The following is a 71,263-nucleotide window of genomic DNA, read 5'->3' as shown; positions in this document are numbered from 1 at the left end:
ATCAAATATAGTTTTGCTATCAAGCACTGTAAACCAAAGGGATTCTATTCTCCCAGATGATCAAAATCATATGGCGTTAACCATTGCAAATGTGTTCTACTATGTATTGTGTATTAGGGCTCTTCAAAAATGACTTTTTTTCTCAAATCGTACTGACTACTTGACAAAATTGTTAGGTTACCTAATCTAAGCCTACACACAAAATATGGTTCAATTCCAGCCAGTAACCGCTTTGCTACAGGAGAAGAAACTTTCTATTTATTATATAAAAATAAATAATAAAAAATTTGAAAATTTTCAGTTAACCCCATGAAAGTGTTAGGCTGTCTATAGAAACGATGCTCACCAAATTTGGTTCAATTCCAACCAGTGGGAGCGGAGTTATTTCCGTCGAAAAATTTGGATTTGAATAAAATAGTATTTACGGTGAGCACAACTATAATAAATAAACAAAGAATCGGTCACCGTAAATACTATTTTATTCAAATCCAAATTTTTCGACGGCAATAACTCCGCTTCCACTGGTTGGAATTGAACCGAATTTGGTGAGCATCGTTTCCATAGACAGCCTAACACTTTCATGGGTTGAACAGAATATTTTCAAATTTTTTATTATTTATTTTTATATAATATATAGAAACTTTCTTCTCCTGTAGCAAAGCGGTTACTGGCTGGAATTGAACCAAATTTTGTGTGTAGGCTTAAATTAGGTAACCTAACAATTTTATCAAGCAGCCAGTACGATTTGAGAAAAAAATCATTTTTGAAGAGCCCTATTGTGTATATTATACTGGTCAACACAAATTTTGGTGCCATGACAGTTTCAACGGTTTTAGGGTATTTGCATGTCGCTGAATCCACAAATGACGTTCGTTTTTTCGAAGTGGCTCTATTTTTTGAGACATTCCATATTTTAGTTTCAAAAAATGCAAAAAATACCCAATTTAGGCGTAGGTAAAATTCTGGTTATTTACAACTTTGATTAGTCTACATCCGTCTTCATTCATGTCCATACCGTATTCTTCTAGTTCTGAAGCGATATCACTAAACACGCAATCGTTAACACGGAGAGCCTTGTAAACGGAAGTCATGTTTCATGTAAGGATCAAGCAAAAATTAGGTGATATTAGTAATACACAAAAACAGCTGACATCACAGCACAATCACTACTTTTAGTAAATCTCAAAGGACATTCAGTAAGGTTTCAAACACCTTACACAACTACAAAACTAGGCTATAGCTACATAGCTATAAAATGAGACATTGGTGTCATGTGATAACTGAAAGGAGTACTCGACGCTGTACTAGTGCAGAGCGGATCGACAAATTCTCTGGTCCGACTCCGATCCGGTTTGCCAATTCTCTGGTCCGGCTCCGGTCCGGCTCCGGCCGTATCAGGAAAAAGTACTCATCCGGCAACTAAGTGAACAAAAATGCCCCGACTGGGACTGCCATCCCGGCCCTGTTTGATGACCACATGCTTCATCGCGAATCAAGCCTGACCATGACTAGCATAAAAATTACTAATATTACCAGTAAACATTTGATATCGGGCGCATTTAACAGTCACCATAAAAATGCTCGACATCGGTTAATTATTTGTGGACATTAATCAATTAATTGTGGACGAAACTCTAGTCCCGCATCAAAAGCCAGTTAAGTATTTGTGTGGCAATCATTGTTATCTTCAACGGGCAAGAGAAAATGGGTTGTTCCGTTGATATTGTATCATGACAATGTCACGGTGTTTGAACAAGAAGACCTTGCCCGTGTCGATATTTTGTAATGTATTTATGTATATTTCAATTTGCGTCGTCGAAGTGTATTTATCAGTACATCCGCAAACAAATACACCGCCACTCGCAGCATTTCAGGAATTTCCCACGCCTTGCGTAACGAAAAGTATCTACGTGAAGAGAATATTCCACAAGTGTTTGAGGTATATATTAAATATATACACGGCTTTGTATCGAGTAACCATATTTTTCTCGACCGCAGAGCCCGATTTGTAACGCCGAACTCACTCACGGGTGGCAATGACAAACTAAACGTGTATGGGCTAATCTTGACAAGTATTGAAAAACTCTGACCAACGCTGCTGGTGCTGGCTACTTCGACCATCTCAGACTGGTCGTATTCTTATAGCATCAGCGTATCATTTGATTATCATACATACTAGACACAAATGTCCGGATATAACTAACCAGTCAAAACTCTACCAATAGCAAGTGCATTACGATTCTCTCAACGTCCCAATCGGGCCGGAGTACATTAACGTGTCGGTCAAGTGCTACATCGAGATTTTTATCAGCCTAACATTGCATCATGGGAACATTTTGGTTAAAAATGAGTGTGAAGAGTAAGCCGACATTTATGCATCCAAATACGAAAATGCTTCAGAAAATACCAATACAACTTTCTACGCCTATACGCCATAATTATGATATAATTGTACCACTTGACCCTCTGTAAAACCCACATAACTAACATATAATGTTCCCTTTTATATATGCATACATACGCGGATACGCCCAGTTCTAATCATGAAAATCTACCAATGAAGGTATTTGCCCACCTGTAGAGTGGGAATATTTATATTAGTTGCGCATATTTAATCGCTTGATCCTATCTCTAGGTCAGGGGCCTTCCTCAGAATTGTATTTAGAACCAACAACGTGGATGCATGATGCTGTGCAATGTATTAGGAGTAAACAAACTCAAGCTGTGTCATCTGTCTTGAAAAGAGTTGGATATAGCATGTCAAGAACCTGTTTAATCTGAAGGCGTAACCGTTTTCGAATCCTGCATACGTCTGCAAGCGACGCTACCGCGCTCGGGTGTTGACTGTACGACGATTCGTCGCACGTTGTGTACAGGAAAAAGCGCGCGGACCAGGTTAACGGGTTGGCACATTTCATTTTATCGTTAGCAGATGTATGTCCTAAAACATAACGATCGCGAGAATGGCGTATGATGACGGATGTGTGACGGCACTTCCAATACGATCGAAACAAGGAATCTGAACGAGGATAAATGTAAAAACGCACCCATGGAATGTACATAAATAACCTCGCAAGTGTGAAAATACATCAAGATTGCATCTAATTAAAAGAGTATAAATCACGGATGAATACGTATATAGTTGACGTAAATAAACGGCGTATACAAAGGCTTAGCACACTTGATCGGTGTCATACAAGCACGGCTCTCAATTTCTGACTGGAAGCACTATTATGGTCACTGCGCTGTCATACTTTGTTAATACGCACTCAGTAAATACGAAGACCCAATGTTTGGGCCTATATGGCGTCGATACAGCTCTCGAGAAAAATTGCTCCCATTATGGGCGTGAGGATAAAGCGATGAGGAGTGTCAAATTTGCACCGTGGATCAGCCAATTATCTAATTATATGCAATATGTTTTTAAATGAATTCATATCGATTCCAATCAACAGGGAGTTCTCCCAAGCGAATCTTGTCAAAATCCAAGGTAATAACACACAAATTTCCTCAAGATGTTGTCTTGTGGCGAGGCATCGATCATAGTCATATACCCCCTTGTCACCATGAATTTGGAATGGGAAATTAAACAAACTACTAATAACCTGACTGTGCACACGAAACGCGACGAGTGACAACCAATTAGATTTTAATATAAACGTCGATTTCGCAGATGATACGGGAGTAGGATTGGCTGTAAACATACAAAATATCGCGTTGACTGGCGGCCACGGCATGTGGCGCAACTGTCGTCTCGATAATCCACTTCCGGAGTTTATCGTAGAATAACGAGCCACACGTTTGTGTTAGAAAGCCAATACGATAAAATAACTAAACACGAAGTCATCACAGTGACCAAGACATATTGCTCTTCCGACAAAAAAACATCTTGAACTAAATGTAGGTGTTATACATGGAGCCATTTTAATACTCCGACCAACTATACGATAAATCCTGAATATCTTATTTATATTCGAACTTGACTCTCGGGTTTTTTATAATTAGTCCTCGATTCCCTGTCTGTCAAAGACCCCTATGCCTTTGGGGGTGCCGCATAATGCAAGACCGAAATTTCGACAATACTATTCGCGTAACCTAACGTCAAAGATTTACGACCTATGGCCAAAATGCCAACATTGTACTATGGTGCCGTGTGTTTCCGACGCTGTCTCTTCGCATCGGCCAACAGAACTTCACCCGTTATATGATCAATTTTGAAATGAGCCCTGTCGGATTCTTGATCCAGCCCAAAATAGCTACGCTCTCACGTCAATTCACTGAAGAACGGAGCTCTAAGTGTCACGGATTATGCGCCGATATCGTCCATGACATGGTCACTGAAACAAGGACAATATTAGTCTACAGTCATATTTCCTAGAATTTACACGTCACAACAAAGTATTCCCAACGGAGATGTAGTTAACCCAAAGTTTAAATGCATTTCTCCCTCCTAGCAATAAATCGCCCTGTCCTCATTAGGCATAGCTCATTTCGATGTTCCGGTTAGCGATAGTGAATGTTCCGTGACAGCAAATCTTCTCATATCCCTAGGTGGTCCGAATTCTCTATAAGAATTGACACGGTATTACATTAATGCCGTACGTACTGAGTTCACGAAAGTATCTCAAGAAGAAATCAGACACCATCGGTCTGCTTAGGCTAAGCATGCGCAACAACGTACCGGAAGGAATCGCCAGTACCGTAAGCGCGTAGAGCGTCGCCGTATGAAGATTACAAGTGTGTTTACATTGTCCACACATCGCAACCTGTCACACCTTGATCAACTTACTCTGTATATGCGAGTGGATCGGCAGTACACCTACACTTTGATCACGGCCTTATGGTGGGATTCAATAATGCTTCAGCAGATATGCATACGCAAACGTGAAAGAGAACAAGGATATCTAGATATCCTTGAATATAACTTCATGTGATTATTTAGTTTTTGTGCATAATTTCGCATAATCTATGCTGAGCGTAAGCGACAATGAAGCGTCTATACACGATACTGATGTTCTTCCAAATGACATTAGTTTAAGACAATAGCTCGGAAGACGTGCCTTCATCCTTTGGAATCATGTTTGAAGATATATAGTAGTCTTCTTCTTCAAACGACTATACCCGACAATATTGATTTGGATAATTGAATAAAAACTTCTTTAAACAAATTAAAGTGACTTCCGCAATCGCTTTTCAGGCTTTTATTGTCATGGGGCACGTGCGTAAATGTGATCGGAAATTCAAAACCCTTATAGGTATATCCGAGACAAAAATTATACATCCATGTTTGTTCGCCAATACGTGGTTATGGATTTGAGGTTATGTACTCAGGGCCGTAACAGAATATCGTCATCGTACATCGCGCGGAGCGAGAAGAAAATTTGAAAAAAGTTCTATAAATATCAAAAAATACTCTTCAAATTATGTTAATTCACGGTATAATTTGGGGCCCATACTAGCTCGATCCCTCCTCCCGATTGGGAGATTTAGGGTGTACCATGCAGTTACGGCCCTGTATGCTCTATTTCAAATGTCTCATTTCTGTCTACTCCGTAATTTTACGTCGTTAGATGGGCGATACTCACAAATATACAATTCTTATTGTTGTTTGTATGTTTGTTTGTTTCTATGTATGTTTGTTTGATATTGGTCATTTTACACCAGACCGATATTCTTTATATTTTATTCCGTATTGAAGGACTTGTAGCACGGCCCACTTTTAAGCTTTTATAAGACACCGCTTGCGCGGATCACGTCGCGAGGAGGAGCCTAGATCAGTGGTTCTCGAACTTTTTGTCTTTGCGGACCACTTTTGGACCTTCACACACCCCCGCGGACCCCCTCAAGTTTCCGCTTGGGCAAATATTAACTGTAGGCTTGTGAGAAACAAGCCCAAAATGACTTTTCGTGAAAATAACATCATAATATATGTAGAAAATGGGTAGACTTTCATTATTTCAATGCATTTGCAGTTGTATTTATTGTCTTGAAAATCCCCGTCTTCGATTAGACATGAGCGAGTGCCGAAAATATTTCCACAAAGATAGGAGCCGGCGAATGTAGGCCTTAACGCTTCAGATGACACCTTTGGTAGGATCGCAACAAATATGGCACCAAAATTGAGAAACAGAGTGTTTAATGAACATATAACGTCCAGCCTAGTCATTTCTAATTCCATCCAGCACTGGGGTTGGCAACTATTTTTCTCCGCGAGCCAAAGCAGAAGTAGAAAATACGTTGGCGAGCCGAGTGAATTTTTTTAGCTATATTCTCCAGCGCATTTTAATTGTATTTCTAAATTACATTGATAATTAATGGGTTGATGCTAGGTAACAAGAAAGGGACGGTCGAGCAATACACAGAGCAATAACCTAAGGGTGAATCGAGCAAAGCGATATTTTTTATTTCACTGCTTCTTCGCGCCCCGTTCAGATGCTTCAACTCCCCTCAATTTGAGAACCCCTGCACTAAAATGTATTTGAGGTGGTACAAAGCTTATTGTCTATGGTCGCTGCCTTCAGAGAAGTGTGCAGCTTGGTGAAATAGCCTTGATATTTATCGAGCCTTGCAGTTCTTCAGAAATTCGCCCTCCCTTGGCCAAGTGTCTGGAGGCAGACCTGCTCGGCACTAACTAAAATGACGGGTTTACCCCTGACTCCAGCATACAAATATTCAGTGCTCTAACCCAATGGCTCCCGACCTTTATTGATGTCATGGCCACATTACGAACGTCAGAGTACGTATGGAGCCGCATGAAAATGCCCAAGTACTTATAACGACGGTTTTAAAGCATGTGTACAATGTACGCACTTCTATACTCCATATCGGTAATTTTAGGATTGATAGACATGGCTTGGCGAGTGCAAATATATTAAACAAACTGCAAATGCGTAAAATAACTACAGGGTAAAAAAGAAATAGTGTATTCGCCGATTCTCACCCCAGCGTAGGGTTTAAATCATGTAAACGGCACTTTCAGGCATCGAATTCTGTTTTGGCGCCCTTGCAACGTGTACGTACAAATGAGTCAAACACTCAAATTCTAACGAAGACACAGTATTTCATAGGTATGCTGTGGGGATGTGCGACAATAAGCATCTATGTGCAATTGTCCAGCTATATTTCTGGAATCTGGTAAATTGACTATTTCCCACCCATTATGAACTTATATTGCATGGTAATATACGGGGAGTGATATTGAACTTCTGCTATTTATGCTTGGCTATTAGCCGTTATCTTAATGATGCTAAAATTGTATGTGCATTAGCTCGTCACAGAAAAATATCTATAGAAGTCTATATCACCGGTACATGTAGAAGTAAAATCAATTAGAGCCGCAAGAAGGCTTGCACGGGGTCGCATGCTACTCATACTTTGCTACGTTGACTTTATTTTGAATGTGGATTACGCACGCCAGGTACGTAGACGTGGCAATCGTGGCATATTGATGAACAGACTTCAAAGTAAAACAATTTCCTGTTAGGTTTATACAGCCTATGGTTAAATTCCACATAGCAACATTCAAAAGTAGGTTTTATGTTTTGAATTCCAAACAACCTTTCGCGGGTTGCACAGAATAGAATTAAATACCCTGAGCTATTTGCGATGAATTGCGCTATCAGTGGTGCGGCCACGTCCGCATGTAACTAACATGTGCAATCTTTTTCAGCAATAAATATTTAAAGTCTGTGATTTTGGGTGTAAAAATGTTTAAAATTTTGTCAATCATGAAGAATTGAACAATGATAGAAAATACCTATAATAATTGAAGGTTTTCACTTGCCTCTCTTGGCCGCACGTCACTGGCATCGTCCTATGATACTTTGAAACAAACGGTGACCAAGTGGCATAATATGCGCAGATACGAGGCTTACTTACAGGCACTATGCTGTATGAATACATAAAATCCTTTATCTATCGTTCGGGTCAACAAACTTTGCTTCAGCTATGTTACCCGATGGATGTCATAGTTTCGTTTGATCTGTATATATAGAATTCCCGCTACTGAACAATTATTCCACGTTAAGAGAAGCATTTACTTGCCAAATACTACTTGACTAAAGGGCTCTCAAGTTGTTTCTCATTTACATGAAGCAGTTACAAACATGGTGACGTGTGTGTGAGCATGTGGAATTTTATGATTGACATGGGATTAAACAATTGCGATCGCCTCAGTTTACATAAGCCGCAAACAACAAACAGTAAAGTTGAAACCGTTATTCCGTGATATTTTACGGACAAACAAATCCTTTATATTGTAGCTTCCAATTGGGACTTGAAAACTAACGACTACACAATAGTTATAGTGGCACCATATGATGCTTGGCTACCATAACTTAACATCAGAAATTTAGTCAACTCACTATCAGAACGTATACAGATTTTGAGTATGAGTGAGCATAGATCCGGCTAATGGCGTCCTGCGGCTTAACCGAACATCTCACTCAGGTTCTATTAGTAGCTCCCTGGGTGATATTTTTAACAATGACGTGACGTCATGGATTTATTTTGACTGAGTGCACAGATAATTGCAGACAAACAGACACTGGCTGAGCTTTTAGGGGACAAGCCATTTACGCCCCCTTCCGGGTAATAACACACGTGGTAATATTAAAATTAAAGATGAAATTGACATTTGAGAAGATGGTTGCATGCAGCCCTCTGCTATTGTTACTTAATATCTTCTTCAATTGAGTATCAGATGCCGGTATAGTCATATTCGATCATTTGGTAAGTACAAAGCAAACCAACGACACGCGTGGATTTGCGATACCGGAATACGTGGTCTCAGTGAATTACTATTATTATTATCATTGACATCAGCGGTGCTTACAGCGTTTTTAAGGCCTTGTGCTCCACGGCATTACAAGTTATACAGTACAATTAATATGCATTTACTCGTCACTTGAAAGTTCGTTCTTGCACTCTCTCAGGCAGTCTCTGTCATGCGCTCTTCATCACTTTATCATCGTATCTTTTTGCTGCCGACTTATAGCTCGGCCCACTGTGTGGGCTTTTCAAGTCACACAGTGAGGTCGGCGATGAGGAGCCCATAGAACCTCCGACACATAGTAATTAGTCCGAAACTGGATTCGAACCACCACCATTGGTGACGTGACGCTGGCGCTTAACCAACTGCGCCACTCGCTTCCCGTGGTGTCAGTGAATGTACGTACAATGTACATCTTACATTGCGTTTGATTTTGAAAATCCAGTCTTGACGCAAATTGACCTGATGAATAATATTGAAGATAGTGAGCGCGCAAGCCAAGTAATTGCTGCTTTATGGAGTCAAGTTTGCGCCGTGCATGATTTTATCACGTGAAAATATTTGAATACAAAAATATAGTATAACGTCCGAGCATTCTACGCCGAGCACAACTGCACAGTGTACACGCATATACAAATGAAACAAACATCGTAATTTTATATGGTATTTTCCAGATATAGGTTATCATGACATTTTCATTTTAAACTCAACCCTCTATACGTGTGGTAGCCTATATGGTTGCCCGACATATTTGATCATGCATGCGACACTTCAGGATTTGACTCATGTTCCAACAACTCTCGAATCCAGCTTTTTATACATGTATAATGGATAAATACAACACTATATACTGTTGAATCGCACTTCAAGTGAATATATACATAGCGTAATATGCGCTATACGATATTGTAATTCTATTTCCCTATAGATTAAAGGATTGGAATTCTGAGTGATCTTTTTCTGATATAATCAGTTTTACCTTGCTCGTAGGAATTGCATTCCGGGAGGTATGCATTAATATTTCAACAGGAAATAGAAGTAGGAACATATAGTGATTTCGAATCATCAGCACATGATTGTTAGATGCGGGCGCTAAGCATAAGTTGTTGTTTTTGTATTCGAGGTGTTTCGATATCCGCGGTCAATCTGCTCATTTAACACCGGGCCGATATTATGATTTTATGATTTCCTATCTGCCAGATTATAACATGCCCACTTTCGGAAGACACCGACTATGCGTGTCGGGTGGAGCGAAGAAGGACTTGGTTGGTTTGTGGTATTCATGGTGTTTGTCGACTACTATGGTCATTTACACCAGGCCGATATTCTTCTTATATTCCGTAACTGCCGACTTATAGCACGGCCCACCTCTAGGCTTTTGTAAGACACCGCTGAAGCGGATGATGTGGCGAGGAGGAGAAGAAGGACTTAGAGCAGTGGTTCTTAACCTTTAGTTAGCCCGCGAAACACTTACGTTAATCTTCAAGCCTTCGCGAAACCCCAAATTTTCCCTGAGTTATAGAAACAAAAATCTTCTACAATACACATCTAATACAGTGCTGTAGATAGCAGTGTTGGGATCAAGTCACTACCTTCGAGTCACGAATCATTGCCCATTTTGACTCGAGTCAAGTCAAGTCAATCGATTTCCGAAGGTGACTCGAGTCAAGTCAAGTCACTCGATTTTTGGAGGTGACTCGAGTCAAGTCGAGTCAAGTAAAGTCAAGTCACGAGTCAAGTCACCATTCAAGTTGCCTTTTCGGAGTATGAGGCATGATTACGTCATTGCATTTTGCTAGCTGTCTGAAATACAATTGAGTGGTCATTGATTCTGAACCGATGAACGAACATAGGGTTAAATATACACGCAAGAAATGCTGTATCACTCACATATACGTAGAACTGTGAAACTACGTAATTGCATAGCCTCAGTTTATAGTTACCAGCCAAAATAGGGAATAGGGAATAGAGAGACGAATTGATAAGATGCAATACATTACCAATATATGCATATTGATATGATACAATTCGTATACGCCAATGGTTAGAAGGAGTATATAAACTATATTGGAATTCATTTTCAATAAAACAAGAGGTTTGGTTCAAGGATATATAGAACTTCTTTATATATACCAGGTTTGGTTAAGGTAAGAACAGAGAACAGAAATAGAAATTTTCATATTAGATTACTTTACTACTTGTTCACGACAACGTATAAGCTGTAAACTTCGAACATTTCGCTTCTGGCCCATTTATTTGTGAGAGAACAATGGCAGCTCAGTAAAACGCACCAGCGGTTGCACCACCTTTCAGCGAACAATCCGAACATATGCAAGATTCATTCATTTTTATCGACACCGATTACTGTATGACTTGAAATTAACTCGTGAGTTTTGCTCCGAGTCACGAGTCAATCCAGATTTTTGATACGCCGAGTCAAGTCAAGTCGAGTCATTTTAGCAAAGTGACTCGAGTCAAGTCAAGTCAAGTCAAGACTCGAGTCATCCCAACACTGGTAGATAGGGTTGCATCTAAAACAAATGAATGTTTAAAGCACTTTGTTTAAGACGTGTTTTCAACAAAGTCCTTTTTTACAAAACAAAATTGTGATTTTTTAAGTTGTATAATTAGGCCATAATTGTGTTGATACTTTCCACAAAACATGCTGTATGAGCCTACGGTCGATTACCACCCGATATAGCCGACGTATACGATATGGGATGGCTGGAAACCTCGAAATAGTCGGTTCAACAGCTATGGTACGTATAGAATGTAGACATAGATCATTCGTGCATTATGAATGTTCTGATGATGATGACCGCCGATCGTGAAAATGCTGCATGACGATGTAGTCCCGGTTAAAGATATTTTTGTTTTAAATACAACTCTGGCTATAGAGAGACTACCATTATCCAAAATGACGTTTACACTAACAGAGTGTCAAAAGAACAAGTTTAAGTTTCACAAAAAACGAAAACATCATGTTTATGGCAAATCAGCGAGACTTCTGCGGTTCCCCGTCAGATACCGCAGTTAAGAAATGCGAGGCTTCTCCTTCGAAAATGTCATTGTATTGTCCGGCCAAAACGCAACAACGTGGTAACCATTGCTCAATTACAAATGGGTTTAGAAATATTGGGGATATAATTGTCGTTTCAGGACGTGGTTTCGATTTCTAACTAACCCTAACCTCGCTGCGCACGCCACTGCACATGCACACATTGTAACACCATTTTTTAAACAACCATTTGTTTTAAAGGGACTAGTCAGTCAAAAACCTAACTTTCGGGTGGCGATCCCATCACCATGAAATTTTCACAGTCGATTTGCTATCTACAAAACAAAGCAAAAAATCTACCTTGCAGATTGTGGATTTGAAGGAGAAAAAATGCACCGCCACGAGGAATACAAAATATAAATACAAAATAAATACAAATTAATAAACATAATACCAATAATAAAAGGATACTAAACCGGCGCCGATTAAAATCGAAATTATGAAGTTTTCAGTTATGTTTTGGGTAAGATCCCAGCTAGCACGCCCACTTGGTAATGGTATCCAAGTGGAATTTAAGTGGTTAGGTGGGATGGATAAACGGAATGGGTTAGCAACATGTTACCCACATCGAAACCAAGCGGGATTTCCATCCATAAAGATGCGTGGTTATACTATACCAATCCCAGGTAGATTGCAATAAGTCTCTTCTCATTCTACCTATCAATTTGAACTCGGGGGAGTTTTACTTGTTGAGTTTTTGTAATCAAATCATCTTGAAACATGAGAAATCCACTTGTAGAGGAGCTTAGATTTCCCATATATTACCCACACAGGAACCAACCTTATTTTCCATCAATGTTATTTGGCCATGAGGTAAGAGTTTAGGTACAATGTTGATATTTCCAGCCAAGAAATAAAATGAAATTTTTGATGTTATTGGAAAATTTTGACTTGCCAGTCCCCTTAAATGCAACCCACCCGCTGTCCTCGCACTTTCTATATGCCATGCAAAAATGCGTTGCACTAACTCAGGGGTCGGTAACATTCGGCATGAGATATTTCAACTAGGATTTACTGCGGTGTGAAACCAGTGCAGACGAGCCGCAAACTCTGATTCCCTCCGAAAATGACTATGTATAACACATCGCTAATTTCTATGGCAAAGTGTGCATGATATCCAAGACCACACATGTGATTTTCCCCTTCTAGCAGCGAACCCAAACATTATTATTTGTAGCAACGGTGGAGACTGGAGTGACGTAATAAACCAGTGGCGCCTGTCCTATTCTTTTTGGCGTTCCCTTGTTACCGTACTTTGTTTTGCGCTCCCCCATAACATCTAAATCAATACTGGTAGCAAATGTGCCTCGCTTGGAATGCGGATAGATGATGAATACCATGCATACATGAATAAGATATAAAAGCATTTTGATGAGACAGCTGGCACTGCTTCCGGTCGATCAAATTATAATCAAGTCCTTCAATTGGAGTTCAAAAGCAATCGAATGAACAACGCTATCCTTCGAAACGAAACTATAGAGAACTATAGTAAACTTGTAGGCTTCACGCGTTTCATCAAGCGCTAGCCTATTATATCGTGCGAACGTGTGGGAGACATGGACATAAAAGGGCGGAGATCATAAAGTTAAGTTTTCCATGGGAATGCTAATCGCCTGATTAAAAACGGTTGCTCGTGGCGCCTACTTCGTTGGATTAAAAGTTCCACCAGACGACCAGGGACAATCTTCGCACGAAATCATTTTCAACCTTATGTGCAACGATTAACAGTCTTCAATCTCGCGATTAGCATTCCCCGGATGAGCCAACTCTACACGATCGCCACCCGAACTAGTCTACCCATAATGTGGAATACCATTAGTTGCGAGCAGCGCACTTGCCGTTTCATACTCTGCACTCAGCAGCAATGCGGCAGCACTGGAGTGGGTCGGAACGAATCCATACCTGCGCGTGGAGTTGACCGTAAGTGAATTTGTGATACAATTCACGTTTGCGTAGTGAACCAGGGATCAAACAATCAAATGTAAACAACTGTAAGATCTAGTGCAGTCGCAACTACACTATGCTAAGCCTTCCTTAGAATAATAGAAACTAAAAAATAACGTTTTTCTGACAAAAGTGCCTACTGGACATTATTCCTTGAAATTTCGCTTCCAAGTCGCGAAGAGATGCAGCGGAGCAGCGGGTTGCCGACACCTGTACTAACTGGATATTCAAAAGTCCCGCACGTCCAAATCAGACGACAACAAACATGTAGGCTAACCCACGATATATATCTCTATTTCATCAAAGCAAGTTAAACGCCAAACTCAAATATACGCTAACAAAGTTCTCGCCCAGTAAATGGAACTTGCAACTGGCAACTTCACTCGACATAACGCCGTGCCAAACAGTAGGTAAATTCGATGAAACGCAAGTGTAAATGGAGATAACTTGGCAGTGTTCAGGCGGTAAAGGCCAGCGTACGTTCGAAGTATCGAAAATTGCATTTCATTGACGATATTTCATAAGCAGCAATTTAATATTATTTCATCAGCAGCCAGTGGGACATCTGAGATAGATCGCGAGTAGGCAGATCCGGACGCTTCAAAATAGGCCTACGCCCATTCCACGCCTAACTCCAGCAGTCGCCTATTTCGTCGTTAGGTACGGAGCGCGGACTGGCCGGCTTCACTGGCGTGGAATTATATATGCGAATATGTCTCTGAGAGTTTATCGCCTGCAAGGCCACTTCGTCCACGGGAACAGGCGGCGATTTATCGTCAGGCTCTAACACTCGGATAACCGGAAGGTCGACCTCCTGAATGTCATTCTCATTAACGACTTGGTTGCCTGCGATTTCCGTAACCGACTCACTTTCACGAAGGCTTGCTGGGAATAAACAGAATATACGTAATAAAATTTTGAGCTTATATTATAATAAAATCAGAATTGTAATAGAATTAAAGTTACTGAATGCGCAAAAACTTGAAAATTCAATGAAACGCCAATTTGAAACGAAATCGCACAAACATCAATCTCGGTTGCATCAAATCATTCATAAGCACGAGATTGGCAAATGTCTGTACACCAAGCTTATCTCGTTTCGCACTATATAGAGTTGCCCTGTAGCATTTCCATGCAAGTCAGAAATCGCTACTTTTACTTGTAATTGGATAGATATTGAAGGCGTTTTACTTCAACCTTTACCTGTGTAGCAATGCTGACTACTTCGAACATCTCTTGATCATACCGCGAATTTACAATTCTATCGCATATTCCAGCGCTATAGTCACTATCCCAGCAGAACGGCAAAAATCGAGTGCGTCATCACAAATCGCGATTGAAAATACAAGGTCCGAAAAGAAGTACTTCGTCACTGATCAGTAGGGCTGTTCAAAAATAACTTATTTTTCTGGATTCCAGTCTTTCAGTTATCAAATTGTCAGGTTACCCTAAAAAACGCTGCACACCAAATTTCGTTCCAATTCTAACAAGTAAAGGGTTCCGCAGATCCAATTAAATTTTTTAATTTAAACAGGAAAATTAAAAAAAAAAAATTCAAATTTTGCTGTCAACCCCATGAAATTGTTCAGCTGTCTTCATAGACGGTGCTAAACAAATTTGACTCAATTCCAACTAGTAGAAGCGGAGTTATTGGAGGTTTTCGTTGATAATCCTCGGATTATCCAGCAATCAAGGATAATCCGAGAAATATCAACGAAAACCTCCAAAAGTGATCAGGATCACCATGTATAAATCAGTGTAACACATCGGAAAATACATGAATAAGTAATATAACATGAAATGACTTCAATGAAATATTATTCGAATTGAATATTATTATTCAATTGTGTGTATCAGTTCTGTACCCCGAAGAAGCTTTTCAAATTTCAATATAATTCAATACTTCGCTACCCACCCATGGATTGATCGACTACGCGGATACGTTCCGGCGTCTCGCAATGAAGCTCATCGCTGTTGACGGTGTTCTTTTTCATCGCTTCGCGGCCAAGCGGTACCACGGAATCCGCCAGGCATTCGTGAATTGAGGACACCTGGAAACAGCAGTGGAAGCTGTGAACACTGTCTGCTTCAGAAATTCATAAATATCGCTATCGGCATAAGATGTTCAGCATAGCATCCCTCTAGTATGCCAGCAGAAAGACGCAAACAGTTACCAAACCTCGAGAGGTGCGCTCCTTCTCCCATGAGACACAGCGCCACCCGACGGGTCACCAGAGCAGATAAACTCTCCGCGAATCGCGTCACGTCCGTCGTCGTTTGGCTGGAGTTTAAAATCGCTGTTAGAGCTCAGTTTCTCAACGCCACCGCCCCATAACATAGACTTGCACATCTAGATAATTGTGGTCCAATTATCGCGTCGCTGTTCTTACGGCGACAAAAAAGCCCAGAAAGGACCCGATGACAGAGCGCACTCACAAAGAATGGAAAAAGCAAAAAAGCGCCGCGGAATAGAGACTAACATAACGTCGAAAAAAGGAACTGTGACATCGGGCAGTAGGCAGTTCAAGAGACCGCAACTGTTCCTATCTGTTCATTACATCGCATTGTGTCTCATCGCATTGTACATTGTGTGTGTATTCAGATGAAAACATAATCAGACGATTATTATTACGCAGGTAATATCTTTAATCCCAATTTGTGAAATGTCTCTAATGCTTTCATCTCAATACTAATATAATATCTGGTTTTCCTGAAATGCTGCAAGAGAAATGTACAGTGCGAAACAGTCAAGCTTAGTGTACACGTGCAGACATTGGTCATTATCATGCTCACGATAATGAACTTTGATTTGACATGAACTGAATTTGGTTTTATGTGTTATTTCATACGAAATTGCCGAGTTACTGTGAATTCAACAGTAATTCTCATTCTAATCTACGGTGATCCAGAACAATATTTTTGATCAAATTTGAAAAAGCTGAAAACTTTCTAGCTGTCAAACTCTGCCTATAATATCGAAAAACGTCGTCCAAACGTACAGCCAACTACACCCTACCTCGTCGCTTTTAGCTCGCCGGTCGGCTTTGCAATACGTGCGCAGCGTCTTCCCGCTTCTGCGTTCAGGAATCAACCATTCGTCGGCCGACGTCCGTCTCGAAGAGTTGATACTGGCCGATTTCGCCGATTCGCCCTCGTTGTTATTGCTGTCTGTCGAAATTGCCGACGATGCAAGCTCAGGCGTAGTCAGTTTAAAAGTGTTGTTGATAAATGTTATCACGAGAGCGCTTTTGAAAAATTTATTCCAAGTCCACAAACCAATTCTGCGATTTTATATTCATTCAATATCTACATAAAAGGCGCCTTATACCAGCATAATATATTAGACTAGCACATTGTGACATCATTTATACTCATGACGTCACAACGAATCTGTCCGGTAATTGTTAAAAATCCAGAAAACCCACTTTTTTACTCGCTTTCAAATCGTTACTTCTACATGTAATCGGGGATTGCATTTGAAACAAAATCAATTTAAAACAAACATGTTTAAATCAAGGCCATAATATAAAACACGTTCATTGTTTTTTATAAAGCAATGACGTCAAGAATATTCAATGTGACGTTATAGTGGATTGACATTGACAATTGAAAATGTAGGGTAAAAGTAGCCCCTTTGACGAAGTATATGTACTAATTGCTGATAAACTGACTATTTTGAGGGTTCCAACCATCTCATATCGATACACGTCGGCTAACTCCGGTGGTAATTGTCCGTAAGCTCATACAACATGTTTTTGTAAAGTATTTACACAATTATGGCATAATTTTACAACTTAAAAAAACACAATTTTTTTTTTAAAAGGCCATTTTTCGAAACACTGTTCAAAACATGCTTTAAACAAAGTGTTTTAAAACACCGTTTGTTTTATATGCAACCCTAGATGTACTTGAGTAGTTTACGGCAATTCTTCTACTATAAATTTGTGGCGTTACTTCTACTCGAGCACCAGATATGACTACTTTGACAACCTGACGAGATAACCCCATATTTGGTTGAAATGTCACCTTCATCGGCGAGACTCCGCTGCTCCGTACCCGGCGAGACTTTGTTTCCTAAACGTAAATACGTTGCGTCACGGTATCGCTATGTGCAGCGAAATGCAGCAAAGTCGGGTTCGGACTCACGCGTGCGGATCTTCCGCCAAAATCTTCGTATGTGCCCGGGAACGTCGTGCGTCGCGGACGCCTCTACCGCGGACTTTTCCTGTTATTAAAACCTTCGACTTGTCAAGAGAGAGATATGTTTTTGAGGAAACGAACCTGCAATATTACGCTTTCGTGTGCGTCGACGGGAGACGCCGCGCTGCGACGTTTTCTGTTCTCATCTGACAAAGGATCGCAGAGCAATCAAGCATAATTTATCACTTGTAGAAATAGAAATCGTCCAGTTCGTTAATCCCGTAAATATAAGCGATCACAGCCACATTTGTTTCCAAATAGCACTTAAGCTCATCACTGTAGAGTGTAGTGCAGAGTCGGTCGTCTTTGTGTAACCGAGACATCAATATGCGTAACGAAACCAATCAGAACCTCCGATTAGGATTTAAAATAGCACAAAATCGGATTCATTCGGTTTGAATATTGATTTTCTGATCAATACTTGTACTGTCGACTGTGCCAAAGTTCCTACATGTATTTCCCCCGAGCGAACAGAGTCAACATTTGGGTTTAAAACCTAGATTCAGGAAGAGGCTAATTACATCCGTCATCTTCATAGCATAGGTATCCTTTGTTTTTATCCTGTATATTTTGTTCATTAGTGTCCTTATCATTTATCAGTATTATTACGTCGATTTACTTCCGAAATTTCATGAGCATCACTGCGGTCATATATATAGTTCCCCTATTTATCATTAGTATCTTACATTAATATCCTTAGAATTCATTACTGAAATCAAGTTTGATTTGTTGTACAAAATAATTACGCCCCACCAACCATCTATAGGCGATACGCTGTCGATATGCAACGAAAAGGCTTCCATCGCGCTCTGATTCATAGTGGAGTTTTTCACGGGAGACATTTCCGTCAGGACCGGCTTACGGCGAGTCCTTCGCAACGGAGGAAGATATTCCCGGAATAGTGTCGAAGAATCTTCGAACGCTGTCGAAAATCGTAGATTTGGTTATTGGGAACTACTTGTACTACGATGACGAAATACAGTACCGAAAAGGCGTGGAGATCTGTCCCTCGTTTCTTCAATCGAGACGTCTGTAAAGAAGTTGTGTAACGAAATTGCTAGCGATGAGCGGATTCAACATTAGGAAATTCAATGTATCCAATTCAGGTACGAATCCATAGACACTTTATACATATGTAATCTGCATCAATGTGAAACGATGTTCATGCCAAGTCATGGCTGCAATACCTGTGCTACCAATTGCTACCAATGTGTGCGGAGAATCGGGATGCAGAGCAATAATGCTATATTCAAGTCAAGACAGTATACGGTACAGCGAGGAAGATTTCAGAACGATAAGTACGTTCTCTTAATCTCTCACTTATTGGCGGCTCAATTCGTCAAATATTGAAGTAACACCGTATTCTCAATGGCATCATCTACTAATTCATTAGATCGGTGTGTTTAGGCGAACTTCCGGCATTGGGTTCCGATCGCCGCTGCTAGAACTGGTAACGAGCGCACGAGTAATGAGCAATTGAGCATATAGCACCCGATATGTTGGGAAAAGCGGGTGAATAGAAGACTTCTAAAGTAACGGCACATCTTGATTTTGCTGGCGGAAATATACCTACCGTCTTCTTCCCCATTGCTAATTATAAACGCTCACAAAAATTATACTGTATTGACCGGTGGAATTTTCCGGTAAAATATTGACTGCTTGGGTTGTATGCGTTGAATCATTCGAAACGATGCCTGCTGGCTGAAAGAATTGTATCACACACAAGCCTGCTACTGCGTTGAAATTGGAAGAGATCCAGTGTACACTCACCGAGAGAGTCATTGTTGCTGTCCAACCCAGCGTCCCCAACTCGACAGAGTGAAGTCATAGATAAGTGTGAACTGGATGAACAGGGCTCTCCCGCTGCGGGCCGACACCTGTCCTAAATGCAACGAATGTATATATTTATGATATTGAAACGAGATTATCACCCTATGGTTCGAGTTTTAGCGCATTAATCCTTTTGAAACTCGTTACTGAAACGCATCAATATGCAGCAGGTTGTTAGATCGTGCTAAATTGTTAAATAATGCCCCGAACAATGTTCCCTCTAAGCTGCGCACGTGCGGAAATGCGCAGTGCTGAAACGGTATCCGCGCACAGAAAATCTATGCTGCGCACAAAAAATCAGAAGTGATGTTTTTTTTTATAGTTGTTGCGCACTGTTGTCCAATGGACCACGCAGGCGCGCAGATTCGTGAAAATTAAGATGGAACATTGCCAGGACCAAATAGTGTTATCACTGAAGTCTGAAACCGAGGTAAAAGTACGCCCCGCAAAGGTAACTATTACGCTCCGTGTAGAAATTAGAGTTCACAATCACCTGCGCCTCACGGAAGATATTTTTTAGTATGGCCTCGCACAAGTGAGCGATACTGATATCATTTCAATAGCGCATTATTTTCTGGGAATGGCGAAATAACATGGTTTAACAAAGTTATAAATAACAATGGGCTAGCTCGAAGTTAATCTGCGAGAAACTAACGAATGATAGTCTTCTCCGCGTGGCATGAACATTGCGTAAGATTTACTCAGGACCGCAACTTTCGCACCCCAAACCCCCCAATTGGAGGGGCCGAGCTCGAAGGGGGTCCAAAATTATTTCGAGAATTATCATAAATCATGGTGTATTTTTTGAAATTTTTCAGGAATTTTTTTTCGCGCTACGCGCGTTTCATTATTGTAAGATATGTGATTATTAGGTACCCTTTCCCAACAAAAATTAGGCATGATTTATAGAAATGGGCAGTTGGGCGTCGGTCGGTACCACATCATGACGCGCCAAGACATATGAAGCTAAAGGCTATGTAACATGCGAATCCAAGAAGTGCGCCAGAACGATCAGTAGCGAGAAAACCTTGGGCGAAAAAGACTGCCCCGGTGCTGACCGAAAACTTCGATATATACAACTATATGTGTAATTGTTCATGTCCATGGGCGCCTAAATGGCTGGCGCCGAATGTTCCCGTCCTGGCGATCCGAGTCCCACAACAAGACAAATGCCATAGCGAGGGAACATTATTTTCCAGTTAAGAAATACCAATTTGAAATCGTGTACGTCTTTTACTTTAGTACGATTTTGGCGATTTCAATATCTTTTGACATAGCAGATAGGGGGTCACGAAATAGCATCATGTAACGGAGTCATTATATCAACGGGTACGCCCGAAGATGTTTTATTATTATTTAGAGGGCCTATCTATTCCAACACACCTCACTGGATCAGCTCTACCGGTAAATCTGATTATGTGAGCAGGGAGAGGATTAAAATTGATGGCAATAAATATGCAATTCCCGATCATATTGGCCGATGCAATAATGAATTATAGAAATTTTTCGCGCTTCGCGCGTTTAGGGACGCTACTACTAAATGGCCACCCAATGTACATGATAAGTACCGGAAGAAGCCTAGAGCCGAAGCCCCCCAGTAGTTAGTTTTATCACCCTATTGGAGGGTGGTTGTGCACTGTTGTCCGAGGGCCTGCGCAGTGAGTTAGCGTGTTTGCACAGACTCTTGAAAAATTAGAGGGAACATTGGCCCCGAAAGAACTTGATGCAAAGCATACTGAGGGAGGACCAGCAGTTACATTCCTGTTTACACACAGCGCCGCGCACGGGCAATTCATTGGCACGTTGCTCTGTGACACAGCCTAACATTTAAGTCTAAATTCAGGGTGAATGCGTTTTGCTAGTGTGCTGCTACTGCTATTATTCCTAAGTTTACTCAATGATGGTAACGTGGAGTAAACCTAGCGAGGTTCCTAACTAACAAAACGTTGTAGGAGCAATGATGCCTTCGTATAAATCACCCACGAAGCTCGAAATATCCATGGACTAAAGGTAACTCGAAACCTGTACAAATATTTCACCTACCTCATGGTCTTCCAATGCCACATCTAAACTGTCACCGATCTTTCTTGTGACAGGTACGAAATCCAGTGTCGCTGTTTTACTGGGTCGTAGCTTCTTGCATTCCATGCTAACTCCCGGAAATTATCGCACGCAAAATTCAGTTTTGCAGTGTCGCCAAATATTCAACTGCAAAGGCGACTGCAGCTGTCACTTGATATCACTGAACGAGAATCACAAACGCCAGAATAACAAACACGATTGATTGTTATTAGTGATTGTTTGGAGACAAATGATTGCCACCAGATGTTATCCTTTATGTCACGCTTCGCCGCGTTTCCAGGAGGCTATGTGGTTAGTGGCAAGCCATACTTTTATTACAACAGCCGCGATCCGCTGATAGTTGGTGTTCGGCTCAGGATATTACGCCATTACAGGACTGGGTTGCTTGTTAGCAGATATCCTGTCCATTTTACCTATACTTTTGCCACGTGCAAAAATTTTTTTCACGCGCCTGCTTCTTGCATACAATTCGACGAATTCAGCAAGATTGGGCAAATTGTGGCCGAGGGTCGCCCAAAATTCCTTCGCGGGTCGGATCTGGCCCGCGCGTGCCGTATGTTGCCCGCCCCTGTTTATACGGCCATATGTAGATCTATATGCTCGATATATTTCAATGTCATGAACATAATGAGGAGCCCAGATAACCTCCGACAAATAGAAGTTGGTCCGCACCGGGATTCGAACCACTGCCATTGGTGCCACTCGCTTCCCCATTGATGGAGACAAATAATAGGCGACAAGCGATACCCAAAATTTCTTTCCTACAAGGTAAGTAGGCCTAAATGCCTATCCAACTCGATATTTGCGAGCAAGGCAATCGGTTTCTGTAACAAGTTGAAGCCTAAATCAAAAAAAAAATATTCGCTTATTATCGAAGTCTGCTTCTATACGAAGACAATACCAGACCGTCACTTAAGGAAACTTTTATAGCATATAATCCTTGCGTCCACTCCACGCATTCATTGTAGGCAGACAAAGTGTGCCATTCGGTTATTTGTTGACCGTGACACTAATCTCGATTATCAATCGTTGGCATTTGTAAAGAACCTGGATTTTTGGCGTTAAGTACACAGATCGGACTGAAAAAATGCTTTTAGGGCATACTGCGCGGTAGGATGATACGAATTAGAGACAGTTCTATATCTGCTAGTAAGAGCATACGACAATTCTGCCACAGCAAAAGAATTAACGAAGACCGACTGAAAAGATTTCACCAGAACACCGCGGTGCTGTAGCAAAAGATATGTTTGTATCAATTAAACATGGCGATGACTGCAGTACGTTATTCAACCCAGATTGTCGTATCGTGAATTTTTTGGATTCTATCAAAAGATGCTGTGCAGTGTCGATGGACAGTATGGTAGATTTAACTGACGAACAAGGTAAGTTTGGTTATTTATGACAGGGCCGTAGCCAGCAGGTCAGTGCGCCACAATGTATCCATCCATTTTTTAAAAGGTTTTCCAGCAGCATACGTTTTTCAGGTTTGGTCGTTGACATATTATCAAAAAGCGATACTGACCGAGCTTCAAAGTATTTGGATGGATGTGAAACTTACATTCTGGTAGAAAAAGTTCCTGTGATGTTGGGCTTCAGTAGAGGTGCCCGTAACCAAATTGCGGATTCCGAAAGCGGAATCTTTGAGGCAGAAATGCGTCAGAAGAGATCCAGATGCGTTAGAAAGATCACTACTAACTTCCAGTACCAATACGTACCATTATTGAAAACCGTGCCGGAAACCTATAGCATTCATACGGAGGTTTTCGGGAAAAAGTCGGGGATTAAAAAGAAAGAAAAAAGTGAGATTCCAATTGATTTATATTATGCCGCACCAAATACATCAAATTTCTCATTTCCAAGAACTGTATACTACGTTATTAATAATATAGGCCTACCTGACTCTCTGACACAAAGATATATTCATATATTAAATTGATGAGTCACAATTTACCTGCGCATTATTGGTTTGAACTACAAGCCCACGCAAGTCGTTTGAACAGTCGAGAGGCTTTCTTGTATTATATTTTCGAATTATGAAAATAATGGGTCGGAGGGCAGAGGCTATCTGTAATCAGGGAATGGTATGGTATAGAACGAAATTTCGGCATCACATGAATTTTAACTCTTAAAATAGCACTGAGGACGAAGACTTTCTATGTGTTTGTATACGCCACAATGCTACATGAATGCTGTACAAAAACGTGAAATGCTAAACGCGATTAAAATGGTTTGGCAATCACTGGATCTATTGGCTGGTGTTGTATTGGACTTCACACAACAAACAGGACATGGTATGGTATGGAGGGAAATAACCACACTCCATACCTGCCTCAATCGCTCCATACCCATACCATACTTACATTTTTACATTCCTCCATACCATATATTTGATACTCTTTCCACACTTTCGCAGTTGCCCGACCACTAAGATATAATTATATTTCTGGAAATTTTCCGGCGTTGATATTCTAATTGTTTTTGATGCAATTATATCCATTGAAACAGCATGATGCACCAATTCCATCCCAAATTATGACATATGTCAGCGATATACGTTCCGTATAATATATATTTATAGGATTATTTGTGAACCACAACCAAAGCTCATGACATGTAAAACAGTAAAACTAGTGTGGCAATGCACCGCTAGCAGTAATATGGAGATATCATCTGCGTGATTACATGAAACAAAAGTATTGTCTAATTAGAACAGGGCCGGCCAACCCGTGGCCCGCGGGCCACATGTGGCCCGCGAGAAGGTTTTGAGTGGCCCGCGAGGTCATTTCCGAAATTTCTAATATCATAAAAATGGATTGCACAGATTGTGAACTTACAAGGCCATAACCAAAAAATTGATTATTCTGGCTGCAACACTTGAGATGTGATGACTAAAACATCAGTTCCGACGCATTGACAGATCCATCAGCCATTCACATATTGGTATATCTTCGTACACTACAATAAAGCAGAATAATTTGCGGTATAATTATGAAAGGTAAAAATTTTCTACAAGCTTAGCGCAACATGTTGTCACATGATTTCTTGTTTTTAATATTGTTGCCCTTTTGTGAAAATGGAAGAACACCTAATGTATCAATGTATCTAACTATATTCGCGATTACGAGGCAAAGTGTCGTGCAACATGCGACATTGCGTTTGAGCTCGCAGTAAAACCGTCGACTATGAAACCTAGGCACGAAACGATTGACGCATGTTGGTCGCATCTTTCGATATCGATATGTCCAATTGTTCATGCGCCGAATAGCCCTGTCCTCCCAAAATTAGCCCAGCTATTTACAACAGGCCCGCAATATAGTCAAATGACAATATTATTGACCTATGAGCTTCAAAAAATTTTCGCGCTTGGCGTGGCTAGTGGCCCGCGCGATAATTCGTCAATCGAATGTGGCCCGTTGGCTGAAAAGGTTGGCCAGCCCTGAATTAGAATATATATGAATACAATTTCACATCGCTACAATCATTGGGCATTTCGCGACAGCGGATCAAATGTCCGATCCACCGTCAGCATGTGGTATATACTTATTAGCTGCATTATAGCCAACATCAGGGTGTCAATGCCCACTCTTTTATCACAGAAAAGCAGATTTAATGAAGTTACGATGCGTGTTATAGCTTGTAGGCGGCAGGTCGTAACGTCTTGCCGAGTCAAGCTACATGCATAACAATCATGTTTATGTCAATGGATGTTGCGTGATGATCAACCGAGCAAAGCGCAGGAAGCTTGTAGCCGCTACATTCACAGAGCCCACGATTTAAAAACTCCTTTTGGTGGTTTACGGAGAGGAGGTTACGATAAGCGAAATGTAAGCTGTAACGCGACTGCGGTCGAATACCATTCGTTTTTTATGATATTCAAATTGGAATAGGCCTAATTATCATGAATATTATTTTCATTCATATGCGAGTTACACAACTTTTATGTATTCAAAGATGTCGACCGGTGAGTCTGAGCCGCAATTTATATTCCCCTACAGGGATCATACAAAATATTGCAATGGATTTTATTCGTGATAATCGCGCTACTTGTAAATTGCCGACTTCAAGCCTTTGTTACGGCGTGCACTGAGCACTGTTGGGTCGGATTCCCAGGCTAATTTTGGCCGTGGCTTGCTACGGGCCTCACCGAGCGTTTCGCGGGCTGCATCCTTGACTGCTGCTACAAGTGGCGCAAAGGCGGTCGGTTGGCGCAAAGGCGGTCGGTTGGCGCAAAGGCTAGGGCGGTCGGTTGGCGCAAAGGCTGGGGCGCGGCAAGACGGCTACATAGCCTCTTCCATTCAAGTGCCTCAACCCAGCTCAAGACCCGTATCTTCCGTGCCACTGTCGAGCAGGTTCTTCTATACGGAATAGAGGCACTCACGCTGACAGAGAAGCTGGCTAAGACGCTCAACGCTAACTACGACGCACTCCTCCGCTATGCACTCGGCATTCACCATCCGGAGCATATATCCACGAATGCATTGCGAGAGCTCACAGGAACGGTCCCATGCCGTCTACTGGCAGCTGAACGACGCTTCCGCCTAATCGGGCATCTAGTGCGGCACCAAGACGAGCAACCAGCCGCCGCCATCATCAATCACATTCCGACGGAGCCATGGCGCAGAGGTGGCTGGAATTGGAAAACATGGCGCTCGACAATGGAGACTGACCTAGCGCAACGCGGGCTGTCGCTTGAAGACGCCCACGACCGCCTACGTTGGAGACGCTTAATACGAGCCTAAAACTGATTATCTTGATGTTTTTTTTTTGTTTCCTGTTTTCTTTTGCCCTTTTCATTTTACTCTAATTGAAAAGTCGATATATATATAAGCCTTTGTGAGCCATACGACCGCGCCATAGTTTCCAGACCTCTGCTCGATTGGTATGCGCTCCACGATTTAGGAACCAGTACGAGTACAATATTATACGATATAGGATACAGCAAACAGCCCACCACACGGTTACATTTCAGGTACTGCAGCGCCCAGCAAAACTTCCGAAGTCGCAGAAACGGCGTCTTCGCGGCGATGGTCCGCAGCCAGCAGCATTTCAAAGCAAGAACGTCGAACCGGACAAAGGGGGAAGGCATCCAGCCGGCTTGGTGGTACCAGAAGGTCGCTAGCGTAGCACGGATTGGCCCGCAGTGATTGATCAGTACAGCACGTTAATGATCCAAATTGGATGTGATTTAGTTTTCGACCGGCTACAGCAAAAACGGACTCTCCACATTTATTGTGAATATTCAGCCTAACCAACAGTAGATGCCCTAAAGGCCTAAACTAAACGGATCGACTTCATGTGAATAGATATAGAAGCTTGCATGACAGACGCGCTGTGAATCTGAACTGATGACGTCATATCTGTATTTGTAATTATCATTATATATCCAGAGCGTAATTGTAATATATAGACAAGGTAGTAGAAGCTAAATGGTATGTTTAAATTATTATATATACATATGTAGGGTTGCAGGAAAGGTGTCGCAAAATTGTATTTTCCTTGGCCAAATGACGATATACCTATAGCATCAGTTATGTTAACAAATTCATCATTTTAAAACACCACAATACTGCGACGCAATGAAAAGATATAGGGAGATGAAGGAACGACTCGGAGTTTTTGTACTTTCTAATTATTTTCCATTATGCTGTGTTTTTCCCTACCTTTGTATTTTTTAAATAATCTAAAGTTTTTTGTGTTACGGCTTCTGTAGTAGCCTAATACGGCTTTAATGACTCTGTTACATCGAGCCTCCCGTATATACCTGCTTTATGTGTATTTCATAGTTCACGCAATTGCATTTTGTTTATGTATCTGATTTGCACGGTTGACAAATAAAGATTCTCTCCATGTCTCTCTCATGACATTTTCTTGTGATTTCAACCAGCGTTTCCCAAACTGTGGTACGCGGGTGTAATGGTGCATCTCAAGTGATACGCGACCAACTTCAGCGTACTTATAAGTTTGTGAATTGAAAAAAAATATTCGAATCAATGTTTTCAAGTTGTTTTGTATTCAAGTAACGCTGGGCGGTTGGACAATTGAGCCACGGAGTTTCGTCTGCCGTGTTACTGAGAATCTTCAATGTAATAATGACACTACAATTTAGTATGTTCGATTGCCTGCGGCTCAATAGACACTTACGTGACCTTTGACACGAACCAATCAGGTTGCAGCAGGATGTAAACAAAGAACAAGGCCGGGCAAGCTTACTATGAGCAAAGTCACTCAACTATGACAAGTCGTCCGAACGTATTTTCATGGAGCGAGAAATGTTGCACAACTTGGTGTCATGTAGTATGGCGCCTTACGGCGAACGTCGTTGTAGGTTGGATTATTTGGAGTTCGCGGCGCAAATATGGCTGGATGTGCTGTGAAAGGTCAAGAAAATGACGCATGAAGGAAGGATAGCTCAAGAAGGAAGCAAAATAGTGTCTGACAGAGACTGTCCTGTTCTATTTCGCTTCCCAAGAAATCCAATCCTCAACGTCGTCACTTCAGAAGAAGTGGGATCAAAGGTACAGTACCGTAGTATTAGTAGTAAGTCTACTGTAGTACATGTAGTGTTCGTAAAAGTCAAATATAGAGACCTTTAGCTTTCACATACGGTACACAATGAAATGTGGACTGTTAATTTCTCAAAACTAATATGGTGTGAAGTTAACTTGATACAGTCCATTGTTGTTATGAGTATATACCAATTGAGTAATAAAAATACTGAAATACAAATTTGAAGTGTCTCAGGTGACCATCAGCATTGATCATTGCCTAGTGTCTAGTGATATGACACGTTCATGGTTCATCCTCAGTGTCTTTATATTATCCTAATCATGGGTTATATTTTATGCAGCATATGATTTCGCTGGAAGAATTCCACCAATGGAGAGAAGACTTTGGAGTCTTGAAATTATTTTTCGCTTGCTAACAAACCGGTCAAGGTGGTACATGTTGTTACGGATGAGTCTTCATGCGGATGTGGAAAGCGACTGGCTGGTAAGATTCAATTGTATACTGCTGAAGAGTACCATTGCTTAGCATTGTATAATACCGTTTGCAGATAGGAATGAAATACCATCTGCTGATAATCTAAGATCAGCCTTGAGTTACCCGTCAAGCATATTCAACCATCCGTCACTAATCACGATACCATATGATGTTGCGAGAACAGCTGCACACTGCACAGGTAAGACATTGTTTGATGCTGCACAACCTTTTACTCATTGGAAACCTTATCCCTCGGTTATGGAACAGTGTCGGGGGTTCTCACAAACCCTGAATTTCTTAAAGTGGCAATATCATTTTCATCGTATTGTTGTGCTTTGTCATTATCAATTCAAATGATTACATCTGTCAATAAATGAAATTTCCAATAATAGCCTACATGGAAACCAGTTGAAGCCGGCATTTGACTATCGAGCATACTTTGTAATGTAGCCATACGCAGTTGTTGTTGTCTGCAAAACGCATCCTTGATTTTCTCTTGTTTGGGCAGTCCACAAAGGGTGCACTCGCAAATTTATTTAGTTTGGTACGAGATCAATTTTAGTGTATTTATTCATTTAGTATGTTATATTTTTATTCAGGTCTGCATGCGGGAAATTATCATGCAACATCAACGGAATTCATTGCTTCTTGTGAAAATGATGACGGTACCTCGATTCCATATTCCATGCGAACCCCAAATTGATGACTCGGAATATGAATGCATGGAATCGCTCTCAGACGTATCTTATACTATCTGGCCCTGGTGGGTTGGACATTCACCAATCGTTCATTTTTTCGTGGTGCACTGGACGATGTCCGTGCAGCCAGCCCACTATGAACCGGTCCTATACCAATACCGAGAAAACCATTGCCGAGAATGCTATTACCGAGAATGGACATTACCGGCAGTCGTCAAGCATGTCCAAGTCTACATGCAAGCTGTTTCTACTGAATGAATACAATTCGGCCTGCAGGACTGTCATATGATATGTCGACATTTTTATTGCTAGTCCTTTTTATGTTTTCTTTTCCTGGAGTGTATATGCCTCTTATTTACATGCTCTTGGTCAAGGTGCGGGACTGATTAAAATGACCGATCCAAATCATTTAGACACTATTCAATTGTTTTCCTTATATTGCCATCTTGAGGTGTTTTGATCTGATGGAAATTTCAATAAATGGCTGGGACTACCAATATTTCGTGTCATGCAAATACATGGATCTATCACAGAAAGCACCCGTAAATTTGTCGTCAGATGTTGTCAATTGTTGAAGAGAAACGAAGAATCGTACGAGGGAGAAACCAGTATGCTTGGAAATGTGCTGCAAGGTCAGGTATAAGACGAAAAATAATAAAAAACTTATTTTTACATCTGAGGATATGGTTTCTACATGTTAGTTCTCATCTATTGCATAAAAGTTGCTGCAGACATGTGTTTAGAAGCGGAGGCTAGTCAGAAATCCCGGTGTGAAGGGTGGTAGTTGTCTGCTTGCAGGTTGGTTGTCTAGTCAGTGAGTACTCCAGTTCCATTGGGCAGTGATACAAGGTCATGGAATTCGTGCGGCTATGGGGGACTGTAAAACTGGACGGTCATGACCAGCAATAATCCTGCATCCCGACTAGTAATATTTTCGGTCTACGCCAAGATTGATATTGCAGCATATATAAGGTATATTTCGTTTGAAGGTCAACCATATAGAAATATTTCGTTTTAATATCGTTGAAATACATACTGCAATCCTTGAAATCCCACACAGCCAAATAATTCTCGAGAAATAACCGTTAAAAGTCGAAATATAAGGTCGGCAAGCACGGATTTCCATTACCGCAGGTTAGCGCCGACGGACTTTTGTGCAACATTTTGCGCTCCAGTACTCTCATAACATTGCGCTTATTAGTCGGACGACTTGTCATAGTTGAGTGACTTTGACTATGAGCGCTTATGGAAAAGCGTTGAAAAATGAAGGTTTTTAGCAAAATTACATTGAATTGGGAATAGCTGACTTTGGTGAAAGATAATAACGTAGAGCTAGTATGTATTTGCAGTGTTCTAACCTACAATGAACATGAATGGTGGCAAGCACTCGTCAGCATGGTATGTCCAAATAAATGGATTTCTGACAACTTTTCGGATGAAGCAACTATTGCTGTATTATCCTTAGTCGTATACTATACTATAGGACTGTCGTACCGAATAGCATGTATTAGATTAATCTTGAGTCAGGATATGTGGGGTATTCATTATGTGGGCTTTGCGTTATCTGCCTTCTATTTATGGAATCGTATATAGTACAGTCTACAGTCTGCATCATTATCTAGCAAATTACTGTAACACTGGACACTTACTTGTCTGCATATTCAATTATCATATTAATATGATAGGCAATATGATTCGTTCCCAGCTGAAATCGTCATTTTTTTGTTCTAGCTCATGTATTGAATCAATCAGGACAAATGCCGGATAAACACTGTGCTAATAGCCTGTGTAACTTGGAGATGGCTACTCGGACCGTTCCTGGTGTGCGCTTGTACCTTTCCCAGAGCCAATAACATGCATGGAAGAATGTAAAATCTGGATAAAGGCATGTGGACTTCCTTGTAGTCATCTGAATTCTCATTTTATTAATAAAATGACATATCTATTATTGTACCAAAAATATTGAATCGTGACATAATTAAGATGAAATAATTCTGTGTTTCAGAATGAATCTAATCTGAAATGCAGTCACACTTGATGCCACAATCGACTTGGTGTGTGTCTCGTTTTATTCCACAGTTTTGCTGCATGATGGTGTGGGTTGAAATTGTTGAGAGCAATATATTCAATAATGAGATGAATAGTTGAAATTGGTAGCGGTGATACGTTGCATGAGTCGGACGAGTACGCCTTGATAGGTGCCTGCACAGCAGTGTTGCTCTGTAAAATAAACATATTATATATTTTGTGCAGGCGTGATGGATATCTTTAATGAAGCTGCAGAAAGAGGAAGTCGATGGATAAAACACAAGAAAATCAAATTTCTGGAAGAAGTAGAAGCACAAAACAGGAAACTCGTACAGGAAAATTACAAATTGACGGACAATTATATCTAGTGAAGTTCAGTTCTCAGATGAGCATCATAATGTCAAAAGATGCGGAGAAGCTGAAATTTTATGCTAGACTACAATAAATTCTTTTTGAATTGCCCAACTTATCCTACTGACGTCAAATTTATAGTAGGCCTATTGCTGTAGGCTTCATTAAATTTCGATTTGGCCATGTAGATATGTGGTTCTTAAAAATGCACCATTTGCATTCATTCATGATTTCTCAAAACTAAAATGATTACTGACTGTCAATAAATCACATACAACTTTGAAAGGATTGATGGATTGTGGTGCACTTACTTTTGTGCAGGAACTGTTCACAGAGACCATTTCAGATCGAAATATTAGTGAAATATGTGGGTTCGACAAGAAATGTGAGAAAATGTTGGAATTCAGCTATGGTAAACCAGGAAGAGCTATTATGGCAGAAAAGTGATTCACCATTGAGTCTGAAATCAAGAAATTGAATCTAGATTTAAATATTCCTGCACATGATTTGTCTGCCTGAGCCAGACTGTTCCACAACCAGAAAGATGGTGAGACAACGTATTCATATTGAACAGCTGATCGGAAGAATCAACAAGTATAAAATTTTGTCTGGTGTCCTACTATGCAGCATTCTGTATCAGCTAACCAAATATGGACTAATTGCTTACTCTAATTCAAGATTGAAAATTAAAAATGAATGATACAGCATATTCAGCAATTGTGAAAATTCAGTTCCATTGTGAATATCGTAATGCCTAATAGCATGCTACGGATCGTAATTGTGCGGTGCCATGGTCAATGTGTACCAACAGTGCATGTCTATTCATACTATATTCCAGTGGTTTGCATTGAAGCTCATTTAGATGCCCAATTTGTTGAATGAACATTTCTCCAGGTGAAAATGTTGCAGGATTATGTGTGTTTGGTGGAATCAGGGATATATAGAACTCCGGGATGGCTGACTCCGTCGATTGCGTCATCGCGGTCATACACAAGTAGGGTCATTTTCGCGCACTCACTGCAGATAGGATTGTTGACAGCGCTTTGTCTGTGCATGACTTGGAGATTCGGAATTGCCTTTCTAGTTTGTGATTGGTGGTAGATGATATCAATATATTAACGTTTATAAAGCTAGAGGACTCATGTGATGTTCAGGTAGTTGATCATTTTAGCAGTATTGGTTATGTAGCTTCAGCTGCAGGTTATTATCGGCACCACCGGTATCGGTATGCCGGTACGATATATCGCTGGTATTCGGAATATCTCCGCGTATCGAGTATGTTTTGCTACATTGATAAGCGTCAGTGCATATCAGGATGTAGCAAAATGTTTAGAATTACATTTCAGGATGATTTTAGTATTGATTACGTTATGCTTTTAATGACTGATCTGATGCTATAGAATTGCATAATAAGCCCAAGTCCTGGGCTGTACAGTGTACAGTACAGTAACTGCCGCCAGTTTAGAGTGACTTCGTCTGTCAGGATTTTATGTAATAGGTTAATTGATAATTATAGTTTATCCATGCTACGTTCCTAATTGTAGAACATGATGGAGAACAAAGGAAAGGAAAGGAGTATCGAACGAGCCTAATGATTCTATACCGACCCGTGGTTTCCCAGAAAACAGTTATATAGTTTTATAGGGTGAAATGACCAAGAACTGCAGCCTCTAAGTACCAGTATGCAAGTTGCATTTCAATCAAACAGTCAGGATATTGGCACAGAAGTGAAGCTCCGGCGGGTATTTCGGAGTGAAAAACGGTGATTTTAGCTCTGAGCGAAAATATGAGCTTTTTTTTTAGTCATCCACCTGGCAATGTGGAGTAAAAAACGTTATTTTGAGCTCTGAGCAGAAGTGATGACCTTTTTTTTTTTTTTAGTCAACCGATCCCAAAGTGGGAAAAATTAACCGGTTTTTCAGAATTTTGCTCCGGTTTTGCAAGTTGCAAATTTCTGAGAAAGTGTCCTTTTTTTTATTTCCAAAATATGGTAAGCCTATTGTATAACAGTCCAGGCACCATTTAAATTCAATCTGTCTTTACAGATACCGATAGGCTACTAGTGATACATGAATAATTGAATATGTTTGTTAATGACTGGCAATCAAATGCCACTATACTGGAAAGATACCTCCGTTGCAGTGAATTGTAAAATATAGCCAAGTCATTTGCTGGCCACTGAAACTTTTGAAGATACAAGACAGAGACAGGACTATTCATCACATCAATCGACTTGATGTTGACCACTCCCTCATGATGGATAAGTTAGCTCTATCGTCAGGATGTGACAATGGGGAAATGCTGTATAGGCCTATGTGGCGAAGGAAGATTGAACTCTTGAAACTGCATCACAGTTAAAAAGTTTTCGTCAAATCCTTGCGACACAGCCAGGACCTCTGCTCAGCATGCATGGGTAAGTTTGTCTGATTCTGGTGAGCTATATCAAATCAAGGATTGAAATCCATTTAAATATATTGTCGTGTGTGTGTGTTTGTGTTGAGCGAATCAACTGCTTATGGCTTGAGGTACTACGCTATGGAAAAGATCATCCTGCCATTTTATCAACTGTGCATTTTGTCGACATTGTACTCTATAGTTGGAATATTATGGCAGTTAAATCAGCGGTTGTCACTTCTCAACCTTTTTGATCTCGCACACCTTGCAACCTAAATTGCATATAGGACAAATGTATGAAACTAGAAGCTAAATATTGGAAACAACATTGAATACCTTTTGATATTATATGTGGTGCTGATGAAGTTTCTGCAAGGGTTCTGCCACCAACTTCAGTTTGACTGTTTGATTGCTTTTGAAAGAAATACCAGCAGCTCATCAGTTTTCTACCCCCTGTATTACACTGCTATACTATACTATAGTAAAGATCATTCTGCCATTTTGTCAACTTTGCAGTGTGCATTTTGTCGACATTATAATTAATAGCTGGAATATTATGGCGGTTAAATCAGTGGTTGTCACTTCTCAACTTTTTTTATCTTGCACACCTTGCAACCTAAATTGCATATAGGACAAATGTATGCAACTAAAAACTAAATATTGGAAACAACATTTAATGCCTTTTGATATTATAGGTGGTGCTAATGAATTTCTGCAAGGGTTCTGCCACCAACGTCAGTTTGACTGTTTGATTGCTTTTGAAAGAAATACCAGCAGCTTATCAGTTTTCTAGCACAGCTCTATTCCACTGCTAAAGATCGCTAAATTGTACTGTCCAAATTTAAAGAACTTTTTTTAATAGTCTTATAGCTTTCACATATAACTGTTGCTGAAAGAGGTGTAGGATATTTCGTTCCGTACACTTGCATCATTGTGACGTACGTCAAGACCAAAGTAAACTATGAGCTCTGTATTACGACACCATGCAGAAAAATCCGATTCAATCTGAACTTTGTTGTTTCATTCTCTAATGGACAAGCGTCCAGCTTCATGCATTTGTAATATTGAGATATAAAAATCTAACATATTTGGCGGTTTAGCACCACTGGGTTGAATCCCCAGATCAAGCTGTTCTTAAAGATTGGGTTTATGGTTGATTTGTATCTCTAAATTGTTAATTTTTGTTGCAGATTCATGAAACGAAATGCGACGTTCCGTCCTGTACAGCACATCATCAGTGGATATGCTGCTATACAATACTTGCATTACCATCTTCAAATATTGGCTTCAATCTGGAAATTTGGGTCTTGTGTCTCAGCAGCGACGCTTTTAATATCTACTCAGTCCATTGAATCAGTTATCATGTCCGAAAATCTTCTGGAGAGAGCGAGAGATATGATATTCTTTTTCGCCTGCACCATCGTGATGCTTTGACGGCGGAGATGCTATACGACCGTAAGGTCACCTAGTCTACACCCCGTTTTTTTTCTCCTCCATGCTATCCGTGGATGCTGAGCGCCTAGCAGGATAGCCGCGGATACCAGTTTTCGAGTCTTTGGTCTGATCCGGCCGGGAATCGAACCCACGACCTACCGATCGAGAAGCCGGGCGCATCACCATTACACATAGTTTCCAATACTTGCGAATTAGTATCGAACCCTTCAGAAGCTTGATTCGGGATGTACTGCTACTGCACAGCCAATGACGATAAAGCTCAGGAATGTCTATCGACGAAAAAGTGGAGAAAATTGTGCGTGTTGTAGTATTCAAAAGAGCCTTTATTTACAATTCAAAAAGTCTCAGCATCATATAGTTACTCTTTCCTGCTTGACTTATATTACTTCTCCCAAATACTTTTCAAAATTATCACCCGCACTGAAAAAGTTTGGAAAACAATGTCTTGAACGTTTAGAAAATACTGATTTTCTTCGTTATCCACCTTTCTATGTATTACCTGTCGGTAAATTCAGGTTAATTTGAAGTATACAACTGTATTCATGATTTACTGAATGAAATTGCTGATATTCAACGTTGTCTGAGTTTGCTTACCATAAAGGTTGAGGTATGGGAAGACCCATGTTTTCTAGAATGTCTTGCTTGCTCACCAGGAAGGCGGCGAAAGGTCAAGGAACCTGATTGTATAAACACCTACATCGCTAACTTGCGAAAAAAGTGAAGATTTCGAGGTAGATTGCAGGTTGATATATAGCCCTACTTATGTATAGGCCAAAAAGAAGTCAGCCATCCCGGAGTTCTATATATCCCTGGGTGGAATGTTATAAAACTGAAGACACCACATACGCACCAAAATCTACCTTGAGGCAGGAGTTGATCGGTTGCGAGTACGGTCGAGAGATGGCTTGTCAATCACGATCGAGCTCACTGATGCTGATGCAAATCACAATGCAGTCCTTGTAGCTTCAGGTGCTGGATTGTCTTAATCAATGCATATGCATGAGAGCATATATCAGAACCTAATGTGAAAATAAATCATGGTTACAATATCTATTGCAGGAGTCTCTGACAAAATGTCTTTTTCCTTACTTACCCTGTCTTACAAATGCAAGACGAATCAATAATGGATTTTCTGAGAATGTGTATTTCCATTGAGTGTGATATCTCTCTTTTCCGCAAGTTGCGATAACATTGGCTGTTCACTAGAATAACACTTCCTCAAAGAGTGAATTGTCTCCTCAATCTTTGTCCCTAAGTCGGGTACATAGCGCTCCATGAAATACTTCGTAGCTTTCTCCGCGGTGTTAGAAGAAGATGCTGTTCCACTCAAATCCAGAAATTCGATAGAATCTCCATAGCTTTCAAGTTTCATAACCAATACACTAAAATTGTGATGTGTGGCAGAAGCTGTATTTTATAGCATATATTTCTGAACATGAGATATGCTTGAAAATTTCGCTTTAGACCTGGAGCCTATGAAATCGTCAACATATGCATTACCACAATCCTATAGTATAGTATACAACAATCGTCGCTTAATCCGAAAAGTTATCAAAAATCCATGCGTTTGGACACAGCACGCTGATGCGTACTTGCCACCATTCATGTTCATCCTAGACTAAAAGCTGCAACTACATACTAGCTCTACGCTATTAGTATTCATTAAGGCCAGTCATCCCCAATTCAACGTAATTTTGCTTAAAACCTTCATTTTTCAACCTTTTCCCATAAGAGCTCATAGTAAGCTTGCCCGGCCTTGTTCTTTGTTTACATCCTGCTGCAACCTGATTGGTTCGTGTCAAAGGTCACGTAAGTGTCTATTGTGGCTCGTGTTAAAATTAATCAGATGTGCAGCGCTGGACCCCACTGTGCAACTACGACAAATATATCAAATCTGAGAGAAAATTCCGGCCATTCACATGATTTGCTGTATTGGGGATTGGAAATTATCAAGAAAGAGAGAGTCTTTATTCAAGCCTTAATCGTCTCAATTACAAAAGATTTCATGCCGCATTTGCCGCACCAGATCTTTCCTTCGCAGCATAAACCATTCGTGCTCAACTGATCTCTGTACTATATCGACTTGTGATCAAGCAAAAATTAGTGCATGGCCTTCATCACTTTTCAGTTCCGGTCGATAAATACAAGGTGGTACGTGAGCTCAGAAAAAATCCTACAAATCGTACCGCAAACAAAAAGTTTGGGAAGCACTTCTTTTGACGATAGTCGAAAAAGCAAAATTGAACGTAAGGTCACCTAGCTGCTTCCAAACACCGTATCCGAAACGAACGTATACGTGGGAAGCCGTGTGCGTCACACTTAAATTGGGGCGTTTGAACTTTGAAGTGATCGATTCTCTGGACTCTAGAGCAGTGGTTTCCAACGTGGGCGATATCGCCCCTCAGGGGCCGATTTGTCGGTCCAGGGGGGCGAAAATAGCCAAGGGGGCGATAGGGGGCGAAAACAGACGAATGGGGCGCTAGGGGGGCGATGGCGCGTTGAAATGGCTATATTGGCGTCCATGACCGTAACCGTCACACCAAAACCCCCAATTGAGATGGGGGGCCCGAGCTCGAAGGGGGCCCGAAATTTTTTCGTGAATTGACATTAATTAGAGTGTATTATTTTGGAAATTTAGGCAACTTTTTCAAAAAAAATCGCGCTGCGCGCCATTTCGTGGTCACATATTTCTTGCAGATGGGATACCCTTCCTCCAAGGAATAATACGCATGAGGTATAGAAATGGGCATCTCGGCGTTAGCCATTATCACACCATGAGGCAGCAAGACATGAAGTTTCAGGCCACGTAACATGCGACTCCGAGAACTGTGCCAGAACGAGAAAACCTTGGCGGAATGGGACTGCCTTTATGCTGACCGACTTCGATATATATACGATATACATAGCCTATATATTTAATTGTCCATAGGCACCTATGGCTGACGTCAAATGTTCCTGTCCTGGCAATCAGAACCCCACAAAAAATGTCATCTCGCAGAGAAAAATTAATTGGCAGTGCAGAAATACCAATTTGAAATCGTGTGCGTCTTTTAGAGGCGATTTGAATATCTTTTGACATTGCAGATATGCCACGAAATGTCATTACGTAACGAAGTCATTATACCCACGGGTGCGCCCGAATATGATAAGTGATTATTTACGGGCCCTACATTTTCCACGACACCTCACTCAGCTTTACCGGTAAATCTGAATACATGAGCAGAGAGAGGATAAAAAATTCACAGCAATATATATGCAATTCTCGATCATATTGACCGATTCAATCATGAATGATAGAAATTTTTCGCGCCTCGCGCGAATCAAGCCGACTAACTAAAGAGTCGAACAATTTGTACTGAGAAGTAACTGTAAAGAGGTATCGGGGGAGTTGGGTCTGAGGGGTGCAGAAGTTTGCTTTATCGCCCTATGGAGGGGGTCAAGACCAACGTATTGGGGGGTGACGAAGTGCTGTTACGGTCCTATTGGAATCAAGTCGGAGAAATCACCTTTTTTGTTATTCAACTCACCAAAATTTAGCTGTAAAAGTGTAATTTCGAGGTCGAGCCGAAAAGTTGACCTCTTTCATAGTCGACTCGCCGGTGATTTCAGTCTGTATGCATATTTTTCGGTTCCCAATATTTGGGGGACGGTGATCGGTGTGGAGTTTGAAAAGGGGGCGATGAGTCGAAAAAGGTTGGGAACCACTGCTCTAGAGTGTAGACCAAAAATAAAAATAATTGGATCGAGAGTACATGTGAGCCTGTTGCATCCCAACTATTCTTAACATGTTCTGCGAATATAAATTGAGCGCGAAAATTATTTTAAGAGAATGAGTCACCTATCTCTTCTACCAAATGACGACATCCTTCCAGTGTTGGGATGACTCGAGTAATGACTTGACTCGAGTCATTTTGCAAAAATGACTTGACTTGACACGCCCGGCGCTTCAAAAATGTGGATTGATTCGTGACTCGGAGCAAAACTGACGAGTCAATTTCAAGTCATCAAGTAAGCGGTGTCGACTAACTCAATGTATTTGTGCATGTTCTGATTATTCACGATACGCCGGTGTCACTTGTGACAGCAACTAGTCATTCAGTGATTGTACGTTTCACTGATCCCACATCACAAATATACTGACCGCAAACGAAATGTTCACAGCTTGCGTTGTCGTAGTAGCAGATTAATCTAATAGCAACGTATCGCTGTTTACAGGGCTTTGGAGCAGCCGTAAATTTAAACTGCTCCAGCTCCGGAGCTCTCTTCTATCATACATTAGCTCCGCCTCCAGCTCCGGAGCCGCATTATTACCACTGCTCCGGCTCCGGCTCTGAAATTATCAAATGGGCCTGTCTATATCAGGGGTGGCCAGCCCGCGGGCCGAATGTGGCTCGCGAGAGGTTTTGCGTAACCCGCGAGGTAATTTCCTATTATATTATCGAAAATGAATTGGTCAGATTGTGAACTTGCAATGCCAACCAAAAATTACAATTCTGGCTGCGACACTTGGTATGTTGATGACTAAAATATCAGTTCCTACTTCCGACGCATTGGCAGATCCGGGGTCCAGTCACATTTTCAGTAAATCGTTGTACATTACAATAAACTAAAAATAGTAGCGAAATTTTTCTTCACGCTTCGCGTGTTTAATTGTCGCACGATTTCTTGCTTGGTAGCCTACCTCCTACTGAAAATGAAAAAAAAACGCCTAATTTACCCGATTGAGTCTAACTGTATTCGCAATTACGGGAGAAAGGCTTTTCGCGTTTGCGCTCGCATCGTCGACGGTGAAATGTACGCACAACATGATTGTCGCATATTATCGGAGACCTTCGATACCGATGTGACCAGACGCCGAATAGTCGTGTCCTTGCAAACTGAGCCTAGCGGGCGGTATACAATAGACCCGCAATACTCAAGTAATAATATTATTGACCTAGTTTATATTATTATTATTATTAAAGGTTTTCAGTGGCACTTATCACCTGTTAAGGTCTTGTGTGCCACGGACGCAAATAAGATCAGGAAAAAATCAAGAAAAGGGCACTCAAGAAAATTCAAGAAAAGGGCACTCAGCATGACAACGGCACTCAGATGTATCTACCACTTGATAGAACAAATTCAGCAACAGCGGGCGATAAGGCTGGGTTAGACAACACGTGAAACAAAGTGAAATGAAGATTGAGCCTAGTACACTCGTCGCGCAGAAATCTGCGATAAAATTGATATTCCGGACATACAATAACAAAATGGTACACCGTTTCAGGTACGTGACAACGATCACAAAGGGGGGACGGAACACAACCGATTTTAAATAGATGACTCTTCAGCTTGCAGTGTCCAGTGCGGAGCCGGAACATGATGGAGTCGAATAGACGATTGGAGAGCATCGGCGCAGGCGCGAGGATTGATTCTCGGAACTGACGGTAGTGCGACCCGGTGTCCGAAGAACGGTATTGTTCTTGCCAGAGGTCAACACACAGGGATCTGATTAAGGCCTTGGCTTCAGGTAGCGAAACTGTCGCTGCATCGGTTGGAGGAGGGCATAACGATGCCGTCCTAGCAAGTTCATCGGCTTGAGTATTACCCGAGATCCCACTGTGTCCTGGGATCCAAGCCAGAGTTACATGGAGGCGCTGATTGGTGATCTGAAGTAAGGATTCGAAAATATTTAGTAAAATAGCGTTGGTGCTGCACGGTAGCTGTGTTCGCGATACATTTGAAATAGATTTGAGGGCACCGAGACAATCTGACAGAATGATATACCGAGAGTGCGATGAGCCATGTTCTGTAATCCACTTCAAGGCATGAAGAATGGCGCTCAATTCGGCGGAATAACTGGAATATGCACTCGGTAACGCTTTGGATAATTGAACGGAGTGGGCGGGAATGAACAGGCCGCAGCCAACACCGTTCTCGGTCTTGGATCCGTCAGTGTACATCGTTAGGAAACCTGCGTATTTTTCAAAAATGAAATCCAGGCTATTAGATAGGATAACTGGTGGCGTGGAGCACTTCGATATAGTCTCGCAAAGTTCGAGATCGACGTTTGGACACGGCGCGGTCCATGGGGCGGGAAGAGAGGTTGGCTTGGTATGCAGTTTAACTGCTCGCAGTGAGGGTATCTGTGTGATTATATTAAATGTTCTGAAATTGGGGTTTGTTAGATGATAAATCTCGTGCCAAGTTCCTTCTATGAGCTGTTCATGGTACGGAATCATCGATGGCACCGTTTGCAATTTACAACGGAGGTTGAGACATAGCTGGATATGTCGAAGACTGAGCGGCATCTCATTACAAGCAGCTTGTAGCGCGCATATAGGTGAGCTTCGCATCGCCCCACAGCAGAGACGTAGTGCACGGTTCTGGATTGTTTGGACTTTCGCAAGGTGACACTTCGGGGCAAAGAAGTATGCTACCATCCCATACTCTATGACAGGACGTATCAATGCTCTATATAGCATCAAGAGGGATCTTTTACCAGCGCCCCATGCCGTCCCTGTAAGAGTTCGTATAAGGTTGAGTCGTTTGCTACATTTATCGACGATCTTGTCGATGTGGTATTTGTAGGACAATGTTTTGTCGAAAGTCACTCCTAAATACCTCACCGTATTTTGCACTAAAATGGATTTACCTCCGAGATGCAAGGACACCTGGGGGAATTTTCGTTTGCGAGAGAATATCATGGCCACGGTCTTGGATTCCGAAATAATGAAGCCCCACTTTTGGCACCAGTCGTGTATGGCGTTGAGGGATATTTGCACATTATCAGCGAGTGATGGGATAGACAATCCACTGTCCCAAACAGCAACATCGTCTGCATACATCGCATGGTCACATTTAATAATCTGTGGCAGATCATTAATCATAATCGAGAACAGAATCGGGCTAATCACACAACCCTGGGGCAAGCCATTTTCAAGGGTATATTCTGCCGAAAGAGAGTTTCCAACTCTCACTTGAAACACCCGCTCCGTCAGAAAGTTTTCAATCCACAAAAGCATGTTACCTCGTATTCCCATCTGGGAAAGTTTATACAGCAAACCTTTTCTCCATACCATATCGTATGCACTCTGGAAATCGATGAAAACGGAAACAACTGATCTCTGATTGTTGATCGCTTTGTAGGCGGTATCGTGGAGACGCAGAATGTGATCGAGAGTGCTCCGACGTTGACGAAAACCGGATTGACTGGGAGATAATAGATTGTTCGATTCAACGTACCACTTCAACCTGTACACAATCATGGTTTCCATTATTTTACAAATGTGACTGGTTAATGAGATTGGCCTATACGACTTGGGTTGAGACTTAGGTTTTCCACTTTTCAGGATGGGGACGACAACTGATCGCTTCCAGGATTCGGGTATTTCACTTTTGTTCCACGATCTGTTGAACAACGCAAGAAGATCAGTGAGCGAGTTCTGAGATAAATTTTTAAGCATTTGATAGCAAATTGAGTCACCGCCGGGAGACGATTTACCACGTGAAGCAATTGCGCACATCATTTCTTCCCGGCTGAAAGGGATATTAATTGGGTCCGCAGTAGAAGAGGAAAAAATAGGCTGAATCATCCTATCACACATTTGGTGCGACCGGGATGCCTCTGTGTAGTGATTGGAGCTGCTGACATCACAAAAGAGTTTGCCGAATACATTAGCTTTTTCATAGTCGTCCGAAATAGTGATATTATTGTCAACGATATGTGTGATTGCTCGAGATGCAGTTTGACCGGAGATTGACCTTACCACATTCCATACCTTTTTAAAACCCGAGTGCTCGTTCAAGGATGCACAGAATTCCTCCCAGCATGTGCGTTTTGCTGCCAAGATCGTTTTTCGGCATTCTGCTCTCATCTTCTTGAACTGTACCACGTCTGCTGTGGAGAATGTCCGCTTCATTTTCTGAAAAGCTGCTTTTTTACGACGGATTGCTCTTTGACACGTTGCAGTCCACCAAGGCACTGGGTTCTTTTCGGGGGTCTTCAGACGCGGTATTGTTTCCTCAGCAGAGACGAGCAGGAATTTTGTTATGGTTTCGTTCAAACTTTCGGCATTGACATCTCGAAGGTCATATGAGCATAGTTGGTCGTTCACAAGTCTCGAAAATGTAGGCCAGTCTGCTCTATTAAACATCCATCTTGGCGGTCTTGGTATTCTGCGAAGGATCCTGTCGTTGTAGGTGGTGAAGACGACAAGATGATCGCTCCCAAGAAGTCGCTCTGATACCGTAGTCAGGCATTTTGCCGCAATATCTCTAGAGACCAGTGTTAAATCGATAAGGGACCAGCGATTCACTGCATTAGTTGAGATGTTGAGTCTGGTAGGAGACCCTGAATTCAGTAACACCATGCTATGATGGTCCATAACATCATAAAGCAGCGTTCCGCGTTGGTTGTTCATGTGGCTCCACGACGTATGGTCAGCGTTGAAATCACCGCATATAATGGCCCTTGACGATAAACTATCGAAAAACTGCAGGTCGCATCGATTCAACGTACAGTCTGGGGGTATGTAGACATTACAGATGGTAATATTGCAAACCTTCACCGCGAGAACTTCGAGTTTGGATTGTTTTGTAAAAAGAAGACTTGATGAGAGAGTTTCAACGACGAAAATGCATAACCCACCCGAGTGAAGAGTTTTGTCTTGCCGATATATGGTATAGCCATGTATCCTAGGAGAGTACCTTTCAACAAGATGCGTCTCCTGCAGAATTATAACGTCAGGTTTCGCTTCTAGCGTCGCGAGATAATGTTTGAGTTCATGCAATTTTCGATAGATACCGCGACAGTTCCATTGCATCAGGTTCAGCGATTGGGTCAAGCTGAAGGCTGTTCTGATGCAGACAGAGCAGAGGACTGACAACGGTTGTTGCAAGTATCAGAGACTGATTTAAGGGTTGCACTCTCAACTGTGTACCCCAGGTATTTGGAGGAAACTTCCGCGACTAGGCTAAATACATTGCTATTCCCGTCTTTGCATGCTGTAACAGTAAGTTGTACGATTTCCGCAACAAGCGCAAGTAGGCGAATTGGATCGAGTTGTGCTATTGCTGCAGCTGTGCTATGGACTCGGACTGGGGGTTCTCGGGGTATGGGCTCATTATCGAAACGTTGGTTATTACGGGGCACGAAGTAGCGTAGGTCGGCGTCGTTGGGGGCTGGTGTCGTAATGCGCGATGTATTCCTTCTACCATGTCTAAGCGCTTGCGAGTACGCGAGGTCTCGGCTTGGAACGTTATTACTAGCGAGCTCTACATCTGGCGTAATCGGGCTAGGATTTTCGCGTAGTAGTAGGGTTTCTTTCGCCTCGGAGTAGGAAACCTGATTGCGTTCTTTAATTATTTGTATCCGCGCTTCTTCCTTGTATTTAGGGCAGCCTGCGTAAGCGGCACTATGCGGTTTGTTACAATTGAGACATTGTACTAAATTTTTACAGTCGCTGTGCTTATGATCTGATCCCCCACATTTGGTACAGCAATGTTTTCCACGGCATTTCGTCGCTGTATGGCCGAAACGGTTGCAGTTGTAGCATCTGGTCGGTGGCGGGTTGTACGGTCGGGTTTGGAATCGGAGATAGGCGAATGTTAGAAACCGGGGGACTGTAGTGCTAGTGAAATTCAAAAGAACTGATTGGCAAGGTTCAAAGCCTTCGTCTGTCTTCCTACGAAATCGTTTGACATAGGAAACCTTGTACTTTTGGAACCCGTCCAGCAACTCGTCATCTGATATCTCTATGGGCACGCCCCAGATCACAGCCCTAGATGTTGGGGGTTTGGGTAAGAAAACGGAGGCCTTAATCGGGATGTTAGTCTTTGCGTGGGTGAGCGTATCGCATTCCAGGAGTTTCTTTACTTGCTTAGCGTTAACACAAGATATAAGCAGATCGCCAGAGTTAAGCATGCGAATGCTTTCCGAACTACCGACAAGGTGAAATATTGCACTGTTGACTGCGGTGGGGTGATATTGCCTTAACGGCCTATTTGTACCGGTCACCAAAACCTTTAAATTATTTCCATCGGAGCACAGCGCACCACTAGCTACGTTTTCAGCACTGTTGGACGATGAAGGTGGCGCATAGTGTCTGGCAGGAATCTTAGCATCTGTACTGCAACTCTCATCGCTATCGCCAAGGTTCTCGTCTTCTGGTCGGACCCGCTTCCTTAGGGAAGTGTGATCCGACACCTCCATTTTAACAACAAGGGAGCAATGTATCTGTCCCTTCACTTAATGCACTTATCTGGGTACAACAAGCTGTAAGCAATTCCACGTAACGACTTTCTTCGGTATTCGAACGCTTTCGGCGACCAATTATCTACCTGTAGCAGAGACAATTACGAGCTCCGCACGCGGCGACGATCACTCGACGAATGACCTAGTTTATATATAAACTTAGAAAACTTTACCCGCTTGGCGCAGCTAGTGGACCGCACACTCGTTCGTCAATTACATGTGCCACTTTAGCCGAGAAGGTTGGCCATTCCTGGTCTATATAGATTACTAATCTACCCATAGGTTAGTTATCTATAGTAATCTAGAGTCTGTCAGCCGTCAGTAACATCCGATGTAGCAACGAAGACATATAGGTGCCGCCGTGCCGGCTTGTGACGTCATACTGAATACTTGTCAATTGTCGACACATCATAGTTGCACTATATTGCACTTTACTCTATATGCCATTGCTGTGCACAGCATTAAAATTCAGGCCTGCTGTTCAATTATGATAAATCAGCAGATGTGGTTGTTGCATCTATATAATGGCATCTTATGAAATAGGTCGGAGCCGGAGCTACTCCTCAAATAACGGGCTCCAGCTCCGGCTGAATTTTATGTAGAGCTCCGGCTCCGGCGAAAATGCACGGCTCCGGCTCCAAAGCCCTGGCTGTTTATCGGAGAGTAGGGATGGTGTGAACCTCTGAAAAGTTCAGGTTCGTGTGAACGCGAACCTTTTTGAAAGGTTCTGTGTGAACACGAACGTGAACCTCATGACGTCACGTGACGCCATATTGCTAATTCCGACCCATCTTTCAATGAAGTGATAGCCTATATTAATGTACGATACCTAGCGACGACTCGGACCACATAATATCACAATGCTGAAGTACATATTGGCGTTTTAAACGTCGCTAAATGTATCAACTGAGGCAATCAAACGATATAATACTCCCATAAAATCAAAATCATCCGTCGCTTTGCCAACAATTTCGACGAGGACTTACCAGGGAATATAAGCTTACGCCTTAATGGTCTTGGCCAGACCGGACCATGTATTCGGCGTCTGAGTATTGCAACATTGATATTGAGGAGAGTGGAAAACAGGTTTCTATAGTTGCTACCGATATTAGGCTACCCCACAAGTTATAAAGCTGTAGCCGACACCTCAATCGCACGGATTTGGTTTTGAAGATACAGTAAACATATGAAGTCAAGATTGACCCCGTACGCCTGCTAGATATGATACATCAAAACACGATATCAATCTCATTGATTGGTTGAATAAGCATCATTCGCTGACTACATGTAGTTTCTTTCGCTCGTGATGCTGTGTGACTGCGGGTCAAGCTCACAGCAGCGAGTCAGTAAATATTCACAAACGGAAAGCAGGATATTTCGAACGAACTGTTGTAACAAAACAAGAAAAATTTTTGAGATTGTCAAGGTGCATGCTCGTTTTGTATTAATTTTTCATGCTGTGTCAGCGCCATGGATAAAATGGTCCACAGTTGAGCTGCAATAAATTCGAAACAAAGATGCCATAATGAAGTGAAAATTGTAATATATGAAAAAGGTTCACAGTGCAGAACCTGCCAAGGTTCTGTTGTGAACGCGAACCTCTAAATTTTCGAGGTTCACACACAGAACGCGAACGTGAACCTCACGTTCACACCATCCCTATTGGAGAGAGAGTCTTTATTTTCATCCAACCAAAATACACAACACACGGCAGTGGTGGCGGTACAGAAGATATGCTTGCACACTGCACAGTATTCGGTATTAGATAGGAATGATCGATAAGACCGTGAAGGTCATCTAGTCTGATCACACCACACACATCACACTGGACGGCTCTGCCTTGCATTGCACAGCGATCACCTTTACCAAACCCTCTTGTATGATTTGAATAGCACGAATATAGTTTATGCGTTTATATTCTCACGGATGTGTATATAACTATATATGGATGGTGTAGGCCTATTGTACGATATCAATTTCTTTCAACTTCTCGAGGTTTCGTATTCGATCCTCTGTTTTGGCTGATGATAAGAGAATGTAGCATGTAGCGATGTAGCTCAGAGTTGTTAAACTCAAATGAGTGAAATGACGTCGCAGGCCGGATTCAAATATTCAGATCACTGTCGGGCCGCACCAGTCAAATGATTCCAAAATATTACCAATTCTTAACTCAATATGTGCACTTTTTCGCATTCTCGAAATTGGGTGTCAATGTCAGCGATATTCTCCTGACGTTGACTAGAAACCACAACTCCGCTGTCGGGTGGTTATAATGTGGCCTATGAACATACTCGAAATTCGCTATCTTGAAGGAATATTTAGTAGTAGTATTTCTTACTACAAATTCGAGAAATGTGCTGGGTAAAATACACGCAATTTCATCCTATACGCAGAATTGCTTCGTGGACCGAATGAAATCATTTGGCGGGCCGTAATGTTTGACACCCCCGATGTAGCTATAGAGTTACTGACGTATTTTATTAGCAGTTAAACGTGTGCGTGAGCGATACAACGCATTTTTCATGTATATTTAACTTTATTTTCGTTATTTAATTCAAGATAAATGACAAATTGATCTCTTTTTAACACAGCTAGCACAATATAATGACTTTGAATGATCACTCATACTTCGAAAATTCAATTTGACTTGAATTGTGACTTGACTCGACTCGAGTCACCTCCAAAAAACGAGTGACTTGACTTGAGTCACCTTTGAAAATCGATTGACTTGACTTGAGTCAAAATGTGCAACGACTTGATCCCAACACCGCGCTCAGTGAAGAACTTGAAAATGTTTCGATGCGGGCGGGAGCCTAAATTCGAGTTGGGCCGGTGGACGAACTACTTCATCCCTAATAGAATTATCAGTGTCAATTACACTGTAACCTTCAGAACCGTCCACGACCATATTCCTATTCACAAGCGTTTTCATCCCGAAAACTGGTGAGGAGTCTATGTACGGCATGTACGCGTTAAGATAAGGTGGACGAAGCTATGGAACTACCACCGTAAGAAGAGCCTCTGTAAGACAAACCAGCCGTCTAAGTCCTCCCCGGCCCCCGCAAAAGCAGCACGTTATCATAAAAGACACACTACGCTGAACGCAACACTAAATATCAAACTGTAATAACGAATTTCTTCCGCAACACCACGGGCCAACGACCGGAATATTCAACCACGGGCGCCGAAAATTCGCATCAACATCAAACAGCATTACAGCCAACGACCAGAATTCCAATTCGAAAATATAATACATCACAACTTCGAGACATCGTCACGTTACACATCAACAGTATCACACCTCAACAAGAACTCGACGGCGTGCGAACGCACTGGTTCCTTCAGACGTCGCCACGCAGCGGCCGGCAAGATCGGCGCGCTGGCAGCGTTTCGAAAAACTATTTATATATGACTGTGCATTGAGTGGAGAGCGGCCGCATGAAAATTTTGGACTATGAGATCCGTGAGATGTCCGTAACAATGGCGACGAGGTGGCCGCCGGCAGATCATTGGGTTTTCTCTTTCTTCCCTGGAAGCTTGGCCATCACTTTGCCGTAGAGGTCCACAATTTTCTCCTTCGCCACGCCGTAGTAGCCGTCGATTTGAGTTTGGTACTTCTCGTAAACGGGGGGTACCGCGAAGGTTAAAATAACAGCTGGAAAAAAGCAGTCATCGTTGGCACTTGAGTAGTAGTATAAGTCGTAAATTTCTACTTGAGTGCAATACAAAGTACCGATTTACAGGTTCGTAAAAGTATTTCAAGCCCTTCCAAGTAGAAGTATCAAGTCTGAAATAGCGCCGCTAGCTTTTGCGGTTCACATTTATACATTGGCGCTCCAGTACAATTGGCGTTTTCCGAGCAAGTTAAAAGCAAGTTATCTATGCCAAGCTTTGCCTTATAAAGCTGAAAACCGTAGTACAGGGGTTCTTGACATTTTCATGATCGCGACCTCGTATTTCGATTTGAAAATGTTCCGCGACCCCACTTTCAATTTGGCGTGCTGGTTACTATAAAGATAGTCAGTACCTTCGCCCAAACCTACCCACGGCCTATGTGGGAAGCTGCAGCTGCGCCGAGTGGTTGTGCATATCTTATGCTAACGAATAGCACTACCATTCACTAGTAGCGTCCTTAGGAGAAATTCCAGTCGTATTGATTTCTAGGTGCCCGACCCTCTTCATAGTGTTGGCCGCACTCCAACCTCCCGTTACAGTAGGTGGCGCTCTGAAGTGACGATTCTACTGATCTGATACTTTGTTCGCGGGACACATTTTTTCTCTTTTTTAAAAGACGAACTAAAATTTCCAGACGTGAGCCGCTGATATCGTCCAGTCAATTGGCAATCTTGTAATACGCAAACGACCCCATTGGAGTAGTGACCCCTCCTAGAGTACTCCGAAAAAGTAAATACTTCGTTACTAACCGTCGGCGGTACGCAAAGCAGCCCTGTTTGGTCACAACAATATGAATGTCACGCAGCAGCAAGTGAACAACAAGCAAACAAAGAAGCAGCAAATATACTTCACATAATCACGGGATAATCCATCGATGTGTTCAGTTCGCCAGAAGTACAGGACGGGTTATACGCGACTATCGCGAATTGATTTCCTAAACTTGTAATTATACCTACCAATTATAAGAAGAGTAAGCCCGTTGAAGCATGCGCCGATGTAGGTCAGAAGCCAGAGGAACACGGCGAACTGGAATACAGAACAAATTTGTGGCGTGGGCGGTTCACGTACGCCGACAAATCCAGCGCGTTACCTTGAGCGAGCTCAGGGTGTTCTTCACGAGAAGCAAATCCCGAGTGGTGCCGACGCAACAGTTCATGTGGGACGACACGAGACCGGCATACTTCTCGGCGCGTTCCGGGGAGAGCGACAAGTCCAGATCGAGCAGGCCTCTGAAAATATAACGCGCAACGTCAGGCGATGGCACTATTTTGGACTCTTTTCACGGAGTTGGACTCGAAAGTCTTCAGCATTACCAAATTATAGATTATAGAATAAGAATTATTGAAATCGCATACATCCGGAAAATGGGCTAAATTCCGACATAAGAAACAACAAAAATCTTGTTCGGAAGATATCAAATCCGATTTCATGTTCGCGAGCACGAGGATGGCGAATGTCTGTACACCAAGCTTAGCTCGTCTCGCACTAGACAGTGGTCCTGCAGCATTTTCCTGGGAACCAGAAGATTAGATTATAATGAAAATTAGAGCGTAGAAACTTTTCACAAATTCAATTACAATTAGATTATATCAGCATTTCGCTCTAATAGACAACTATAGAATTATCTAGTTGTCTCAGTCTGATTCTTACCGAGATGAGTAGATACCTCGACATTGAGGATAGCGCGAGCCCACGAGAAGTTCTGATTCGTGGGAACACCAACACGAACATAATTATGGCGCCGCCTTACGTCACAGTTACAACACAATTTGGGTTAACATGAAATATTCGCCATTCGGCTCTCCAAACAGTGGTACCGCGGAGTAGAAGCACTGCTTCGAGAAAGCAGAATAACATGTTCAAAAGAACAAGCGAAAATATATTCATCGATATCCCGAACTGAGCTTTTTGACTGGAGTGAAAAAATGTTCTTGGCGCGCCATGTCATTAGTGACAACGGAATAGCGTGACATGCCAAACACAATTCTCGAGAATCAATTGAATTTTCGACTAAGCCAAGGCAATATCTTGGTTGTGTCCCCTCGAGTAAGTTGCATTTCAAAGTATTTGGATGAAGGAGGTTAAGATTACTGACAAAAAATCTGCTATTAAAAACGTTCATAGCCTTCAAGGTTCGCGTACTAAACAGAACGTCATCTCTATTACATAACCGTACTAATTAATGCGTACGCGCCATTGAATGTCTTTATCTGTAAGATGGTAATGGCATTCCTTCATTCGGACTACATTATATATTATATCAATCCCGATTTTTTCACTAGAACAATAGAGGAGCCTTGAATCAAGTCGGAAACAGGTGAGCAACCGCGGGAAGTTTCATGAATCACGGGATTACTCGCGGAGCCAAGCGTCCCACTGCCGCGTATTAGAAAAGAGCGGCGTGAAATCAGACTACCTGTGAAATCATCAGGCTCGTGATTCACAATAAAAGCGCGGGGTCGATTCATACTGTTCGGCGTCCGTTTGGTAGTTTTAACGTTGAGCTGGCGATACCGGCGCTATCACACTCGTGCGAAATCAGGGCCGCGGGTTTTGCTATGACTACGGTTCATCTCAGCTATTTCTGGAACGCCAATCCAGCAAAATGATCGCGCTTCCTGCAGTCCGTTAAGTGCCATGTTTAGTCGTTTCAACGTCGCAACCACTCAAGCAATGAACCAACGATTTGGTACGAAAACTAAGGCAATGCGAAACACAACCTCACGAGCGTACTCGGAAGAGAAAATTTCAATCTTCTAATTGGAATAATTATAGGTGAATGCCGACAATCTAATTCTAATTCTCGAATTCAGTAATTCTCAAAAGTAATTTGGAAAAGCTCGATACATTCAAGTTGTTAACTCTGCTCACGAAAATTATTAGGTGGCAACAAATCATCAAATCAGATACTCACTGGAAAGGATGCGGCTGCTGCGTACCATTCAAGGTTTGAAGCACCAATCTGTACAGACGGACACCCACAGTGACGGCCAACAACGAAAGGGCCGCGTAGGCCGCTACGGAGATCACGCTACAGCACGTCAAAGAGACGAGCATGAGCAGCAAGAAACTAAACACGGCCGCGCTCTTCTTGACGTCCCTCCAGTAAACGAGATCGACGACTGAAAAATACATGTAACGGTCAGAGAAGCAGCCGACGCCACAAACGCAACAACGCAACAACCTTTTCTCCTCCAGTTATGCAAGACTTGTCAGAAAAGAAACGGAATAGTTAAATTAATCGGTGAAGAACTGCGGCAATAGGACCATGCAGAGCCGACGAAACAAACACGAGCGTGTCGAGAGTATGAGAAACAGAACATGCATGCACCAAAACTCGAGTACAGCTTACAACAAAATCGGTCCGTAACTAGAGCTGGGCAAAGTGATTGTAGTACCCGAGTCCGAATCTAGTAATAATTGCAAGGATTCTAGTCTAGTCCGTACACTTTCGTGAAATAGTGACCAGTCACTAGAATTGTCCTAGAGCGCAATCGACAATATATCGAAAACACCACTACATCCCAGATTTGTGGTGTATAACATTTTGTGGTCACATGAAATTGACCATGCAAACAGTTTTGTCGTGATAATTAGTGATAATCTACTGCTCGACTAGACCAAATACGCGATTAGGAATCTAACCACTCCGGTACTACTCAGTTCACCCAGCCCAGCCCCACTACTCAGTTCACCCAGCCCAGCCCCATAACAGAATTACCTGGATCTGACTGATGCTCAGTAACTCCTTTCTCAACGGGTTCTGTCACAAGCAGATAAGACTCATTAACTTCACCTGAGATATTTTCTTCCCTAATCAAACATAGCTGCCATCCACACAATCACAGCTGCCGTTTTCTCGTAAGGCTCGACATCTTGACGAGTTACAAAAACCATTAGCTCCTTTTCAAATGGGAATCAAAGACCCGATCGTGATATATTCGACGATATTAACGTGACAATGAAACAAACCATCAGGAAACGCGCTAACGTCAAACAGTTTTGACAACACAAACACGACGTGTGTCCGCGCGTCCTCCAAAAACCGCACCAAGCCGACTGTCAAAACAACCTTCTCAAACTGCTGTTCAAAAGCGGGCTACCTGCAACTACTCTTAATTACGCATAATGTCTTTCGAGCAACGAACGTATGACAAGTGACAAACGAAAATGATTGACTTAAAAGTGTCGAGTATGCCCGACAGTGCAGTCAGCAAATGAAACGCGTGATATTGGTTCATTTGCCGAAATTTCGCAATACCTCCGCCAGAAGAAGCCGCTGTTACGCTCTCTGTGGTAGGAGAGCCTGCGGACTTGCTTTCGTCAGGTGGCGAAGTAGCGGCTTGTGCGTCCTCAAGGACAACAGGGGCGTCTTGGACGGCCCCCGCGAACATTTCTCCTTCCTCTTCTGAATCACTGACATCGAACACCTGGATCGCGTCTTTATCGACAACTTGTTGCCCGGCAACCACGTCATCATGCAGGGCTGTGTCAATGTTTCATAAGTTACGAACCACACCACACCGATACCCGACCCAATGTGCACCGCGCTACACCTTACCGCTTTCGAGGGCGGTCTAAATTACCTTCTTTTTCCTCAATATCCGGTTTCTGCACATTCTCAGACGCCATGATTCGCGTTTCACTCTCGCCGGTTTCTGTATCCAGTGCCTCGGGCGCGAGTCTTTCAACTTTTAACAAAGCCACTAGTTGACACATTTAGAAAATGCAACACAGCCATTAGCCATCGATGACTAGCCAGTATTCGCTCACTTCCTGTGCAAAATTTCAAACCACGCAACGCAAGCACCGAAGCACCGCATGAATACTGCACGCATGACATCTACTGACTTTATGATGATCAATTCTAAGTGCGCACACGGCGAGATGCAGACCTCTTTTAGCCGCAGGTGACTACGTAAAGCGAGACGCTATCAATCGATGTCGCACGGCGTACGCTGCATACGCAAAGAACCGCAACACGTGAGGCAGTAAGCTCCACGTAGCAAGTTTGTACAGCGCTTCCCGACAGCATACGCAGTAATTTCGCAATGATTAGGAGCGTTATGCGCGACCGCCTTATCTACGCTATAATTAGACTTTGGCGACGCGTAACGGAGAAGAAATTAGTACGCTGATGATCAAACGACCAGCAATACACAAGCTTAAGCTCGAAAATTGTCTTCAAAACGCTGCAGCGGTCTACCACGGAAACAAGCCACACGACGCCACGCCAGGAAGAATGAATCCACGCGTGATGTGTGAAAGATGACGGCATGCAAATGACCGACAGTCAGCACATTTACGGCAGGCCAACACACAGCGCATGTATCACGGCGGTGATATATGCGTTTTGAAAATGCTCGTGTGACTAACGTGATGGGCACCATGGTTCGAATAGTTGAAAGCGAATCGAGTAGCGAGAGACTATTCGATCGAGTACTGAATTAGACGCCCGGTTACGCTATGAGTTATGTTATCAACGAGAATGATAGTTTTGACACTTCTTCCTCGACCCTTAAAACCTCAATTGGTCGTATCACAGCCAAGCTGCACGCTCCAGTGGAAATGCAACTATGCAACTACATTTGAAGAGCTTCTTGGAGGTACAGAGCTTCAAATATGCAATTGAACAGTGGATTGATATTGTAGTTATACAATGCTATTTCCAATTCTCTACTACAGTTACTGACGGTTACCCAGGACGAAAAGATTCGGGTATATGTCAATACGCATATTCTATTCAAACTATATTTATGTGGCGTAGAAACGGCATTGTTACATTTGAACTTACACATCATTCATACTCTTATAACGTCATACTGACGGTGACGGATACTCGGTTACTCGATTCGCAATCGAATAACTCAGGCACTCGATCTTGCCGAACCCTGGATGCCAGGCATACAACTACAGCAGGCAGTACGTTGACGGGCACCACACGCTCACCACATGTTTACCTGCGTCGGTATTATCGTTCGCCACGACGGAGCATTCGGGTACTTCGGTAGCGTCCGCGCATTGCGGCACGAAACTAGCCGCCGGCGCGGGCTCGAAGGACGGATGCCCGGCCAGCTCTATCAAGTCGGGTTCGCTACTTTCCGCTAAACCTCCGTCGACGGTTTTGGGCTCGGTTTCGAGAGGCGATTCTCCGCACGCGAGATTCTCGGTGTTCGACACGCTATCGGTCAGGGCGTCGTCTGCAGGATGACAAATTTCAAAGGCGTTTTACGCGGGAATCGGCGCGGGCGTTACCAGTTTCCAGTGGAAGCTGATCGTAGTAATCCTTGAGATAGCACTCTGACGACATGCCGAGGCCTAGGTTGCTCGAAACCGCCGGGAAGTCGGCGAAGGACAATATTAACTATATACAGACGATCCTACACGTATTTATTGAAGTGAATGTGTGCTGAAGGATTTCCAATCAAGTATTCTAGGCCATTTTTGCATAGAAAACTGGAAACTGCTCGTGTACTATCTGAACACAGTACACTGTGCTTAAGCGATCTCTTCGCCTAGCTTATTCAAAATTTCATGCCGGTGACGTCACACTTGGTGACGCGATTGTTGATATACAATGTTCTTTCCAATTCTCTACCAGGTGCTGACCACTGCCAACGAGTGTCAGCCGAAAATATTCAAGTTTCAACTGTAAATTAAAAACTGTTTAGTAGAAGTGGTAGTCGTCACCCCTTGGCTGACTTGAACAAGTAGTTCTTGTAGGCAAAACCTACTTGAGTACTCCGAAAAAGTAAAGTACTTCAGGTGACCACCTCTTCGTTATTATTACACATAAGTTTTCCAGCCGAAATATACCTCAAACTTCTCCCTGCATCGACCACCTAACTACACTCGCTTCGCTAAAGCGGGCGTCGAGAATCACATCAATATTTCACGCGCGCATCGCTACAAATTACGCAACAGAAACGAGTAATAATCCGAGATCGCCACAAAATTCACGATTAGACAAACTGACGGGGATAAAGCGCAGTATGGTCAACGACCAACGCTAAAGATGACCGCGATACTGCAGGATAGAGAGCTTCGACTGATCGATCGCTTCTACATTATGCATAAGCTAAAGCAATGCGATACGCTACGCCGCTTTGCATTGAACGCGGAACCTACGCTAAGAGAAAATACTGCTTCACAACAAGTTTATTCCTTGCGGAGCGATGTCACAATTGCGACTTCCGCAAGTCAAGTTACTGCAAGCTGTTAATAAGCCAGAGCAGTAAGCCTATGCCCTGTCACACTACCAAGCATCATTTTCATTTCTTCCGAGTTTCTTTATGATATTATCAAATATAGAAAAGAATATCAAGCAGTACGCAGAAAAGCACAGATTTATCTTCATCCTTATTGCGTCCAGAAAATTATAGTCATAACACATCTGTGCTAACTCGCACGAAAGAGCTGAAAACGTCGCTAGCAGGTGGAAACCAACCACCATGGCCAGTGGCCACTTGAATATCAGTCAAGCTCGGCTTACGAACACAACCCGAACGACATGATAAAACGGTTAAGGAAAAGAGGCAAAGTTACGTTCGACGCGCGGGCGAATTGCGCAACCAGAGTCAACCAAGTTCGAATCGGAATCGATCCAAGTTTTTGTCGGTTCTGAAGGTGTAGCAGCGCTTGCTACAACCATTGAAAATTCAGCACAAGCACGAAGCATTGTGAAACGCATCTAACGTAAAGCATTACATATCGCCGCGGAATCTCGTGCTCTAGAGAGCCCGAGAGGTATTCATAAATTATTGAGAACGATGAAGTCCGCCAGAAATTACGTAATACAATGCAACATCACTAGCGCGCGTCCAACTCAACACGCTCGAATCTGCTTGCGATCAAAGTCCATAATGGATTTTAGATTTCAGAATTGTTGGGTAGTTTATCAGCGTGGCATTATTCGATTCACGATAGGTGAGCGTAGTTTTGATTTGGTCAGCACGGCTTGGCAATACCAGCTAACATATCAACTCCGTATTGTCACATCCACGTAGTAACGGCAGTCGAGCGCAAATCTTAATCCGCAAGTCTCAAGCACGTGACCGAATTCCAACAAAGCGGCCGAGTTAAAAATAGCACAGTGATGCGAAGGGTCCTCCGCCGAGGAGCGAGTTCATATCCCTCAAAATACCGCGCGATCGACTGATTTCGATTCAGGACCTAACGAATATCGGGCACACTCAATCATTACGCGAAATTGCGTAACCGCCAGCACTTCATATGCGTCTGCCCATGGGAGAATGGATCTAATTAACGGTATTGATTAGCAGGAGGGCAGTATCTTCAAGGTCGCGCGTTCCATAACAACTATGCCAGGGGAAACCAGCAACAATGTTATATCTGATTTCGGTGCGTCTGTGACTGAATCTGAAAATCCACAACTGTACCAACGACTCAAGTAAACTTGAATACATTTAAGACACGCAGTTCTATCTTGGCCTTCTATTCTCCACCTCGTGTATGCAGATAACATACTACATCAAAGAACAAGATATCCGCATGATTTCTTCACAACATAATCAAGTACCGAAATAATGTCTGTCGTTGGTCTACATAAGGTACACATAATAGTAGTCTGACAGATGCCTGAAGCTAAATTTGTCGAGTAAGCTGCTCCATAACTGAACGAAATGAGCAAGATCCCAGCTCACAGGATAGTAGATGTAGCATCATGTACTGGCAAATTATTTCTACAGTGTAAAATAATCGAATTGTACACTCCATATACTGAAGAGTGAAGGCTTCACATGTTTTTGTCTGTCAGAGTCGACCCAAACAACACATCATAAGCATCACTACCATGCACATTGTACAGGTTTCAAAATTGCAGTTGAAACTTGTCTAGAAACACAAAAGAAGCTCACCTCTAGTATCAATCTTGCTCATAATCCTTTCCCCTGAATATTCACCCAAAAATAAGCATGCAAAATAATCAAAAATAAAACATCAATGTAACTATGCAGAGCTAAAGGCAGGCAAAGGGAATAGGGTATGATCAATAGTTTTCATATTGATCAATGACTTGACGTGCACACGATCCTTCACCATATTGTGAGGAAGTAGGCTACATCACATGATGGCATGCTGTTTCAAATAAGGATTATGAAATTGGAGCAATCATGGTTTGCCAATAAGCTATGGTAACCATTAACCATGTAGTGAAACTGTGGTTATAGATTAAAATGTGATTAGCACATCTGTTGCCTTCCTACCAATCTTCCATATGAAGAGGAGACTAAGAAGGAAATATTTTATAGTTACACCACTTGAGGATGTACAATTGTACAACTGTACATAATAACATATACCGTATCACATAAAGCATGGTAGTAGCATCTGCCGTCCAAATATAATATCACAACAGCAACAGATGATCAAAGACACACAATGAAATTGTGATACACGCTGTCACAGGATACTGTCATAAAAACACTGCACCACTTGGCTTCTAAAATTATACTACAGAATACACAAAAATAAGTGGGATCATGAATTTGGAATCCGTATTAACAAAGGTATGAAAGAGAAGCTCACCGAATCCAGCCTCAGTTAGCTCAGCCTGCTTCAATGGCGGAAGGTCTTCTACGACTTCATGGGGCGTGTCAGTGGCAGTATCATCAGATGCATCATCCTGATTAACTGCAAGGAAATCAATATTTCAACAACTGACATAGGATATCTGGACATGATAGAGTTTAATGAAGAAACTGCAACTCATCCCTTAAAATTCCTTGCCAGTCAAGTTTAAGATCGTTTGACTATAGAAATTAAACATGGAACGGCAACGACCGATTTTGCAGCTTCGTTCCGCTTCGCAGAGGCTGGAGAGGAGAATTGTTTTGCGTAAGCGACTGTAGGATTTCTGGCAATCCAAAAGCTATCTTCCCGAGCCCAGAAAATATTGAATCTGGTCTTGATCGAAAGCTACTGTTGCACCGATTCCGAAAATATAAATTAATATAATGATCAGGCACTCATCCATCTAGAATCTGTCCTCCAAGTCTGAAATATCAGCATTGTTCAGAACAATCGGGTAACCGCAACACAATGACCATAACAATGACCCGTTGCGACTCTCCGATTGTTCGAACAATGCCGATATTTCGACTTGGAGGACGGATTCTATGTGGATCAGTGCCTGATCATTATTTTAATTTATATTTTCGGAATCGGTGCAACAGTGGCTTTCGATCAAGACCATATTCAATAATTTTTGTGCTCGGGAAGATAGCTTTTGGATTGCCAGAAATCCTACAGTCGCTTACGCAAAACCACTCTCCTCTCCAGCCTCGGCGGAGCGGAACGAAGCTGCAAAATCGGTCGTTGCCGTTCCATGTTTAATTTCTATAGTTTGACAATTGAATAATGTCAGTGTAGTTAAAATCTGTCTTTAAACTCGACTGGGATGAAAATTACAGGGTTCGTATAGAGCAGGGGTTCTCAAAGGGTGGGCCATGGCCCACTGGTGGGCCACAGAGCATTCTGAGGTGGGCCACAGAGCAATTTAGAAAATTTCACAATTAATGTAAGTTAAGTTATATTTCTTATGTTATTCGCTAAAAATATATTCGTATTATCTAATTATACGTAGGCTACATAAAGATTTTCGTCCGACTCTGATTAGACGTAGTGGCACGCATGAAGCCAGCATGTAGATTACAGATCGAAAACGTTAGGAAGAAACGGTGGCTTTTTCTACTGGTTATGACAACCTACGGCTAACAGAAACTAAAATAATTTCAAGCGTATAATAACTGGAAGAGAATGCTGAAGTAACCAAGTAGTCCGGCAGGGTCATATGTCGCATGCCATTGAAAGGGGTATGCAATGAACTCGCAATGAAGTGCAATTGATGTACAGATTTACCGTACTTCGGCAGGCCGTATTATTGCAAGCTCAACATAGGCATAATTGAAAATTATTAGCAACTTCTGGAGGAGTTATACTGCACCACCGCAACAACGAATCTTAATGGATTGAGGATTTATCGGAGCGCATTAATCGTTGAAGTCGGTTTAAAATGTCCGGCCTGGAAATCATTGTACAGTACATGCTGAAAGAGTCACGGGAATTGATTGTATCATTGGATTGAATGATCTGACATCGCAACTTCAGTTGTTTTGGTACAAGACATACAAAGTAGCCTACATCAGGCATATTGAAAAATCTTTCTTCACTTCTCTGTAGTGCCCCATTCACCAATGAATTGTTCGATGCCGACCCAGAATGAATATAATATTCCCCACAATAGTATCATTAGTCCCAATTACACAGTGCGGGGATCTGATCATTGTGTTTCGCGACGCGAATGGAGCAGCGGAGGAAAATAATCGACTTAGGAGTTTTAGCTTATGATCTACCAGGGCCGTAACTGCCGCACCCACATCCCGAATTGGGGGAGCTCGAAGGGGTCCAAGATTATTTCGTTAGCCGTTTGTTGAAGGATATTTATTCAACTTGAAATTTTTTCGCGCTTCGTGCGATTTCATTTTCCGGGAGATCGAGAATTAAATATCATAAGTTAGAGAAAATGCGCATATTTTAGAGAAATACGCATATCGGCGCTGTCAATGACCACGAATTAAACAGGATTTTGACTCCAAGATATCAGGTGGGCCACAGCACATTTTTAAACCGGAAAATGGGCCACGGCCTAGCAAGGGCTGAGAACCCCTGGTATAGAGCCTTCGCATTCCGATCTGCGACCATAGACTATCATTCATGTGCAAATAATACTTGGTAATGTAGTCAAATATCCTAAATCAACAAGACTTTTGCAAACAAAAGATAAGCACAGTTTGATCAGATCAGTTTTCAGAACTGTCGTTTTTATGGAGTTATTTTATCATTAGCTTATCATAGTATCGTACAGTGAATAGATTGAATTGCATATCAAGAATATTTGGTAAAGCCTACTGTATTGCATATGGCTGCTAATAAACATTACATACCGATAGACCACTAAACAAACAAAAACCAGTTAGATATATAGAACTACTATCAGAGTTGGAACCAAGGCACCGAGTCACAAGTCAATCTCAGTTTTATAGTTTTGACTCGAGTCGGGTCGAGTCATTTTCAATTCACCACCGAGTCAAGTCCGAGTCCAAGTCAGCGAAAAGAGGGTCGAGTCCGAGTCACGGTATTATGACTCGAGTCGAGTCCAAGTCATTGTGTTTACTGCTCAGTTTCCAGTTAACGTCTTGTTAAACCCGCCCTTGATAACTCTGTTTGGTGATATTGAATGGCCGCATTCATAATATACTAATTTTCATCAGCTTTTAGCAGTTTCAGGTCGCATTTTCAAGTAACAGTACCAATAGATGAAATCCCTATAGTGTGTTTACTTTACTATTCTTCGAAATTACAATGAAATGTTGGTCTTAGCCGTCTGCGTCTCAAGTCATATGACTTCGCTGACTCGAGTCCAAGTCAAGTCAATAGACAGATTGACTTGAGTCGAGTCATTTCCGTATTTTGAGAAAATGACTAGAGTCATCAGAAAATCATGACTCGAGTCATTGCAACCCTCTCCCTGAGTTTGTTACCAGGTACATTAATTAAACACTGCAGTTGGTATTCCACACAATATTTCAGAGACCCATGCTTCATTACACACCAGGGTTGATAACAATGACTTTAAAAACATACGTACAGATTGTACAACAATGCGACAATGCGAAGTTCCATCATGCAGCCGATTCTTACCTTTCACAAACTCTTCACTACTTTGGCTGGCAGTGCTTCCAGCACCATTATTGCTGGCCTTATCATCCTCAATTTCAGCTTCGGCTACCAAAGGTTTGTCTTCTTCCATTTTGAAAAATGGGTATTAAATTTTACAAATGATATAAATAGAAACTTGCAAAGGGAAAGTCAAATTTTTTTCGTTAAGGTGAAGTAACCATGAAAATAACTAGTGTAGACAAGCACAACTGCGTGCAATGCACTCAACACATCTTCATCTCATTCTCTCTTTATTTTGTATTTTGCTATTTTCAATGTATTACCGTATTTATATTATATATTCAATTTTCAGTGTCAGATCAGTTAATGAAGTTATCACGAGAATGCAAGAGGTAAAGCTACCGGCAGCTCACGCTTATGATTTGATTCACATAAGATAATGATCAGGTATAAATGATCGCAGGATAACCCCACATTTCCATTTGAAGGTCTTATATCATTTGGTGATAGGCCTATAGTGTTAGTGCATTTATTCATCAAAACATCGCAATCAATATGCAATTCTTACGTTTAAGCACAGGCTATGTGTATATAACAATAGAGATACATCACCATCAGTCCTTTTATTCAAATATCAGCACCAGCGGGGTGATAAAAAATCAAAAACAACTTATTTCTGCCGGTTGAAAGCTATTCTTATCGTTAATTTGAGTCACTAAATTAGACATATTTCCCAAATAGTTTCTGAACGATGGTACGTGCTCCTAGATGAAAATAAATGCGAGTCAAACTGCTAAGCCTGAGCGCCCGCCCGTATTCCCGGCGCCACAAGAGAAACCACCAAACCAAACGAGCGCGCGCACAACTTAATTTCGGATGCTCTTTCTCGTCTCCCTTCTGTCTGTTCGCTGTTTCAGCGGTTCTGCTAATATGACGACGTGAACGACGTGCTTATGAGGACGATGATGTGCGCGATGAGAACGACTGGGCGATGACGTTGGCGCGGCAACGTACGGAAATATTATTCATGCCAAACGCATCGTAGGAATCTAATCGATGAAGCCAACGGAGGAATGAAAATCTGATTTCAATTTGACGTCTGCTATACGATTATGCAACCGCAGATTACTGCTAGAATGGAAATAAATAAAAAAAAATACAATGAAAAATTCAAGCATCTCGGCCGAAAAATGAGCGTTTTACTCCCACACATAGCCGTGCTCCAACATTGCCAGTAAATTCGGACAGAGTTAATTTCGTAATGGTATATTCGGGCGCAAGAGAACTATAAATTCGGTCGGGGAGAATCCCAGCGCACGCGCAATATTATGAATTAAGCCCGCATTGGTTAAAACTAATATCACCAACTACAGACCGATATCTGTCCTTCCGTGTATTAGGATTGTCTTCGAAAAGTTGCTCCTGTCCCGCCTATATTCATACCTCGCCAAAATGACTATAATTTCCCCTCACCAATTTGGCTTCCGTAACAAACACCAAACCTTACATGCCCTCCTAACAGTGGAGGCGCGAAATGTGGGGTGTAGTATTTTCCTTGGTCTAAAAGTGACGTTTGACTGCGTAGAATGTATATCATAATCTTCTCCTTTCAAAATTGGCGCGTTACGGATTCCGGTGACCTACCACAACTTGAGCTCATGAAAAGCTATAGCTATACCTCACTGAACGTCAAAAAATGGTTTCAATATCGAACATCTTGTCCTTGACCCTGCCCCTAATAGAAGCAATACCACCACAACCAAATTTCAAAATATTCAAATGTGTTTTTGACCCTATACTCATAGAGTCATGTAGGGGGAGATTGACTTCTGGCTCGGAGCCTTGTGACTTGGCTACAACCCTGACTAAAAATGTCCTCTTTTTCATGGATATCAAAATTTGGTAACCCTTTAGACTAGACGAGTCGCACCCTATCGTACGTTCTTTTGTTTACATTTTCATGTGGTAATTGTGATTTTCTTTTCGATCGTACGAATCATACATTGTTATATATGTTATATTGTTATATCATTATATTGACATCTGAACCCGCTTGTCAAAAAGGTTGCAGAATGCACGGTGCACCCTACACACACTGAATTACACCATAATAGTGGATCATTTGGAAGTGATTACATTAATCAAAACATCGCTAGATTAGTCTACGTTTTCTCACCTTTGGAATTAAATGAATCGTCACTGCATCTTCAGGGGAGCTCACCATCACATATCATTCCACAATTTATAAATTCAATAAATTGTCTTTCATCTGTTCAGACACTATAATTTCAAATAACTGAAATATATTTCCAGCAAAATATTGTCCTAGCTAATTTCAGCAGAGAAAGAAAACATCAGCTCCCTAATACCGCCTAAAAGAAATAGCGAAAATGTCTTCAGTACTTCAATAATGATGGTGCATCTGACTTAATCGCTGGAACAAATTTCAACTTTGATATTATAATTGTGTGTTATCTGACAGTAACAGCCTAGTAAATACGCACGGCACTTAACCATCGATGAAGCGGGTGAAAATGTAGCGAACGTATCTTTTGTCCTCCGAGCGAGGTAGCATCATGGTGATGCGTCCGGCTTCTTGATCGGGTAGGTCGTGGTTTCAATCCCCGCTCGGCGCTCAGCATTCAGGGATAGCATGGAGGAGAAAAAATGTAATGTACATCTTGATGATGCAGACAATAGGCTAATAATTCTAACCGATTCCAGGCAAAATACAAGCAATTACTACTAAATAAACTAGTCCGTCCTCAAGATTACCGGAACACGACCTGACCTATCGATCTTGCCTTCCATGACACGCCCCCCCCCCCCCCCCAATTTTTGTCGCTTGCTTTTTTCTATACTTTATTATTTTTCTATTCATTCAGTGTGCATGCCTCCTCTTTACATCAGTAGTAGTAGGGTTTGAATCGATATAGCCACACCAATTAAATTACGCCACGTCGCCTTAATTGGCACGCCTACAGGACGCCCATTGCCACCTCACCTGTCACACCTATAACACACCCCCTTGCCGCATCATCAGCCACGCCTATAGTGCCACATCATCCATCCATTGCAATATCATCGCTGCATTGATTGCCGCATCTTGATACTTTTCTCAGATATTGTATTATGTGTATTTAGGACAAATATCATCCGTCCATATGTTTTAAACTTGATTTTATGTGTACAAGTTACGGTTTCTGCAGTTTCCACATTTTACGACTTATGATTGCTGCGTCAAAACATACCTTAGCTAGAATCGACAGATTTTCTTTATGTGTATTTAAGACTATGTATTTAAATTCCTATTCAGATTATACGTAGATGCGAGAAATATGATGTCTATGCAAGGCTATATTCTCCGGATAATATTATTAATATCAAAATTCTACACATCATCACTAATTACTTAATATAAAATGCGATTTTGAGCGCTGCGACTTGATAATATGAATCCTTACGCTTCTGATGCATGATTTTTTGTGATAAGGACCTAGGTAACATTGAGAGTCTACAACGATTGTTTGGATATACATTATAGCAATACCCCACTAAACTATAGGCGGTTATATTACTCTATTGGTCAGAGATAACTCATCCGTCAATATTTTTAAACTTGATTTTATGTATACAAGTTACGGTCTCTGCAGCCTCCACATTTTACGACTTATTTTCATTAGACGCAGGCAAGCGATTCTCCAGTTCGGAGGTACGGAAACAAATCACTCGCATGTGCGCGTTCCGAATAGTCTTGTAGAATTTTCTAAAGTCGTAACAGCTTATAGTAGCATATACGCGAATCCCAAGGTGAAAATAATCGAACGAACTATAGCCGTAGGCGTGCGATTCGCAGGGCTTTATTTATACAAACACTTTCGATGCCTGTACGCGAACCCCAGCGTTATAACGATTAGGTCTAATTAGCACGTTCTGAAGCCGTAAATTTAGTCAACATCATTGAGATAGCCATGATTTAAATATGGTGATCGAGTGTGACAATAGCACTCGTCAAGGTTAGACAAACATAACCTTAAACTACTATCTACTTCACAAAATATAAAGTTGTAAAAGTAAGCAGATTTCTATGAAAACCTGTTAAATAGAAGTAAAAGTAGCCTAGAAACATAACTACTTACCGAAAAATCGTTACGTAGAAGTGGGGTTAGTCTACGAACATAACCACTTACTTACTTTGAAATCTCTACTTGTACTTGTATTCGAGCGGAATTGCATCTATCATGTGTATTTAGGGCTAATGCGACATCACTATGTTGACGACAGGGCTAATTTGAACACACAAATTTTGCGAATTAAACTTATCGCTCACCACGGACACTCAATGAAGAGCACCCTGGAGCACCCACAAAAATGCTCTACAATTCTTGACATATAATATACTGAGCATATAATAAGCTGACAAAACTTATTGCCGTGCGACCGATGCATTAATGACTTTAATACTCTGTATTTTAAATTATCACACCTATGAGTCGAAATGTTGTTAAGTAACTCATGTTTTCAACATAACCTAAACGTAAAGTGCACGAATTTCCATGTTGATCAAATACCAAAAACTTTGCTTGCTTTCAAAGTTAGTACCTAAGCGCATAACAGAATTTACCCAAAAAAGTCGGTACTCCGAAAATTTTGTGTAGTAGAGCCTTTTGGTGTTGGACTTAAGTTCCAATGAACAAGTGTTCACGTGAGTTCGAATCCCAAACCCTATACGTTATATTTGAGTCAAAAAAGTTATTCATACTCATGATTCGAGATGTTAAGTAACTCATGTTTTCAACATAATGTAAGCGCGAAGTACGCAAAATTAGATAACATACAAATACCACAAATTGCGCTAGCTTTCAGAGTTGATAAGTTTAACTCTTTTAACAAAGTTGTATGTGCGCAATATATGTTTATCGTAAGTCCTGCACGTTCATGATTTCGTCCGAGTTTGAGTTGTAGAAAATATTATACCAACATCGCGACATCTTTCAAAAACAAAACCACGGTCACTGCTTGAGAGACCTATTAATGTCATCCCAATAATTTAGTTACTTCCACAAAATAGTAGATACGTATTTGACTTACGTTTCACAAAGCTAACACGCACACAATTTACTTTAGTAACGAAAAGTGGTGAGATATCGAAAGATTTCTCCTTACATCAAAACAACTAGAATGTGGAACTATATTAAAAACGTTCCTAACCCTTTGCACACCGCTGATAAATCGCACAAGAAACAAGTTTAGAGAATCGATATATACATAGTCAATTTTCATAATAGAATTAGCATGCTAAACATTAAATACTCACCTTGAAAGTTGGTACGCAGTTGTAGGCCATATTAACAATGCACCATACCAAATTTCGTCACACATTTCATGATGTAACACCTTTGGAACTAACGCAGCTTTCTACAGACTTTAGCATGAATCTGTTTTTCGGTAACGTAGCAGGTACCTATACATAGTAAGCTTTAATAACGGAATTATCATGCTAATAATCAAATTCCCACCCTGAATCTTGGTACGCAGTTGTAGGATAATATGAAAATGCACCATACTAAATTTCGTCACACATTTTATGATAGTTGTAGGACATTGTGATTATGCAGCATACCAAATATCGTCACACATTTCATGATGGAATAACTTTAAATCTAACGCAGTTCTATACCAACTTCGCGTAAATCTGTTTTTCGGTAGCGCGTACCTATACATAGTCAGCTGTAATAACGGAATTATCATGCCAATATGTGACTCCTCAACGTGAAACCTGGTACGTAGTTGCAGGACTTGGTGATTATGTAGCATGTCAAATTTCGTCACACATTTGATGATGGAACAACTTTAAAACTAACGCGGCTCTACATCGATTTTTTTGCGTACATCTGTTTTGCGGGAGCGTATAGCACGTACACATACATAGTCAACAATAATAATGGAATTGCCATGCTCAGCATAGAATACCAACTCGAAACTTGATACGTAGTTGTAGGACATTATGGCAATGCACTATGCTAAATTTCATCACACATCTAATGATGAAACACCTTTAAAACTAACGCAGTCGAATACCGACTTTTATGCATATCGGTTTTGCATGAACATAGCATATACCTATACATAGTCAATTTTAATAACAGAATTAGCATGCTAAACATTAAATTCTCACCTTGAAGGACATAATGACAATACACCATACCAAATTTGATCACACATTTCATGATGTAACTCCTTTAAAACTAACGCAGTTCTCTACACACTTTTGCGTGAATCTGTTTGTCGGCAGCGTAGCACATACCTATACATAGTACGCTTTTAACGGAATTACCATGCTAATATTCAAATCCCGACCCTTAAACTTGGTACGCAGTTTTAGGACATTATGAAAATACACCATACCAAATTTCGTCGGACATTTCATGATGTAACACCTTTAAAACCAACTCAGTTCTATACCGACTTTTGACTAAATCTGTTTTTCCGTTGCGCAGCACGTACCTACACATAGTATACACACTCAACTATAATAACGGAATCACCATGTTAATAATCGACCCCCCACCTTGAAACTAGGTACGCAGTTGTAAGACATTATGACAATGCACCATGTCAAATTTTGTTACGCATTTCATGATTGAACAACTTTAAAACTAACACAGTTCTATACCGAGATTTGCGTAAATCTGTTTGGCGGGAGCGTAGCACGTACCTGTGCATAGTCAACTTTAATAACGGAATTACAATGCTAAACATTGAATGCGTAACTTGAAAACTGGTTCACGGGTGTAGGACATTATGACAATGGAACATATTAAATTTCATCACACATTTCATGATGGAACATCTTTAATTGAAGCCTACGGAACTCTGCAAATTGTTTCGATTTATTCTGCCCGTTTTAATTTAAGATAAGGAAGCCCATTTTACTCAATGTATCGATGCGTACGTTACTCTACAAATTTTTCTGATTAATTCTCCCTATGTTAATTTATCATAAGAAAGATGATTTGACTCCTAAAGTACGAAATACTTGCTCGCTTGAGCTAAGCCGCAGCGCTTGGAGTGGAATTTTACGAAGTATGTGGACGCATTTCAAAGGAGCATACTTTACGCTCTAATTCGATTCCCACACATTCCATATAATTACTAACTGAACCATTGAGTACCAGCCTTGAAATTTTGCGTAGTACTAGCTGGCATGTATACAATTTCATGGCACCCGACAGTACGACGGAGACTATCAAAATATCGAAAGAAGTTCTCTATTCTTTTCTGAAATAATCAAGGTTTCATCAGGACTTCCCTTCATATAAACTCCAGCAGAATCATTAATAACCCCTCAAGTTTACTCAATTTACTCCAATTTGATACTCGAGTACTAAATCCCTATTTTCCGCAAGTATGATAGTGGCTATCGCACGATACTCAACGATTCGTAATTTTGCTGGAATACAAGTACAATTAGGGATTTAAAAGTAACTAATATAGGTGGTTATGTTTGTAGGTTATTTACACGTATAGTGATCGGTTTTTCAGGACAAACTACCTACTTTTAGGACTTCATATTTTAAAGTAGTTTGAGGTTACGTTTGTATCACCTTGACAAGTGCTATGATTATGCTGCATACCAAATTTCATCACACATTTCATGATGGAACAACTTTAAAACTAACGCAGTTCTATAGCAACTTTTGCCTAAATCTGTTTTCGGTAGCGTGTACATATACATAGTCAGATTTAATAACAGAATTATCATGCTAATATGTGACTCCTCACCTTGAAACTTGGTACGTAGTTGTAGGACATTGTGATTATGCAGCATACCAAATTTCCTCACGCATTTCATAATGGAACAACTTTAAAACTAATGCGGTTCTACATCGACTTTTTGCGTACATCTGTTTTGCGTGGGGGCGTATAGCACGTACCTATACATAGTCAACTTTAACAACGGAATTACCATGCTTAACATTGAATCCCAACTCGAAACTTGATACGTAGTTGTAGGACATTATGGCAATGCACCATGCTAAATTTCATCACACATCTAATGATGGAACACCTTTAAAACTAACGCAGTCGAATACCGACTTTTACGCATATCTGTTTTGCGTGAACATAGCATATACCTATACATAGTCAATTTTAATAGCAGAATTACCGTGTTAAACATAGAATTCCCACCTTGAAAGTTGGTACGCGGTTATAGGAGATTATAACAATGCACCATACCAAATCCCATCACACATTTCATGATGGAACAACTTTAAAACTAACGCGACTCTATACATCGACTTTTTGCGTACATCTGTTTTGTGGGAGCGTATAGCACGTAGCCTACCCATACATAACCAACTTTAATAACGGAATTACCATGCTTAACATTGAATCCCAACTCGAAACTTGATACGTAGTTATAGGACATTATGGCAATTCACCATGCTAAATTTCATCACACATCTAATGATGGAACACCTTTGAAACTATCGCAGTCGAATACCAACTTTTACGCATATCTGTTTTTCGTGAACATAGCATATACCCATACATAGTCAATTTTAATAACAGAATTAGCATGCTAAACATTAAATTCTCACCTTGAACGTTGATACGCGGTTGTAGGACATAATAACAATGCACCATACCAAATTTCGTCAGACATTTCATGATGTAACACCTTTAAAACCAACGCAGTTCTATACAGACTTTTGGCTAAATCTGTTTTTCCGTAGCGTAGCACGTACCTATACATAGTCAACTTTAATAACGGATTTAGCATTTTAATAATCGACTCCCCACCTTGAAACTCGGTACGCAGTTGTAAGACATTATGACAATGCACCATGTCAAATTTT

The 71,263-nt window shown here is 41.5% G+C and overlaps 3 protein-coding genes and 2 long non-coding RNA genes across 16 annotated transcripts; 2 read left to right on the top strand and 3 right to left on the bottom strand.

Moving 5' to 3' along the window:
* Window positions 1–14,040: 14,040 nt before the first annotated feature.
* LOC145450944 (uncharacterized) lies at window positions 14,041–22,085 on the bottom strand. Of its 4 annotated transcripts, none has more exons than XM_080329432.1 (11): window positions 21,846–22,085; window positions 19,743–19,854; window positions 18,958–19,002; window positions 18,730–18,894; window positions 18,054–18,118; window positions 17,919–17,997; window positions 17,763–17,846; window positions 16,789–16,940; window positions 15,952–16,122; window positions 15,688–15,823; window positions 14,041–14,657 (listed from the first exon to the last, which is right to left on the bottom strand). In XM_080329432.1, the coding sequence occupies exons 1-11, from the start codon at window positions 21,948–21,950 to the stop codon at window positions 14,401–14,403; spliced, it is 1,371 nt and encodes a 456-aa protein (XP_080185558.1). In that variant the 5' UTR covers window positions 21,951–22,085; the 3' UTR covers window positions 14,041–14,400. The 4 variants fall into 4 exon arrangements, with proteins under 4 accessions (XP_080185558.1, XP_080185559.1, XP_080185560.1 ...); XM_080329433.1 differs by having other exon boundaries at window positions 17,799–17,846; window positions 21,846–22,083; XM_080329434.1 differs by having other exon boundaries at window positions 15,952–16,053; window positions 21,846–22,081.
* An 888-nt stretch (window positions 22,086–22,973) lies between these two features.
* On the top strand, window positions 22,974–27,747 carry LOC145450710 (uncharacterized). Its single transcript, XM_080329211.1, has 3 exons — window positions 22,974–23,266; window positions 23,369–23,683; window positions 26,854–27,747. Exons 1-3 carry the CDS (start codon window positions 23,128–23,130, stop codon window positions 27,006–27,008), a joined length of 609 nt encoding a protein of 202 aa, XP_080185337.1. The 5' UTR covers window positions 22,974–23,127; the 3' UTR covers window positions 27,009–27,747.
* A 398-nt stretch (window positions 27,748–28,145) lies between these two features.
* LOC145450879 (uncharacterized) lies at window positions 28,146–30,062 on the top strand. Its single transcript, XR_013918622.1, has 4 exons — window positions 28,146–28,399; window positions 28,732–28,874; window positions 28,939–29,064; window positions 29,465–30,062. It is a non-coding gene; the product is annotated as an uncharacterized LOC145450879 (long non-coding RNA).
* A 1,552-nt stretch (window positions 30,063–31,614) lies between these two features.
* Window positions 31,615–37,609, bottom strand: LOC145450711 (uncharacterized). 2 transcript variants are annotated; one of them, XR_013918572.1, is made up of 3 exons: window positions 36,885–37,346; window positions 36,642–36,810; window positions 31,615–31,783 (listed from the first exon to the last, which is right to left on the bottom strand). It is a non-coding gene; the product is annotated as an uncharacterized LOC145450711 (long non-coding RNA). The 2 variants fall into 2 exon arrangements; XR_013918571.1 differs by having other exon boundaries at window positions 36,642–37,609.
* Window positions 37,610–49,123: 11,514 nt separating this feature from the next.
* On the bottom strand, window positions 49,124–62,605 carry LOC145449487 (reticulon-3-like). 8 transcript variants are annotated; one of them, XM_080327856.1, is made up of 11 exons: window positions 62,421–62,605; window positions 59,247–59,351; window positions 58,577–58,609; window positions 55,661–55,900; window positions 54,287–54,391; window positions 53,962–54,186; window positions 53,422–53,463; window positions 52,615–52,822; window positions 50,791–50,929; window positions 50,657–50,726; window positions 49,124–49,680 (listed from the first exon to the last, which is right to left on the bottom strand). In XM_080327856.1, the coding sequence occupies exons 1-11, from the start codon at window positions 62,527–62,529 to the stop codon at window positions 49,532–49,534; spliced, it is 1,425 nt and encodes a 474-aa protein (XP_080183982.1). In that variant the 5' UTR covers window positions 62,530–62,605; the 3' UTR covers window positions 49,124–49,531. The 8 variants fall into 8 exon arrangements, with proteins under 8 accessions (XP_080183982.1, XP_080183983.1, XP_080183985.1 ...); XM_080327857.1 differs by lacking the exon at window positions 53,422–53,463 and adding an exon at window positions 52,885–52,908; XM_080327859.1 differs by lacking the exon at window positions 53,422–53,463.
* Window positions 62,606–71,263: the final 8,658 nt, after the last annotated feature.

Source organism: Botryllus schlosseri, chromosome 11 (assembly GCF_051294905.1).
Source record: "Botryllus schlosseri isolate E-star chromosome 11, Bs_hap1, whole genome shotgun sequence".
Lineage (NCBI taxonomy): Eukaryota > Metazoa > Chordata > Ascidiacea > Stolidobranchia > Styelidae > Botryllus > Botryllus schlosseri.
This window is presented reverse-complemented; position numbering and strand designations above follow the sequence as displayed.

Coding starts and splice junctions, on each gene's coding strand:
- LOC145450944 (XM_080329432.1), bottom strand. CDS start 21,950: ATGGAATGCAAGAAGCTACGACCCAGTAAAACAGCGACACTGGATTTC. Junction 18,119..18,729: donor CAGCGTATCGCCTATAGATG/GTTGGTGGGGCG, acceptor ATCCTTTGTCAG/ATGAGAACAGAAAACGTCGC. Junction 14,658..15,687: donor CGTAGTCGATCAATCCATGG/GTGGGTAGCGAA, acceptor GTTTATTCCCAG/CAAGCCTTCGTGAAAGTGAG.
- LOC145450710 (XM_080329211.1), top strand. CDS start 23,128: ATGTTTGTATCAATTAAACATGGCGATGACTGCAGTACGTTATTCAAC. Junction 23,267..23,368: donor AGATTTAACTGACGAACAAG/GTAAGTTTGGTT, acceptor TACGTTTTTCAG/GTTTGGTCGTTGACATATTA. Junction 23,684..26,853: donor GATTAAAAAGAAAGAAAAAA/GTGAGATTCCAA, acceptor GTTACATTTCAG/GTACTGCAGCGCCCAGCAAA.
- LOC145449487 (XM_080327856.1), bottom strand. CDS start 62,529: ATGGAAGAAGACAAACCTTTGGTAGCCGAAGCTGAAATTGAGGATGAT. Junction 59,352..62,420: donor TAGTGAAGAGTTTGTGAAAG/GTAAGAATCGGC, acceptor ATTTCCTTGCAG/TTAATCAGGATGATGCATCT. Junction 54,392..55,660: donor GAACGATAATACCGACGCAG/GTAAACATGTGG, acceptor CTTTGTTAAAAG/TTGAAAGACTCGCGCCCGAG.